Source organism: Euprymna scolopes, chromosome 10 (genome assembly GCF_053919585.1).
Source record: "Euprymna scolopes isolate OS-2025 chromosome 10, ASM5391958v1, whole genome shotgun sequence".
In the NCBI taxonomy this organism is placed as follows: Eukaryota; Metazoa; Mollusca; class Cephalopoda; order Sepiida; family Sepiolidae; genus Euprymna; species Euprymna scolopes.
This window is the reverse complement of record NC_136491.1, coordinates 109862546-109934634: the sequence shown is the minus strand read 5'-3', so window position 1 is coordinate 109934634 and position 72089 is coordinate 109862546.

Genomic DNA, 72089 nt, shown 5'->3' with positions numbered 1-72089 from the left:
TCGAGCTCCTGCCATGAAAATAACGATCGTTTAGGAACAGATCCAGAAGCTTCTACTAACAGTAAGATTATTATTATCATTATTATTATTATTATTATTATTATTATTATTATTATTATTATTATTAGTAGTAGTAGTAGTAGTAGTAGTAGTAGTAGTTCGTAGTTCTGTAGGGTTTGGAGAATCATGGCTCACAGCATCGAAACTCTTTGCAAGGAGGAATTTCTTTCGTTTTTTCCATACGCATCCACACCTTTTGCTGACGTATGTTTTTCTCATCAAATGTGGGCAAAATACTGACATATTTCACTTTTGTTTGGACCTTTATTTTCAGTAACTTTGACCACTTCATGTCGCTTATCTTGGCCTTCTCCATAAAATACATCACATCGCTTGTGTCTTCTTCTCTTGGTTTCCCCGTGTCGGCAAGCGAGAGAGAGAGAGAGAGAGAGAGAGAGAGAGAGATGTTTTGAGATGAGTTTGTAGCATTACCACTACAAAAAGTATTGACCTAAGTCCTAATAGCTTGCGTAGTCGTCATGCCGTTCTCGACAAAATGTTCACCATCATTGCGTCTAGATAGACAGTTAATTCGGACTCCCAAAACGAAAAAACAAACGCATTGGATTTTAAGAAGTTGATGAATAAAAAAAGATAGCTTATACCTCTGAATAACCAGGTATAAATCTGTAATCTTAGCAATCGTAGGTTAAATGCCGAATCGTTGACAACAAGCTTCTACAAGTAAGAAAAGCATTTCATCCAAGGCATGAAAATTGTTAAACAAAATGTTTTTACTATAGGCGTTAAAAATAAAGGTACAAGATTCAATTTGAAATTTATTTATCTTCAAAGTGCACTTTTATAAATTTTACAAAATAAGGTATAAAAGTTTAATTTAAATTGAATAAAAAAATTACCTTGGATTTATTTTATGTAATGTACATTCTGTTGCACTTTAAAAAAATCATTGAAAATTTTATATCTATATCATTAATTGCTAGATGAAAGATAATGTTTTTAAATTGAAACAAAATGTACATTACATAAAATAAATCAAAGGTAATTTTTTTATTCAATTCAAATTAAATTTGTATACCTTACTTTGTAAAATTTATAAAAGTGCACTTTGAAGATAAATAAATTTCAAATTGAATCTTGTACCTTTATTTTTAAAGCCTATAGTAAAAACATTTTGTTCAACAATTTTCATGCCTTGGATGAAATGCCTTTCTAACTTGTATTTTATCTTTATAAGATTATATTTTAAAACTCTACTCTCTATTTCGGTTTGTATTTCTCCTCACACCACAACTCATTTTTGCAACCCCCTCTTTATATTATTACAGGTTTGAATATTCTCTTTGTTTGAATTTGTATTTCTCCTCACACCACAACTCATTTTTGCAACCCCCTCTTTGATTTATTACAGGTCTGATTATTCTCTCTTTTTCAGTTTGTATTCTCCTCACACCACAACACATTTTTTGCAACCCCCTCTATGTAATACAGGTCTGAATAATGAGAAAATTTGAATCTTTTTAACAAAAACTTTAAAATAACTTTTTTAGATTAAATTTTTTAAAACTTCTTTCAGAATAGAAAATCTTTAAAATTTAATAAGGAACATATTTCATATAGGTTTCATTAACAAATATTCAGTACATAACGAGAAAAATAGGGATGAAAATTTCAAAAGGACTGCATAACTGGTTACGGTCAATAGTAGTCCTCGCCAGCGAAAGTCTTTGTTATTGTTATTCTATTATTATTATTATTATTATTATTATTGTTATTATTATTATTATTATTATTATTATTATTATTATTATTATTATTTCAAACATTTTGTGTCCTGCTCTTTCGCGCGAGGACTAATTTTAATTTGAAATAAAATTTTACACTGAAAAAACATTAAAAAAGGTAAAAGAATCTGCGACTACTTTTTTAATGCCACAATGTTTATAAACCGGAACAACTATTAAAACGTGAATAAACTATTAAAAAGTATTTGGTTTTATGAATCCGAATGCCGCATTTTTTATTTAATAAGTGACGTCACTATTTTCGATCATGTTAGCAATGCTTAGACATTGTCAAGAGTGCCTCAAAATCTGAAAGAAAGCACCAAATATAAAGGGATGTTTCTCACTGCGACGAAGCATAAATAAGTAAACATTAAGGAGAGAGAAATGGCACAAAAACAAACAGAAAGGAAAGGAGAAAACTAGTCACACAATTAGGAAAGCTAGAATGCGACAATCATCCGGGGATTAGCAACGCTAATAAGAAAGAATCGGCAAACCTTGCTAGCCTTGAATTGCATGGAAATGCAGTTCACCTGTTCTTTACAAAAATGACATTTCGTCTGCGAATGACACAAGGGATAACACAAGCAAATTAGACTTGAACAAGTAATCTATATATTAATACGATAGCATGTGCATTATTTTCTGTGTCACATTTACATCCGGGTCGTTCAATTGTTATGTACTTCCATTTCTTGTCATAAATAATTTTACCAAAAATTTTTCATAAGTTTTCGTTTCGGTTTCGATTATTGCTGATGGCACTTAATTCATCTATTTTTTTTTTATAAATAATTTTATCAAGAATTCATCATAAGTTTTGGTTTCGGTTTCGATTATGGCTGAAGTAACTCAAATTATATATATATACATATGTTTTTTCATAATTTTTTTTTATTTCGGTTTCGATTCAAGCTAATGCACCCAAGTCATATGGATATTTAGATTAACCGTATCTATACAAATTCCCTGGATCATATATCTATATAAGTAAAAAAAAGTCACCTTCATTAACCGCTTAAATTATTATTGAAGTTCCAGAGCTTCTAATATCTTACAAAATCTTTTAAACAACAGCGGCTAGTTATAACGTATGAAACAGAATTCTGAATTAAAATGTTACAAAAAAAACAAAAATTAAACAATGACAGTTTATAAGCCCATAATAGAACATGAATTAGTTCCCCTGAACAGAAAGCCTGTAGACAAGTAAAATGAATTATCTCCCTTGAAGATAACTGAATGAATTAATCTTTGACCGTTTGAATTTAAAATACACAAGAGAATTATTTCCCATGAACATTAAACGACATTAATTAATCTTTGAGCGTTTGGATTTGAATCTAAATAAACAGCCATTTTGCAATTTAAATCTTAGAGAGAGGATTCATTTCTCCACTGACGATGGGTTATTACCCGAAAGGACCTTTTGAATTAAATACCACCCACAGTTAAAATTCAGTTAGATAAATGAATAAATATATATATTAAAATAATATGTATAATAAATAAAAAAGAAAAAAAATATTGAATAATTTATTATTCATATATTTATTTATTTATCTTCACACAACGACTGTACATTCCTGCAGTGGTCTAGCCTTCTAAAAATACGTCATATGGATATATTTTTTATTTTTGAAATCGCAACTTTATAATATATAAAAATCGATAGAACATTTACTCTATGATAATATATTAGAAATCTGCAAGAATTAAAATATAATATTTGAGCGTACTTTACGACCAGGCTTTGCTGGGTGGTCGTGCTAGCTTAGATAAATGCTACAATATCAGAGCGTCTCCATTTACACTGAACATCTACAGAATGCCAACATCAATATATTACATATGAATTTTCACAGGTCCTGCTAGTGAAGAAATTAAAATAAAACATGATAAACATTATGTAGACAAGCGGAAAGAATAGATAGAACGTTCATCTAGTAAACAGAATTTCGAAGAAAATGGTTGAAAAATCACGCCAAGCAGAACCAATGTTACATCTATTACGTAGACAATACATGTATTGCAACACTAAAAAAAAAATTAGAAAAGAAGGTGCAAGGTAATGAAATCCTTAGACATAAAGAATAAATGAAATAGAAACTATGAATAACAGAAAGAAAAGAAAATAATATCGCAGCGAGACTAGAAGCCAATGTAAATAGTGTAAACGGTGATGTGTGAAATTTTCCCTCACGAAAAAAGTACCGTTACAAAACATGTTAGTATTATAATTTTGAAATATGAACAGCGTTTTGACTAGTATTTATTAAAAATGAAAACTATAAGACAGAGGAACCGATAATCCATTTGTTTGTGGTCGATACGAATGTTGTAAAGCGTGTCTGCTTTATTCTGAATCGACAAGCATAACGAAAAGGAAATATAGTCATTTTATGATTAGCTGTCACATCGGATCAATCAAACCATGTTGGACACAGGTTATTCATAACCAAACTCAATCAATTCTATGTGCCACTCACATAAGCATGCATAAGAAAAAAAAATGACGCCGGCATATTTATTGCTATGGATGTTTTCAATTTTAAGAAAATGTATTTTAAAATAAGTTGCAATCGATATACCGTGTAATTATTTACGTTTATTTTTTTAAATTATTTTATGAATATTTTCTTGTTTTTCTTATTGGTACGCTTTGAAGTAATTTCTGAAATCGATAGTTCGGAACGATCTAAAAAAAAAAAAATGGATTGAAAATATTTTAATTTCGTATTGCGCGTCATCGTGTATAACCTATTTATTATTAAGCAACATGAGTGATTTTGCAATTCATTGTTTTCATGCCATAAAAGGTTCGCATTGATATAATCCTGCCGGTTCTTTTTAGCCTGAATGGCTTGTGGCCACTTTGCCCCCAGGAAATCATCATATCAGCCATCACTCTATCTTTCAAGAATGTGTGGTTTTCTGTTAATCGACAAACGAACTCTCTTGTTCATCAACTTCAACGAATAAATTTTCCCGAACCAATGCAGGTGACAATCGTCTTTCCAACTGAAACATGAACCTTTCCCCGTAGATTACTTGTATTTTCCTAATATATATATATATATATATATATATATATATATATATATATATATATATATATATATATATATGCGTGTGTATGTGTGTGTTATGGCAGCCCCTTTAAAATCCCAGTTCTTGTTGAGCATTCTAGGTTGAAATAAGTCGGTCACCTCAGCTTATATGCTCAGATCATGTTATATGATATAATCATAAGACCATTCTAGCCGTCTATGATACTTACGCTTTATATAAATGCTCATGACAACTGTATTCCCCCCAGTTAACGCTGACTATGTGGTTTGTTCCTTGCTAATGGAGTCGAATATGGCTTCGTGGCGGGTTCGAATCTCCCGACCGACTGTAATCGTAACTTCCTGCACTGATGATTACCGAACGGGTAGAATACCAGTGTATGTAGGTATTAAAATTATTTTGGTAATAATTATATATATATATATATATATATATATATATATATATATATATATATATATATATATATATATATATATACAGGGTAACCCCCCCCCCCAAAAAAAAAAACCATCTAGAACATATGCTGTAGAACGGAGAAAAAAAGGCCAAAGACCCTAGTGTTTTGATGTGATGTTTTGAATATAATAAACTAGTTATGACAAAAGTTTAATTTTATTCAAACAAAACAGTAGGAAACGTGGCCTAATTATAGCTGGGCCCGTTCTTTATGGGTCACCATATGTGTGTGGGTGTGTGTGGGTGTGTGTGTGTGTATATATATATATCCCATTAATGTTTAAGGCAAAGGTTACAGCCCACGGGTGCTTTATGCAAAATTGATGAGTGAATATGTTTAAATTTGTGCCCATTTTCCACTAAATACAAAATAACTCTTAATACCTTACTGCGTATTGAACAACAACCATAATACTTAGCACCTTATTATAAAATATATCCATACATAATTCCAGCCAGATCGACTTAGTGTATTCCGAACAAAAGTGTAATCGACAGAAAATAGACTATATATGTGTGTGTGTCTGTTTTCGTGTGTGTGCGCGCATATGTGATAAAAAATGAACACATTGTGATATCAACTAGGAACTAACCTGTGACCAAAACTTTCGACGTGAAGGGTTATTTACCAACCACTGAAACGATCGGCAGTGACTAAATAGTGGATATCTTTCTGATACGACTGGTATGTTGATACGATTCTGTTCAAACGAGCTGGGGTATTGATGTCTTGATCTCAGCATCCGAAAAGAATTTGTCTCGCCTGTTTTCTACCCAAATCGCCACGTGCTCTAAAAAACGCACGAATTTTGATACAAAAAGGTGAATGGAGATAACACCACGGTGTTGAACATAACGAAAGAGTAAGAAGTGTCTATAATGTGCAATATATCGTATGTAGGTCAACTGAAAAGCAGTCAGGTGTATCACGTCTTTCTACACGGATCTGCCGCTGTTGAACATGGACTTTTGGTACTTTTTGGCCATGTATGCTGATAGGTGGAACATTGCTCTCTCGTGATTTGAACCTGTTGTTGAAGATTCGCCGTCGATTGATGAACGAATCAATTCAATGCACAAATACACACACACACGCACACACACATACACACACACACATATATATATATATATATATATATATATATATAGAGAGAGAGAGAGTAATAAAGTTAAGCTGAAAAATAAATTTTCAATGATAAGAATGAGTTTAAAATATAAAAAGTCAATAAGGGACACCTGATGATCTTATATACAATTCATGTTCGTTTGAAGAAGCCTTCTCTCTGCAAGCAGAAGGAATGTCTCAGCTGTGTACATGATCAGTCTCTACGTGATATAATACGTATCGGTATTTTAGTGTATCCGTTTTTTTTTTCTAATACGCTATATCGCTTTTTTTTTTAAACATACCGTCTCCCATTTCACTCGATTTTATTAATTAAAAAAGGAAATCCATCGATCCAGCTTATGAAAAGTGAGAGCTAGACCAATCAGCTTACCTCCCCCATTAACATTTTTTATTTGTATTTTCCACTTTCATTCCTGAACATCAAAACTGGGTTTCCCGTCAAGATTGCAATAATGAAATTCTCTACCTCGTATAAAATTCTGATATATATATATATATATATATATATATATATATATATATATATATATATATATATATATATATAAGAACACATTAATGCATTTAATTTCGGTGCCGTAGATTTAATATCATTGTTTCAATGCATAACAAAACGGTAAATATTTAAGTTCATACGTTTCAATGAATGAAAAGTAAATTAATATTTCAGTGAATTTGATGCATATTTGGTTTCTCTGTCTTGTTGTCGATCGGTAAGAACAAATGTCGACGACTATGAGTTCTCTTGTTGCAAATACAGATTGTAGTAATGTCCAGGTGTAGTTTCACATTAGCACATGTTTTAGTTAATAGATCAATACTTCAACGTTTTTAAGACACCACATCTATGGTAGCACATCAGAGACCGTAAACGACCAGGTTCTCTCTGATTCTCTCTCCTCTGATCTTTAGCATGTGGTACAATTAGGAAAGAGGCGTCTGGTAACTTTTAATGCATCGACAACCAAGCTTCTATCTCTACACCATCTACGCTCTGATCCTTCTACCGTTCCAGTAGATATCTCACACCTAATGCAATTCTCTACCTATATAAAAGCCAGGTACGGCCAATGATCGTACTGTTGTCACATCTGGGCTGGAGCTGCTAAAAGCAACTTATCCTGCCTTAACAGAGTTCAAAATAGATTTCGTAGCTTAGTGGGAGATGTCCTTTTCTCTTCCCTGCAACCTATTTCCAACAAAAGAGACGCTGCCAGCCTTACTGCTTTATCCTTATTTTCATAGCAATCTATGGCCCCCCTTCGCCAAATTTTCACGAAAACCACTCGTCTAGTCCAAACCACTATCAATAAATTCCCACACTCTTTATCTGTGCCTAAACCTAAATGTAAATTCCATGAAAAAAGCTTCTTTGTTAGAACTGCATGCCTGTGGAAATCTCTTCCGATTACCTGCTTTCCAGCTGACTACTATCTGATTGTCTTCAAGTCCAACGTAAACACGCACTTGATGAACCATCCCCCTAAGTAATCCAATTTATAAAATTCCCACTACTTATATTTACTACGCTATAATCACATTGATCATTGTACACTCATTAACCCTTATCTTCAAGTAGCATCCGGGCCTTGATAAGTGGTGATTTCTATGTAAAAAAGGATGAAAACATTATGTCAATTAGTAGTAAAAAATGCGGATGACAGACAGACACGAAGTCTCTAAGGATAATCGTGTATCGACCAAAATATTTGAGTTATTTTTAATCTATTAAAAAAAAATAATTGACTCTTAAATTGGTTATATAAAATTGTTTTAACGTTTTAACTTTAAAAAAAAACGGATTCCGCCATGAGTTTTTAATTTTCTCTACACGTATAAAAAGGTTTTACTCGTTTACACACGTGTTAAAATGTAAGCCCCTTCGCAAGAGATCCAAGAGAAGGAATAACTCGACTCAATTTGTCCCATTGAAACAACGGACATTTATTTCCCGATACTTTTCAGAATTCTTTTCCGAACCTGTCGGCCTCTGCCCACATATGTACCACGTCTATCTCTGTCTTTCTAACGAGATCATCAGTCTGCGTACACGTTATTTTTTTAATAATATTTTCCTTCTTCACTGCTGTGACGTCAACTCGCACACGGCTCGTCATTTACATAAAGCTGTCATTCACGCGTCCACGCTCTGTTATACATACAAGTAAACAAACTTATCTGCCGAATATCAGGTAAAATTCCGAATACAAAGTAAGTGTTTTAAACAGAAAATAAGATACATATAGTAAAAGGTAGTATGCTTCCAAAGAGAAAAACGTATTTAAAAAACATGGAGCTGTTGACAGTTATACTTTTATATTTATATTTTGTTGAATACTAGCATTTCAGCCTCGCGTTGCCCGGGTGTTTGGAGGTGTATGTTGAGCAAAAAAAAAAAAAAAAAATGTCCATTTTTTTTAAATTTGACCCCTATTATGACCTCTTAACATTTATTGTTTTGGGATCAAATTAAGTTATAAAGTAAAATCCATGTCCAAGGAACCTATATCTAAAATTTCAAGTGTTTAGACCCGAAATTGTCGGAGGAGTTTGGTAGAGTTCTGAAAGGTCACATCGTTGAACTTTGACCCCTTTACAGCCAAATATCTGGCCAGAAACGGATTACAAAGATTTTTCCAAATCTCAGTACCCTGTATATCAAATTTCGAGTATGTAGACTTAAAATTGACAGAGTTATTGCGTAGGGAAATGTACACAAACACAACACAAACACACAGACATACACACAGACACGTTCACTTTTATACATATATATATATATATATATATATATATATATATATATAAATTTTAGAATTTTTATTTTGTTATGTTTATTACACGTGTTTCGAGTTTGTCTCTGTTCAGATATTATTGTAGTTCTAGAAAAGTCATATAATTGTGAAAGAACATTTTAGTCCTGAAATAATACTATCGCTTTGACAAACGTTGATTCAGTCCTCCAGTTAAAAATTTGTTGTGCTTGCGCAGTGTTTTGTCGGATAGATACTTTCCTACTAACAATTGGGACGATTTTCATTACAACCTGGCGTATGTTACTTGATGCAACATGAGAAGTGACGTTCGATATAATTCGTGATATTTGTTCATTTATTTATTTATTGGTAAGATCGTTGTATTTTGTATGTTCTTGTGTGGCTGCTTGCGTACGTGTGTTTAGTTTAATGTATCGTCTTTGGCAGTGTTTGTGTGTATGTAAGTGTGAGTATATATATATATATTTGGGCTACACAAAGACTCGCCAATATTTATTTTCACGTGTCCTTTGTCAGTTGTATGCCTGTATGCAACATAAATATCGAAAATGAAGAATACTAATACGAGGAGCGTGCAATAAGTAATGCCCCTGACCCACTTCCAGTTGTCTGATCTAGCTGAAATTTTGCATCTGCAATGATTTATATCTCTACGGGTTATGTGGCAAATTACAGCTCTGAACTAATTGAGGTTTCTGTTTTACAGGTGTTTGAACTGAGTCAGGTGTGAAATGGAGCCTGTTGAATGTCGAGCAGTGATGCGGTTTTTTTATTTGAAAGGACGCACACCACAGGAGACTTTTGATGAAATGAAAGTAAGTTATGGTGATAATGCCCCATCATATGACCTTGTAAAACGCTGGCATCGTGAATTCAAATATAGGCGGAAATCTGTGGAAACAGCTTCCACACCTGGTCGCCCCCATTCTGCCATTGATGTGGCATCTGTCTGTCAAGTTGAGGCTGCCATTTTGGAAGATCGGCGCATTACTATTCGTCAAATAGCCTAAGATGTCAAGATTAGTACAGGGTCTGTAGAAAGTATCATTTATGACCATTTGCATATACATAATGTGTCTGCCAGATGGATTCCCAAGTTGCTCACACCATTCCAGAAGCGAGAACGCGTCGAGTGCTCGAGTATGAACTTGGAGATGTGCCAAGAAGATGAGTCAAAGTTTTTCAAAAGACTGATTACACAGGATGAGACCTGGGTCCATCAGTATGATCCAGAGACCAAAGCCCAGTCAATGCAGTGGAAGCACTTAGGCTTACCACCTCCAAAGTAGGCAAGTGTGCAACCCTCTGCTGGCAAGGTCATGCTCACAGTCTTCTGGGACCAGGACGGAGTAGTGGTGACAGATTTCTTGACAAAGAGTACCACAATTACAGGAGCCTATTATGCTTCACTTTGGAGGAAATTAAGGGAAGCTATCAAAATAAAGAAGCGGGGCAAGATCAGCAAAGGTATCCATCTCCTGCAGGACAACGCTCTGGTCCACAACTCGCATGTCGCCAGATCAGAAGCACGGCATGTGGTTATGAAACCTCCCCCATCCTCCCTACTCTCCTGATCTTGCACCCTCTGATTTCACCGTTTTCCAGACATGGAGTTGTTTTTGAAAGGAAAGCGTTTCCCAGATGATGCAGCCTTGATTTCTGGAGTCACGTTGTGGTTGGAAGACCAACCTGGAGTGTTCTACAAAAATGGTCTCCAGAGCTGCATCAAACGATGGGAGAAATGCATAACTCTTGGTGGTTCCTATGTAAATAAAGACTAATAACTGTGCCAAGTTTCGTTGCTCTACTGCTATGAGAAGAGGGTCAGGGGCATTACCTATTGCACGCCCCTCATATATGCGATAAACAAAATTTTAAAACATTATGACCCTTGGTAGCTCCACTTCTGTATAAAGCCCCCCCTCTTTGGGTAGAGCACTGTCGTAAATAATCTCACCCGCTACTTTATTGGCTGAAAAATGCGACGCTCATTGTTTGTTTATGAACAAGCTGTTAGCGAACTGTAAAGTGGTGGACAAATATTTGTTTAAATAGACATTTGGCGAGATTATTTACGGGCGTCGCTCCCGTGTGTCGATCGGTAGAACTGCTGACTGCCAACACGTTGGTTCTAGGTTCAATCCTCGGCTTGGGAGAGGTGCTAGTCTAGCGGCACTGCTTAGTTGTGATACAACGAAACAGGACTACAAATATTTTAACACCCCCTCTTTGGGTAGAGCACTGTCGTAAATAATCTCACCCGCTACTTAATTGGCTGAAAAATGCGACGCCCACTGTTTGTTTATAAACAAGCTGTTAGAGCACTGTAAAAGTGGCGGACAGATGTTTGTTTAAATAAACATTTGGTGGGATTATTTACGGGCGTCGCTCACTGCTGACTGTCAATAAGATAAAAAGCTATAGCAAACATCTAAATGACTATTTTAACCACAGTTCCTGATTTCAAAAAAAGAAAAATTAAAAGATTCATCTGCCAAACTTTTAATGCTAGGTTTATTTATGGTGTCTTTTAAATTCAATAAAAAACCTCCAAAATTTGCTGATGAGGAGACCTTGCTTACCAAAAAACTATATATAATTATTCTACATAACTTGATGTATACCACAATAAAAAGCATTGTTTTCCGAAACGATCGTACAAATAATTGATTTTGTTGTTGTTCCTTCTTATGAAACGGATTTCAATTTAATTAAAATTTGATTTTTAAATTTTAAATTATAAATCACATTACTTAATATATATATATATATATACACACATATATATATATATATATATATATATATATATATATATATATATATATATATATATATTTAAAAGAGTGTAGCTATCAACAATTGTGGGTTTTTTAAAAGGTTTTCATCATATTTTTATTTTAAAATATTTTTACAACGCGTTTCGAGCTTTGGGTGTGCTCTCTTCAGATATTTTCGTAAAAAGTTTTTCTTTAAAATGGAAGTTTGTAGAATTTCCTCCGCTTATATTAAATATGTTTTTCAGAGTGATGTTCAGACATTCTGTTGTTGTTGGTGTTCAGACATTCTGTCTCCAACTGTAAGTGTTCAATGTCCGGTCAAAGTTGTTTTCAAAGAGTGTTTTTTAGTCCATATGGTGAAGGTTTTTATGTTTTTTTTAGGGTTCTTTTTAAAGACTTTCTTTCCCCATGTATAGCATACACTCACACACAATCACACACGCATACATATACATTCATGTACATGTACACATGCACACGCACGCAGGCACACACACATACACACACGTACATACATAGAAATATATGAAGGAGCATACATATATACATATATACATACCCACCTACACACTCACACACGTACTCGCATACATCCACCGCTAACAATTATTTTTATTTTTTTATTTTATATATATATATATATACATACATATATACACACCATATACACATATATATATTATATACATACATATATATATATATACACATACACACACATACATATATATATATATATTTTTCCCTTCCAAAACACGCATGTATACATGCGCTTAATCATTCAGACATACGTACACGCACCCACACACACACAAGTAAGATGGAGAATAGGTAGAAGACATATATACACACATACACACATATATGTACACACATATATGTATGTGCACATACACTCACAAACATCCACATACTATGTGGGCACATACACATGCACACACACAGACATATGCAGGGGCTCACACATACGCGTATATCCATATCCACACGAACACATTTACCCACTCATACACGTGCATACATATGTATATATATACATATACACACACATACATACGGATGTGTATACACTCATCCACCCATATATATATATGGGCACATGCACTCACAATCACACACACACATACATATTCATACATCCCACCTTATGTATATATTGGTTGAAGTTTCCTTTCCAATCCAAGCACATATGCATACATGGATTCGGCCACCCAAACATAAGTGCACGTACACATACAAACAAGATGTAGCATAGATAACAGATGATATATACATATACACGCACGCATACACAATCATATGCGCACACCCACGCACACACACATATACACACGCACACACGCGCGCACATACCCATACATACGTACGGAAATTCTACAAACTTCCATTTTAAAGAAAAACTTTTTACGAAAATATCTGAAGAGAGCACACCCAAAGCTCGAAACGCGTTATAAAAATATTTTAAAATAAAAATATGATGAAAACCTTTTAAAAAACCCACAATTGTTGATGGCTACACTCTTTTAAATATACATTTTTTCTCTCGTTGGAACTACACAACCATCACTTTAAATATAAATAACTACAACGACAGAATGCCAGCAACAAGAAAAAAATCTCTGGAGGACCTGATGGATTCACAGGCAAACCTCTCCATAGAACACAAACATCTCGAGGACGGATTGCATTAACTAAATGAGAAAATGGACAGAATAATCCAGCTCATTTCCAACCAACAGGATAAGAAAGAGATCCAATTTGAGGAAATCATTAACCAACTCAAAGCACAACAAGAATACCTGGAATACTTTAGAAGACCATACATACAGAATGAAGTACTAAAAACCAAGAAACAGAATCTCCAAAACTGGAACATCCTCCTTAAACAAAGAAAAATGGCTTTTTACCATGCAGTAAAATGCAGCGACACCGCAACAACATACAAGACATTTCTAACGATGGAGAACCAATTCATTCCATATAAATTCCGGGAAAAAATTACACCACAAGATACAGACGAACAAGTGAAAATCAAAAAAGCCCTAAGTATTTCAAGACTTCAGGCCGAAATCGACATACGGGAAGACAAAAAAGTACACTCTACGGAGAAGTACACAGAAATTGACAATAAAATATTTAAAAAAAAAATCAAGGAACTTTGCCCCAAGGAAACACACCAACCCCTCTTGGAACTCTGGGATTCTGAATGCAAAAAAGAGGAGGAAAAATCCAGGGAAATCATTGGACGGAAAATAACCTGGCTAAAAAACCTGCCGGAAAAAGAAAGAAGCTAACAATCGACAAACACATACAAGGACAACCAGGAACAGAACACTCTCACACGATATCCGCAAACACAGAGATCACATAACAAAGGTAAGAAACGAAACATACACCACACAAAAACACATCCATACAACAGATACAACTACACAAAAAGAAGCAACCACAATATATCCACGTCATACACAAATTCCCAACAACTGGCCCAGCCAAAACGCACACTAATAACACCTCAAAATTACACAAGAACCCGCACCCTTAACAAACGCAACACACCAGACAACATACCACACAATACATCTCCACAAAAATACCCACTTATATACAATCCTAAACAATACAAACCTAACTATTACCACCCAATTCAGCAAACACAATCAAAAGTCCATTCCCACAGACACCACATCGCTAACACAAACAACGAAAAAATACCTTTACTAAACAACCCCTACCAAAACATCCCCACAATGCAACACAACTACCTGAGACATCACATAATTCAAAACACTACCTACAACTCTCACCCCTCATATCCCACACAAAGATACAAACCCCTAAAGCACCTCCCCCATCAACGGGAACAATCAGAATATCCCATGCAACACCAATCCCAACAAACAGACCTTCCCTACAACAAACCCCGACAACACAACCCTATACAACAATGCATGTATCCTCAACAGCAAGACCAATTCCAACTGAAACACAACTATCCAACACAAAAAACATATAACGACAACCCATTCAACTATTTATCACTGAACCCTCACAATATTGTACACAACACTCATTTTACAAGGAGACATCACATCACCCTAAAACACACCACTCCTCGAAACAAGGAAACAAACAACTCCCACCATTTTTTAGGAAGCCCCCCAGGGAACAACAATTCCAGGTTAGAAAAAATTAGACCCAAATTCATCAATTTATCCACATACTCCTTATCAAAGAACGAAATGGAAATACTGAAGCTGGGCCTCAAATTCTGCCCCACCCCTAAAAGCAATATAGCAGAACTTAAAAGGGACCTTAAAGAATTCGAACGGAAATTTAGACTAATAGAAACACTAGATAACAAAAGGGGACAAAGATGATTCTTTAGTAAAAAACAAATCAACATATTTCCCTAATAAACAGAACAACACAAAAGAACTAAACAGCTACTTCGAAAATCTCTGGAACCTTAACCTCCAAAAAAAAAACACAAAACCACAAGCAACCTCACACACAAGAAAAAACAAGCACTCGAAAAGATCCGTAATAATAATGACATAATAATAAAAGAAGCAGACAAAGGCAGTGCCGTAGTAATCATGGACAAAACGTATTATGAAACAAAAATTACAGAATTACTGGATGACAAACACTACTATAAACCCATTAGTACCAACATAGATAACACCACCATCTCAAAAATCACAAAACTTTGTACAACACACAACAAAATATTAAAAAAGAAAGAAAAGGACTTCCTCACAAATTTCATTACAAAGACCAACAACTTCTACGGACTGCCTAAAATACACAAATCTGGCACAATAAAACTTGCCATCGATACACAAAACTCAGAATATATTAGCGCTCCAAACCCTAATGACCTTACATTTAGACCCATTGTAGCAGGACCAGCCTGTCCGACAAGCAGACTTAGCAACTTAATAGACATCTTATTACAACCTTTCACAGATCAAGTTAAGAGCTACATAAGGGACGACATCCATTTTCTTACTACCTTACCACATACAGTAGAAAACGGGACACTATTAGTTACATTTGACGTTAGCAGTTTATATAGTAATATACCCCATGAATTAGGAAAAGAAGCAATACTATTTTGGATCAACAGACACGCACAGACACTGCATCCCAGATTCACAAAGCAATTCATTATCGATAGTATAGACATCATTCTAAATAACAATTCCTTCGAATTCAACAATACCAACTACATCCAAACACTAGGTACAGCAATGGGAACGAAAATGGCACCGACTTACGCAACCCTTACATTAGCCTACCTAGAAGAAACCTTATATTAAAAAATAGAACAAGAATTTGGCCACAGCACTAAAATACTGTTTGTAGAATCATGGAAAAGGTACTTAGATGACTGCTTCATCCTATGGAAACCCACATGGGGGGACATCACAGACTTACACACCATACTCCAGAACCTACACCCAAAAATTAAATTCACCATAGAACAAAGCTCTACAGAATTACCTTTCCTAGACATACTGATAAAGATTAAAGACAATAACATTATCACAGACATTTACCGCAAACCCACAGACACCCAACAATACCTACACTTTAAAAGTCACCACCCTAAAAGCTGCATAAAATCAATTCCCTACACCCTAGCACGTAGAATCTGCACCATAATCACGGACAATAACCTTCGAAAAATCCGACTCAAGGAACTACGAATAAATTTAAGAAAAAGAAAATACCCATCACGACTTATAGACAAAGGGATCCAACTTGCGACAAATATACCAGTAGAAGATTTGAGAACCCCTAAAGAACGAAACAAAGAACAAATCCTAACATACGTCTCCACACACAACACAAACAACCCAGAGCTTTTCACAGAGATAACGAAAAACCTCGTCCTACTTAACCAAAACAGCAAACTAAACAACTTCCTTAAAACAACAAAAATAATAAAAAGCAAACGCCAACCCAAAAACCTAAAACGCATTCTTACCTCATCCAAACTCAATCAAGACGCAACAAAAGGAGTCACAAAATGCAACAAACAACGATGTGGAGTCTGCAACATAATATTAGAGGGAAACACATACACATTTACGAACCCCATACAAACATTCAAAATTAAAAAAAACCTGGATTGCACCTCAAAAAACGTAATCTATGTAATAAAATGTACAGCATGCGATAAATCCTACATAGGCGCTACAAAAAACCTTGGTAATAGAGTAGCCCTACACCGATCCAACATCAAAATCGCGGAAAATAGACACCTACATGTATCACAACATATGCACACATGCAGTGGAGGCAGATTCGAGATAATGCCCATCTTCCAAACTGACAACTACTTCTACTTGCTAACACAAGAAAAAAAATTCATAGAAAAGTTTAACCCCGCCTTAAACATCTCTCCATAATTATACACATAAATAGGCAAAACACAAAATACACTTACACGCATGCATGCTTGGGTAGGTGTGCACCCTAACACACGAAACAACAAAAAAAGCACAATAAGGCACACGCAAACTTTCGCGGGTGCGCGCGCCCATACCCAGTACAGTACCATTTCTCTTAACTAAACAAACAACTAGAAATTAAACGTATGTATGGGTATGTGCGCGCGTGTGTGCGTGTGTATATGTGTGTGTGCGTGGGTGTGCGCATATGATTGTGTATGCGTGCGTGTATATGTATATATCATCTGTTATCTATGCTACATCTTGTTTGTATGTATACGTGCACTTATGTTTGGGTGACCGAATCCATGTATGCATATGTGCTTGGATTGGAAAGGAAACTTCAACCAATATATACATAAGGTGGGATGTATGAATATGTATGTGTGTGTGTGATTGTGAGTGCATGTGCCCATATATATATATGGGTGGATGAGTGTATACACATCCGTATGTATGTGTGTGTATATGTATATATATACATATGTATGCACGTGTATGAGTGGGTAAATGTGTTCGTGTGGATATGGATATACGCGTATGTGTGAGCCCCTGCATATGTCTGTGTGTGTGCATGTGTATGTGCCCACATAGTATGTGGATGTTTGTGAGTGTATGTGCACATACATATATGTGTGTACATATATGTGTGTATGTGTGTATATATGTCTTCTACCTATTCTCCATCTTACTTGTGTGTGGGTGGGTGCGTGTACGTATGTCTGAATGATTAAGCGCATGTATACATGCGTGTTTGGAAAGGGAAAAATATATATATATATATATATGTATGTGTGTGTATGTGTGTATATATATATATATATGTATGTATATAATATATATATATATATGTGTATATGGTGTGTATATATGTATATATATATAAAATAAAAAAATAAAAATAATTGTTAGCGGTGGATGTATGCGAGTACGTGTGTGAGTGTGTAGGTGGGTATGTATATATGTATATATGTATGCTCCTTCATATATTTCTATGTATGTACGTGTGTGTATGTGTGTGTGCCTGCGTGCGTGTGCATGTGTACATGTACATGAATGTATATGTATGCGTGTGTGATTGTGTGTGAGTGTATGCTATACATGGAGAAAGAAAGTCTTTAAAAAGAACCCTAAAAAAACATAAAAACCTTCACCATATGGGCTAAAAAACACTCTTTGAAAACAACTTTGACCGGACACTGAACACTTACAGTTGGAGACAGAATGTCTGAACACCAACAACAACAGAATGTCTTAACATCACTCTGAAAAACATATTTAATATAAGCGGAGGAAATTCTACAAACTTCCATTTTAAAGAAAAACTTTTTACGAAAATATCTGAAGAGAGCACACCCAAAGCTCGAAACGCGTTATAAAAATATTTTAAAATAAAAATATGATGAAAACCTTTTAAAAAAACCCACAATTGTTGATGGCTACACTCTTTTAAATATACATTTTTTCTCTCGTTGAAACTACACAACCATCACTTTAAATATATATATATATATATATATATATATATATATATATATATATATATATATATATATATAAATCAGGCACGGTGGGAGAAAGCTAAAAGAGATATAAGGTTAAAATGAAAGGTTACTGAATGACATATTTTCGTATGGATAAATCCAGTTCTTCTTATCTAAAATGAGAAACAAAAACTATCGACCATCTTTTCTAAGGTTTCTCAAATCATGCGGCTAACAAATTTTTCATAAAATCCGAAAAATGATGGTTGTTCTCAGCGGAATAAAATGTTCGAATTCTGTGGCTCGAGAAAGTACAAATGCACTAAATCAATACAGAAACCACAACCAGCCATAGAAGATGATAAATTCAATCTGACAGGCGGAATACTCGTCCTCTGGTATAATTTCAATGTGATTTTCTATACATTTCTATAATCATACAGTTTTGGAGAATCGCGAACACGTATATTATGTATTTTGCGGAACTTATCTGAACATATTTTAAAATGTAAAACAATAATACACACACGCATCTATACACACACGCACACACACACATATATATATATGTATATATATACCCATACATATATATATATATATATATATATATATATATATATATATATATATATATAAGTGAAATTGTGTGTGTGCCTCTGTGTGTGTGTCCGAGTGTGTACATTTACCTTCTAAACTACTTTGTCAATTTTCAGTCTACAGATTCGAGATTTAGAAAAATCTTTTCAGTCGGTTTTCGGACAGAAATTTGGCTGTTAAGGGTCAAAGTTCAAAGATTTGATCTTTTAAACCTCTACTAAACTACTTCGCCAATTTTGAGTCTAAATACTTGACATTTTAGATATAGGTTACTCGGACATGGATTAAACCTTTTGATTTGATACCAAATCAATAAATGTCTAGGGATCAAAATTGGTGTCAAATTAAAAAAAATACCTCTTCGGTCTCTACCAAATTACTCAGCCAATTTTTGGTCTAAACATTTGAAATTTTACATGAAGTGTATTCAGACATTAGACAAGCTTTTAAAAAAGTTTTTGGCCGAAAATTTGGATGCCAAGGAATGAAAGTACAAAAGATTTGATGTTTTTGTCAATATATACATATATATACCTATATATATATATATATATATATATATATATATATATATATATATATATATATATATATATATACAGGGTGTCCATACAGTTCGTGTGCACTTTAAAAAATTAATAACTTTATTTGCGATAGAAATAATCTGTAAAAAACGTTATGACGTTTCATGTATCTAGTTTTAAGTATAGTTATTGAATATTTTTTACCACAAAATTCGTAACAATTTTTAGATAAGTAAAAAATAAGTGAAAATATTTTCTTTGATTTTAAGAATCAACTTGATCCCATGGGTTCAATTGAGGAAAAATTAAACTGTGTCCTTTGGTTGGCTGAATTGAAATCTACTATTGCTGTAGAAAGAAAGTTTAGAATTGAATACAATAAAAAAGAACACCATTGTTAAATGGATGAAAAAATTTAAAGAGATAAGCTCTGTCCATGAAAAACCACGGTCTGGAAGGACATGTGTCAGTGAAGAAAGTGTTGCTTCTATAGAAGAATCCTTTACTGCAAATCAAGAAGTCTGTAAGACGGGCATCATTGGTGCTCGGGCTGCCAAAGTCTACTGTGCATAAGATTCTGCGGACAAAACTTCATATGAAATCTTAAAAAATTCAATTACATCAACAGTTGTTAGAAGAAGATTATTATGCACGGCTAACTTTCTGCCACCAGCTCAATAAAAAAAACTTTGCAATGATTATGCATTTGTGAGTAATTTACTGTTTTCTGATGAAGCAATATTTCACATTAGTGGCAAGGTCAACAGGCATAATTGCCGAATTTGGGGAACTGAAAACCCAAATGAAACTGTTGAACATGAAAGGGACTCTCTTAAAGTTAATGTGTGGTGTGCTTTGGGAATAAATCGAATCATAGGGCCATATTTTTGAAGATCGTGTTATTAACAGTGACAGCTACTTAGATATGTTGCAGAATTACTTTATTCCGCAACTTGAACAATTAAACTTGAAAGATGATACAGTGTTTCAACAAGATGGAGCTCCTTGTCACTTTGCTCGGCGTGTTAGACAGTTTCTAAATCAGGAATTTCCTAACAGATCGATCGGAAGGGGTGGACCATTTCATTGGCCTCACGTTCGCCAGATTTGACTCCATTAGATTTTTCATGGGAACATGTGAAAACAATTGTGTATGCAACCAAATCTAGTTCATTGGAAGATTTTTTTTACACAGTGATCACCACTTATCAAGGACCGGAAGCCACTCAGGGATAAGGGTTATTGCAAGTACATTACTTTAGTGTGGAGATTTGATGAAGTGTTTACTTAAGGGGGCGGTTCGTTAGGAATTTGTTAACATTGGACTTGAACACATCCAAGTTGTAGTCCGGTGGGAAACAGGGAGACGGAACAGAGTACCACAGGCGTGCAGTTCTAAGAAAGAAGCTTTGTTCACGGAATCCGCGTTTTGATTTAGGCACAGATATAGAGTGGGGGAAATTTTTGACAGTGGATTCAGCTAGACGGGTTTTTTTCGTGAAAGGTTGGCGAGGGGGGACCAGAGATTGGAGTTCAGACGAGCACCTGCCATGGAAATAACGATAAAACAAGGATAGGCTCGCAACGTCTATTCTGTGGGAGAGAGGTTGCAGGGTAGAGAAAAGGGCATCCCCCACTAAGCCACGAAGTCTATTTTGTACTCTGTCAAGGCAGGATAGGCTGTTTTTAGCAGCTCCTGCCCAGATATGACAACAGCATTCCATCCTTGAAAGCTAGAATAACTAATGTGATTTCAGGTATTTCTATAAATCATTTGGCAGATATTTTTCGTGAACTGCAAAATCGTATTACCCTTTGTATTGCTAATGATGGATGGCATGTGGAAAGTTAAATAAAATTTCAATAAAGGCTTAAAAAAGATAGATTTACTTCTTTCAAATCCATTTTGCAGATTATTTCTATTCCAAATACAAATAAAGTTATAAATTTTTTAAAGTGCACACGGACTTTACCGACACCCTATATATATATATATATATATATATATATATATATATATATATATATATATATATATATATATATATATATATATATATATATGCGAAAAACTTCCTGTGTTCATTTTACTTCTCCTGCCTATTTGCCTATTTATCAATATCCCGCTACAGGAGACCATTGGCATTTGTTCCGACTCACTTTATATAAGCAACATAACTTCCCCACCTTTCCATAAGAATATATTTGTTCATCTGTACGAAGTCAGTGGAATTTAGCTTTGATAACATTATGTACTGTCAGAACGACAAGGTTCAGATGGGAAGATTCCTGGACCCTGTATTAGCCGATATGTTTGAATGATTCTATGAGCTAACACTGTTTGGTTATCTATTGAAGTCCTCAATATATTTTAGATGACACTTTTGCTTCTGAAAGTGAAGCAACAGTTTTCTTCTCAATTCTCTTCGCACAGCATTTCCATTTATAATGCAGAACGAGAATGAAGGTTGCTTACTTTTCTTAGTATTCTTGATTGAACGTAGTAAGAATTTTTTTTTACTACAGTTTATCGCAAACCGACTTTTACTGGTCTTTATATGGATTGGCGTTTATTTATACCTACCTCTAGAAAAAATAGGGCTTATTAAGATATTAGTATTAAGAGCCCATAGAATTTGTTCTTCCAACAAACTCGAACACGAATTGAATACTGTCAAAGACATTTTCATTCGTAATGCTTGTCTGGAGAATTTGATCACTTATATTATTAATAATCCAATGGAAATATACAATTCTTCTATAAACCCTGTGTCCTGTTTATATAAAACTACCTTGGATTGAAGTTGCTGGTAAGTGTTTGGGCAGACGTATTATTAAGTCTGTAACAAACTGTTTCCCGTCTGTCGTATTGCGGTTGGGTTTCGGTGTAAGATCTGCATTCTAACTGGTTACAAAGGACGGTTATCCCTCCATCACGTAGAGTAATGTTATTTATGAATTTAATTGCCAGTGCGCTGCTGGCAATGTGGAACTTGCAGACACTCATCAACCGCCATATTGCGACAGAAATTAGACTAGGCAAGCCATGCTGTTTTAGCCTTTCTTCTGCTTTGGAATCTGTCATTGGCCAACATCTATTTGAAAATCCAGCTTGTGCCAATGCCTATAAGACTGGATTGTTTCAGAATATTTCACCGTGTTGACCCTGAAGACAATTTAAAGATTTTGGAGTTAGTCTCAATTTTTTCACGCAAGCCGTCGCTTTTCCGACAGAAAGAATTCGTTAAATCATTAGACCTGCTGTGAGATATATCTTAATCGTTCTCATAACTCCTCCATCTCAATTGTACATATATTTGATATTATTTTATATATATTTCACACGCATTCCCATTCGCCTTTTTTCCTTGTTTTTTTTTTCGTATATCTCCCAGTATTTGCTCTTGCGTGACATGATACCGTGATTCGTTTTTTTTTATCTGTTGAATATCCAACGATTAACTTCCGATGAGTTTGTTGGTATATTATTTTCAAAGCGCCATATATATTTATATTCGACTTTTTCACTTATATTAAATACTAATCCATATCAATCAATAATTCTAAATGTCAATTAATACAATGATACTGAGTTCACTGCACCGTATTATAAAAACGGCCCATAAAAATTTCTGTCATCTCGAACAGGTAGTTTCCGAGAAAACTTCCGAAATAAAGCTGGTATAGCATTTTTATCCCTATAAATCCCTAACACTGCAAAGAACGGATACGTAATACTTAGTTCGCTATACATTATCATAACAAAGATTAATACTAAATTTCAGTCAGATCCGTCCGCTTGGTATACAGCATAATAGCGTTGACACACCGGTTCCCGCTGGATCACCGAAGTTAAGCAGCGTTGAACCTGGTGAGTACTAACTGGGTGACCATTTGGGACTTTCAGGTGCTGTATGTGCTCTCCGCTTATCTCGGCATTGTTTCCAGTCGTCCTGGTCTTCTCCTTGCCACTGGCCTCAAACAGTGCCGATTCAGGAGAGGTTTGGTTGGTGATTGCGCAACACTTGCCTCACAATTACACGCGCTACTGCCCCTAAGGGGCATCCTCTGCCTTTGTCTTTCAAGACTGAATGGAAGCATGGATGGAATCATCAGTATAAGTGCACCGTCGATAGAAAGCATCGAACTCTTTACAAAAGTGGTGGATATGCAAACCCTTATGTAAATCTCATTCCACATTTCTTTTATTTATATGCTTTATATTTCTTACATATCCATGTACATCGCTGTGGAAATATATATATATATATATATATATATATATATATATATATATGAATAAAATCTAATTACTGCGTAGTATATGTAATTTTCCTTTTTTGATCAAGTTATTTAAATACGGTAACGTGTAAAATTGATTGTAAAATTTTAGCATAAAATTTATTTTTTAAATTTTTTTCTATCTTTTCTTTGCTTGATAATTGAAAAATGTGTATATTCGAAATTGAATATAAGCATAGAATATATATATATATATATATATATATATATATATATATATATATATATATATACCTATATCCATTACTAGTTTGAATATTTATGTGAAGTACGAGGAAGCATATGCGTAGATGTGGGGAAGATTGTGTGTGTGAACCCGAAAATATATTAGTGGAAAGATAGGGTGACATATTTACGGAATAAATTATATGTTTTAATTGATGCTACTTTGCCAAATGTTATCTTCGTTAATACCTCTTTTTTAAAATTATATTAGCTATTACTTAATCACCTTACGTCGTCTAAACCTAGATCGATCCACATATACAGTAATTGCTGATTTTTAACATTTTTACTGAGAAGAATCGTCTGCGATTCCCAGTAGTTGCACCTGAAGTTATAAGCAATAAACTATCCCAATTCCCAGTGAGAAGATACGACCTGGTGAACATGCTGGCATCGGACAAAGCATAACTTTGCAATAAAACCAACATGCATGTATAATATACACAGCAATCATTAGTATGCCAATATAATTATCAGTATAAGTGCACCGCCGATAGAAAGAATTGGACCCTTTACAAAAGTGGTGCATATGCCACCTATATGTACATCTCATTTCACATTGTTTTTATTTCTTTGCTTTTTATTTCTTACATATCCAGATACTTATTAATATTTTATTCACTTATTTTAAAACAAATTAATTACTAAAACAAATTGATTTTTCTTACTATACTTGATACATATACGTTTTTTCTTAATCTTAGAGGGGGAAATCTATCTCTAATTCTACGCTATTTATTTAGAATAGAGCAAAACTTTATTTAAATAGGTTACTTAATATTCTCATCCAGGCGGGGGTGCAGAAATATCTGCTGTAGAAACCAGACGCATGACTATCCCTCTCGGGGGGGGGCCGTAGATCTTGTCAGGTCATCCATCTAGGAGAATGAAAACTAATATTAAAACTGGGTGATAGCGGCCTCCTCGGTCACAGTCGACAACCTTCCTGGAGCTGGTGACTCGAACAAAATTCGGCGGTTTACAAAGCTAAACGTTTTATGGAGTAGATAGGCTCATCCTAGTGCCGGCTTTAACACCCCTTCTTTGTCTTTTAGCCAGATGCACAGGTACAATACTAGGTACCCATATGAGCCACCATCTGCTTTGCTTTATTTCCTGACTAGGACATTGAATGCCGTTCTCCTATCCCCGACTTCTTTCTTTCACAAGCTGAGGAAATTTGGTTTACTTGCGTGCCATTTGTGATTACTCGTCTGGCCTGAACCAGTCTTGTCTGGGGAATTAAAATTATCAGGTTGACAGTTTGTCTGGCTGCTGTTTACGACTGATAATACAGGAGTTCTATCTCTTTAGTAGCACTTGGAGCGGCTGTTCTATCATCAGTTGTATAATATCGGGATAGTTGTAGTGTTATGCTGCGCATGGAAAGAGTCCCTGCTGCTATCTCTGGTGGACTTTCACGAGGCCACAGTTCCTAGGCAGGACACGGATAATGGACCTATTTTGTGTATACTTGGCATCAAAACAGGCCTACGTTGCTCAACATTTAAGCTGGCTTTGGTGTTGTGGGAGGTTATGTTGTAATGTTCTCGAAATATGACAAATGAAGTAATCCAGCGACTTTACATCGGAGGAGTAACGGAGCTAGTGAAAAAAGGGTATAAAGTCTATTAGTTGGGTCTCTTTGGACTTGTGGGCCGGTGCAGAATCCTTCTGTCACACTCAGAGTTTGCCAGTGGCTACCTAATTGCATCAGGGGATCATCAAACTCTTCATAACATCCAGGTACATGTTGGTGTTAACTTTCCAATCGACCTCGAAAATGCTCGGTGGCATGATATAGCCCTCACTTGAAACCACACCAAAGGCCATAACCGTGGGCACGCCCTCAAGTGTTAAACTGTCAGGAATTGCATTTTAAGAGTGCTGGCAATGGTCCCATTGACATAACTTTGGTTAGTAGAGCATGAGTTGTAGTGGTGCATATCCGATCTCGCTTGTTGAACATTGTGTCACTTTCTGACATGATAGAAGGCACTTATCGCTATTGGGATTTGTACACAACTGGCCAATTCGTAGATGGTCTGCAACAAAAAAAAAAAAAATAAAACAGCAAACAGAAATGGAATCATGTCGTCTTTTATAGGGCGAAAATTTTATCGCTCCACCCTGCATATATATATATATATATATATATATATATATATATATATATATATATATATATTAATGAGAAAATCTACGGGCTGAAGAAGCCAATTTTGCAGAATTTGGATTGAGAAACTGTTATATACATTTCTGCCAAGACTGAGTGCGTAAACAATTGCACGCAACGTGTAACGAATATTAAAACATTTTGAAAAATGATTAAATACTTGCGTGTCTATTCATATTAACTTGTTATATTAAGGAAATTATTCATAGCTCTAGCATCACACTATCGAGCAATGAAATAGAACACTTTATGTTATTTATTCATATGTAATTACTGTCCCAAGTAGTAAAATTACACATAAACATACACATATATATATATATATATATATATATATATATATATATATATAACTTTATAAAACATTTTAAAGTTACAGAAGTATTGACTTAATTAACATTCATATTGTTTTATTGCTACGTCTATATATATTTGTACATATATATATATGTGTGTTTATGTATATATACTCTTTTTTGTTTTATTTTACTTCAGTCGAAGTTCTCAGAAATCAAGGGGCCCACAACCTGTGGCTAACACTTGAAGTCTATATGAGAAACATATATATTCGAATGTTCAATTTAAGTTTTTTTTCTCTCAAACACTGAGTTAGTAAAGAAATGTAGAACATAATTTTCCTCTCCCCAATTAACCATTTTCATACGTTGTAGTATATCTTTAATTTTGATTTCTTGGTTTACTGGATTCTAGGACAAGAATTTATCTAGTCTGGTGGAGTATCCAACTTCATGCTATTACTTGAAGTAACATCACTTGGAGAAAGTGCACCATTCCTCGTAAAAGCTAATGTGAGTTAGCCATAGTGAGGAGATCTTATTTGGGCAGCGAATACTATGTTATTTTGAATATTTGGTCAGGGTTTACTTCTCAGGAAAAAAGTATCCTCATGCCAGGTTGTTCTGACAAACCCCTACACAGAGAGACCTTAGACACTCGAGGATAATGTCTAGTAGGCATTCAAGTTCTCTCCAGTAGGCATTCAAGTTCTCTCCATACGTATGTGTATATATATGTGTCTGTATAAAGTGGGAGCGAAGAATAGTCATACTTATATAATTTTTTGATACATTGTATGTGTAGTTATACTAGTTCCCCCTATTGTATTTCTATGTTTGTGATATGGATATAAAAGTTTTGTAACAAAATTATATTTAACTATCAGGGCTCGTTAACCGGCGTTGCCTGGTGATAGCATACCCCACCCCCATTCCGCGTAAAAAAATTAATGTACTGCTGCTGTTGTTGTTGCCCAACCCTCAATTCCTCATGCTAAGAACGGTTTCCGGAATATACACCCCAACCTCCTATGTTAAGAACCGCTTTCGGAATGGACACCCCCAACCTTCCTATGTTTAGAACGGCTTTCGGAATAGACACCCTATTTTGTTAGTGGGGGTGAGATTGTCAAAAATTTGTCCGAAATGATAATCGCTGTCAGGATTCCCATGGTCAAATACTATGAACGAACAAAAAAATGTGTTGGTTGCAGTGTCGAGCGGCCTGTGCGTATTAATCTAGCGGGCAGGGCATGGTTCAGGGTATGGTTCAGGGTATGGATCTGGGTATAGTATTTTTGTTGGAAAGACTGGAGTTTAGGTTACCGTTACCATGTAAACATATAAATTGTATTTCAAAAAGTGACTGTTTTAAATAAGCAGAAAAAAAGTAATATAAACAGAATGTTTTCTTTCAATAATAAACAATTATTATTTATTTTAAATAATATATACACAGTTTTGTTTATATTATAAACAATATAAATAGATCACTTTATAATTTTAAACTATGTAAACCTTTTTAAATTTTAATGTTAGAAAACAGCCACAGAAATTCTTTATAATTTTGATGGAAATAGTTTTCACAGACATTTTTCAATATATATATCTTAAAGAAAAGAAAATTGGAGGAAATTAGACAAAAACAATTTATTTTGTACGCATCGCGAGACGTGATGGACTTTGCAAAATTCTCAACGCATAAAATGCCCCCTCCTTGCAAAGAACGGCGCAGTTTACGGTGAAAGAAAACAATACCGATTATTTCAGTGTTCGCGTAGTGTGTCGAAAGGTGATTTAAGTATATAAAATCTTTTATAAATGTTTTATTCGGTTTAAAGGCTTCAAAATCACACAAAATTAGAGTCTCGACTGTAATCGCGTAATCAGTTATTTTTTTATTTAGCGTTTAAAATAAGAATTTTAGTCAATATTAAAAAAAAAAGAATGGCTATCAGCACGTGATGATGTGTTGGAAAACATTATGTACGATGTAGGTAAATACAAAAGACGTAGCACGGCAGTCTAACTGTATGAGAAATGTTAACTTGCATGGTATTTTTAATGTAAAAATAAAAGAAGTCTTGGCTTATGAACCTGAGTGAAGCCATGTTTGTAAATCTCTGGAGCCTTCGTTTTGTAGGAAGATTTACAATGGACGAATAGTCAGTTCTCAGCTCATGAGATTTTGAAAAATGTGAGAAGGTAGAAATAATTATTTTTGGACTCGGGAAAACGAAAGATTATGTTATATCTATTAGTATATGATCAAGATAATAAAGGTGCAACTCCATACATGTCCAATATGCAGAATAATTCCCGGTGTTGACTAGAGGCAGTGGGAGTAATTTGTAATTAGTAGGAAAATAGCAACTACTTCGACTGTAGATGTTGCTCTTGGATGTAATGTTGGATTTTACTATAACGAATAAATGTGTGTAAAATTGCGTTAAAAAATTACATAAAATAATGGCTATGAAGTGTAGACATAATAAATCTGTTGGTGCAAACCTAGTGTACTTTGGTCTTGAGGGAAATCATTTTAGTACATAGTAGAATTAGATTTAGTGTTAACGTTAGATTATTAATTGAATAGAAAAAATATAAAGCATGTTTGCACAATAAATAAAAGCTCAGTCTACATCTGTCACGTATATATACGCGTATATATGTATGTATATATATATATATATATATATATATATATATAAACATTAGTAGACGTTTTAGCATGTTAAGAAATGGCAAATATTATAGGCAATTTATTATTATTATTTATTATTGGAAATTTACAAAAAGTATTATCTGACAAGGAATTCAAAATTTTAAAGTTTTACCTTGTTTCATTTCAATGAATGGCTCATATCCTCAGAGGAAACATAGTAAGCAAAATATTATTTATAAGTTTTCCAAGGGTTTCTCTTGTTAATACATAAATTGAAAACACAAGTTTGTATGAAAGTTTATCAGAGATCAAAATTTAAAATGTATTCAAGGATGAAGTGAAGGCTCAATGAAAAAAGGTAGAAACATGGTAATTAGTCCTCGCGCGAAAGACTAGAACACAAAATGTTTGAAATAATAATAATAATAATAATAATAATAATAACAAAGACTTTCGCTGCCGAGGACTACTATTGACCGTAACCAGTTATACAGTCCTTTTGAAATTTTCATCTTTATTTTTCTCGTTATGCATTGAATATTTGATAATGAAACCTATATGAAATATGTTCCTTATTAAATTTTAAAGATTTACTATTCTGAAAGATACTTAAAAAATTTAATCTAAAAATGTTATTTTAAAGTTTTGTTAAAAAAATTCAGATTTTCTCATTAATCAGACCTGTATTATAAAGAGGGGGTTGCAAAAATGAGTGTGGTGTGAGGAGAAATACAAACTGATACAGAGAGAATAATCAGACCTGTAATAATACAAAAAGGGGTTTAAAAAAATGAGTTGTGTTGTGTGGAGAAATACAAACTGAAATAGAGAGAAGGAGAGTTTTAAAATATAATCTTAAAAAGATAAGATACAAGTTAGACAAGCATTTCATCCAAGGCATAAAAATTGTTAAACAAAATGTTTTTACTATAGGCTTTAAAAATTAAGGTACAAGATTCAATTTAAAATTTCAACCTTCAAGGTGCACTGTTATAAATTTTACAAAGTAAGGTATAAATATTTAATTTAAATTGAATCAAAAATTACTTTAGATTTATTTTATGTAATGTACATTTTGTTGCAATTTAAAAACATAATCTTTCATCTAGCAATTAATGATATAGATATAAAATTTGCAATGATTTTTTTTTAAATATATAGTCCAAAAGAAGATGTACTTTTCTTTCGCTTCTCTCACAATTTGTTGCTAAAATACTTTAGACAAACCAAATCCTTACTCTTAGTTTTATTTAGAGTATTTTCGCATACGCCGTAACCATATGCAATTTCGATAACACAATATTTAGTATCTTTACTTGTATATTATCCATAATGAAAATAGAATACGAAGTTCACTTATTTTCATTTTGTAAAAAAGAACTTCTATGGAGATTTATAACAATTAATTAATTTTTTAAATAATCAATGTAGAAAAAATACTGGTAGTCGGTGAGATTTGTGCGAGTAGATCACCTAGCATATAATATAGCTTTTATTTACAATGCCTCTTTACGGGACAGTTAGCCACTAAGGTCGTTTTTTTTTAATGTGGAGAAAAGGAACAAAAATTAAAAATTGTCTCAATTGTGAATGATTTTTCCTTCACTGACAGGGAACAAGAAATTGAAGTGCAGCATTTGAAGAACAGGTACTACACTTTGAAATATTACATTTTTATTCACAAGAAAAAATACAACTGGGAAAATGGACAAAAAATTTAGACACAAAACCAACTCAAAAAGAAGGGTGATGGTTAGGTTGGTTGATCCACCTCGTCTCTGATGGAAATTTTAAAGGATTTCTCTCTCGGCCAGCATCTTTTATCATAGTTACCCTTTTACATTTGTATGTATATGTGTGTGTGGGGGGTGTTCCTACTTTAATCCAATTTTAAAACATTTTTTATTCATATAAAAAAATACAAAAAAGATAACAATATTAATAAAATTTCATTTGTGTCGAGGGACATGGTAAAAAAAGTTAGTAAGGCCCTTCCAAACCTGTCTGAAATGGTAGACCACTACACTTTGATCTTGCTAAGAGTTACTGTAGAATGGCTGGAAATTACATGTACACTGTGGCGAACTTGACGAAGTCTAAGTGAAGATTGGTTTACTGTTGGAATACATAGAAAATTATATAGTATCATATGGATCTAAAAGAAAGCGAGAGTCTGTGCAAAGAAAAGAAGATTCCTTAAAGATCACGCAGACTCTCAGACTCCTCGTTTAGTCAGTTATTTAGAACTAAGATTAAATCTCCGTTATCTTCCATCAGTAATTGTCTCAAGTCAAATCGTTTTGAAGCAGGAAATAATGTCTTTGCAGGTTGCGTTACCTCGATCGGCAAGGTACACCAGTGTATACGTTTACGAGGAAGACATCCAAAGTATGAAGAGAAATTGCAGATTTTTATGTGTATATGATAATTACCGAAACGTGATTATTGTGTGTGTGACAACAGGTTGAAACAAAACACCAGTGAGTGAGGTGTAGTTCAGGATTTGAATATATTTATGTATGGATAGAACGAATAGAAATAGTAGAAAAAAGACATTAATATGAACAAAGATACACATATAGTTATTTTATTAAATATTTCGCCATGAGTCAAGGCTTTATCGAGAATGAAAATAATGAAATGAGTGATTCAATAGTTTTATATTTGTGACATTAAAATGAGGTAATTTGAGTACTTACAATGCAGGGAATAATGATAGGGTTAGAGAAAAAACCAGTCGGTACTGTTCCAATAAAAATATATTTATGAAGCAAAATCTTAAAAATATTTGAGATGGTGTAGTATTTTTATTACTCTTATTCATACAAATCAACGCATATTTCTATTAAGATATAAAAAGGCTAATATTTTTTATCATAGCTAGAATGACACTATGTAGGGAGTTGGGCATTGAGATACTTGTTCGCATGACATTAAAATTTGTGCATATTAGTAGAATTAGGGAAGCTAGTAAGGTGGGTATTCGAAATTCTAACAGTTCAAAAAATAGATAGAAAAAGAAACTATCAGTGTAGAAAGCTTTTCAGCATCTAGAGACCTCTACATTGATGTGGTGTGATTTTGCCGCCTGTCTGGTTAGTCGGTGGTATTTACGTCGAATAGGCACGAGCATATTCCATTAAAGTACTTGTAAGAAAAGGAAGAGTGATGCAATATTGCTCCGATTGGACAAAGGATAGAGATTTGTGGAGAGGCAAATATTACATTGGAGACATTTTTTGGAGCTTGTCTAAGTGGTACAGACAGTAGCAGTTGCACAAGCCATGAAGCTAAATAGTTTGATCTTCTGATTATACTTCACACACACACACACACACACGTATATATATATATATATATATATATATATACATCTCTCTCCTTCTCTCTTTCTCTCTCTCTCTCTCTATATATATATATATTTGTTTATTGTTATATAAACATGCTCACATCCCGCTGCTACAAATAGCCACTTGTTTCAATCAAACAACAGATATCATCAGGCAGCGACTTGACTATTCAAAAGTTCAATGAATAATGGATTTTTATTTTAGGTAGGAACTCTTTAAAAGTTGGAGTTAAAAAACTTAAAACACAGAACTTTAATTATAAAATGTAAAGAGGGAGGGGCAATTTAAATAAAGTTAAAAGATTATAATGGAGAGAGAGTGATTGAGAAGAGAAAAAAAAGGAATAGAGAAAGAAATAGAAAAAGAAAATAGAGAGAAATATATATATATATAATATGGAGAAGAAAAGAAAAGATATAAATGGTTATTATAAAGAGAATAAGGACTAGAAGGGAAAGGAAAGGAAAGGAAAGAATGATGAGATCTAGTTAAAGAGAGAAAGAGAGAAAGTAAGAATGTAACGGTATATAGAAAAAGAAAAAGAAAAAGAAAAAGATCTGCGTGTCAACCAATTTATGAACAGTTATACAATTCAGTAATGAAACATATTATTACAAATACAAACAGAAGATACAATCCAAGCACACACACATATATATATATATATACATATATACACACACATACACACACACATATATATATACATACATGCACATAAGTAAAGGTGTAACTATACTATTAAGTTGAAAGTTTAAGCTATTTAAGTATAGATATAAAGTCATATTAAATCACAAATTAAAACATTCAAGACCGGATTACTAATAACACATATACAAGTACACTTACCTATAAATATATAAATATATTCAGGCAAAAGAAGTAATTAAATCAACGAAATACTCAAAAGTAGCGACACACAGGTAGATAGTACCCAAATTAAAAATAATAAAATACATATGTATATACCCACAGAGAACCAACATACATACAAACAAGCATATATATATATATATATATATATATATATATATATAATTTTATGTATACACATACATACAAAAAATACACAAATATATGCACACAATCATATACTAATATACAACAACGCACACACACATATATATACGCACACATAAATATGTATAATTTACATAAACTATATATATAGAAATACATAAGAATACAACTAATTTGGCAAGAGTACAGATAGATGCATACACACATAGAAACATACAAATGGAATGAATAAACATGGGAGGGTATACCAAATAATATAAAAATATATAAATGTAAGTACACACGGTCATAACGTAAATACATAGACACATACATATACACATAGACACACAGGTATATAAGATAGGGGAAGTAAAGAATGAAATCAGGCGAGGAGAAAGTATATTAGTAGTATTTTAATAAATTATAGAAATCAGTGACAATTTTTAATTTATTTAAATTTATATCTAAACTAAATTACTTAAAAGATGGTTTTTATAATGTTTGCAATTAATTGAATTTTCGTGCTTCTTATGTAATAATTTATCTCTTTCTCTAAAAGTAAGTATAAATAATTTCTCATAAAGACATAAGTAGCAAGGCGAGTTTAAAGATGAACAGGTTTTAGCTTTCTTTAAAATTTTCCAATTTACTATTGGGGAGTAACCTTGCTCTACTAGTTCATTGTAATATTTAGACAAGGAAGTTCTATTTTTGTACTCATTATTTTCAAAAGAGCACTTGTGACCGGTAAATCTTTCTTTAAAATTGTTATTTGTCATTCCTATGTAATATTTTTTTTCATTTGGATTTTCCTTAGTAGAAATAGTTGCTTGGTACACTACAGAAGTAATTTGACAATTTCCTTTAAGAGGGCATTTTGATTTAATTCTACAGTTACAACTTTCGGTAGCAATGGGTGTGCTATTTTTGTTTAATATTTTGTTATTATGTTTTTTAATTATTTTTTCAATGTTTTCATTACAGCTATAACTAAGTTTAATTGTATTTTTATTGAAAATTTTATGTAGTATGTTATTCATAGGAAAGTGCTTTTTAATTAAGTTTAAGAATTTCATTCCTAGATTTGTTTTAAGTTTCAGATTAAAAGGGGGATTGTACCACAGGATTTTTCTCTTACGGTTTCTATTTGTATTTGTGTTTGGGTGTGTTGGTTCTATGAACTCAATTTGGGTGTTTTTGTATCCACTATCCTTAAGGGCCCTGTTATAGAAATATTTATGTTTATTAAATGTTTCAAGATTAGAAGAATTGTCACTGATTCTTTTACTAATGGATTTGGGGATATGCCTAATGATAGATTTTGGGTGATTTTATAGGGGGTGTACATAAATTGGGTTTGAGTTTTCCTTCCTATATGGTTGGTAGATGCCTTTCCTTAAATCAAAGTTCACATCCAAAAAAATTACAGTTTTAACATCTGATATAATATCCACTTTTAATTTAATTCTACGGAATTCATTTAAGATAATCTTTTTGGTTCTTTCACATTTAGGGCCGTTGGATTCCTTTATGATCATCAGTCCATCATCACGATACAAGCCTATATCCATGACATTGATGTCTTTGGTTAAGTTGTATAGTATGAATAGACCTACTAAGTCTGTCATTTCAGCAGAATCCAAAGACCCCATGGAAATGTCAAACAGGTCATTTTGATCTTTTTTCAACCACTGATCATTTCCACTAATCAATGTAGTATTTCTACATGTCCGTATAATTTCAATTTCAGTGTCTTCTATATCAGACAGGAGTTTAGCAAACTCCATCACCTCTTCGAATAGTTCCTTAGATATGGAGGGATAGTAATTCACAATATCGAATTGTAAGAAAGTACAATTCTTTTTATTATGTATATTGGAAAACCATTTAATGGTATCCGCTGTATTAATCCATAGATTTAGTTTATATGTTGATTTAATATGATAGTTAACTCTTTCTAGTATATTTTTACTTAATTTACCAATTTCTGGTTTCGTAGGATTAATTAACCTAGTTGTAGGTTTATTTTCAAAATTTATCTTATGGTCTTTAAGCAAAATATATGACTGTTTTTTTTTTTTGTAAAATTCCCACTCTATTACTAATTTTAAGTCTATCAGTTATTTCTTTACTATCCTTGTCAATTTTTTTTTGCAGATATCTATATTTGATTTTTTGTAATTTTTTGTAATATTTTCTTTAATAAGCTTGTTATATTCATGTGTAGTTATTTCTCTTCTCAATCACTCTCTCTCCATTATAATCTTTTAACTTTATTTAAATTGCCCCTCCCTCTTTACATTTTATAATTAAAGTTCTGTGTTTTAAGTTTTTTAACTCCAACTTTTAAAGAGTTCCTACCTAAAATAAAAATCCATTATTCATTGAACTTTTGAATAGTCAAGTCGCTGCCTGATGATATCTGTTGTTTGATTGAAACAAGTGGCTATTTGTAGCAGCGGGATGTGAGCATGTTTATATAACAATAAACAAGTATTATCAGCTCTTTTTATTGAGCACTATCTAACAACCTCGTTGAATTCATTAGTCCATTACTTTTGAATATAAAAAAACCCGAGTATATATATATATATATATATATATATATATATATATATAAACGTTACACAAAGACGGTCTACAGTGATCAAGCGACTGCACTGTCACGATCTGGTACGCAAGCCAAATGACCGACTCATTCATTTCAATGGAAAGTGCTCACCTGTAATTCCAGATAAATGTATCCAAAGGTAAAAAGCTTGGAATTTTACGAGGTTGTTGATAATGTTCAATAAAACGAGCAGAACGTTAATTTATTCAGTTTAGGTAAACAAAATTTACAATTTGTCACTACAGTTAATTTAATATTTCAATTTCAAATGATTTAATCTGGTTACAGAAACCTTCGTTCTTATATACAACAATCTTTTTTCTGATTTTTTAAAGACTGCCCTTAAATAAGAATGAAGGCCTCTGTCGCCTAATGAAATATTTTTTAGATTGAAATGTAAATTAACTAGAGAGAAACATGATGATTTTGTTTAATTAATTTAAATTAAAATATATATATATATATATATATATATATATATACTAGCATGTCGCCCGGCGTTGCCCGATCGTAACATACGCTTAAATATTCTATTTTAATTCGTGCAAGTTTCGTATTCATCATTATAATCAATTATTTCGTACCTTACATAGTACTAATTCTAAAAAATGGAAAAATAACTTGTGTGCCATTAGCTAGAATCAACACTAAAGCATATAGTTCTACAGCCTTATCCGTAAACGTAGGACCCAAATTCATACGTATACAGAAGCTGCAAAAAAGAACGTTGTTTAAAATATGACTTTTAATAAGAAAAAACGGTTAGAAATATTTGACATGGTTCAGTCACTATACCAATGCAATTTGAAATCCGGTCTAGTTTATTAAGGCAGAATATAAATATGAAGAATTACTGTTGGAACTCTACTTCGTATACATACATACACTCGCACACACACAAACACACAAACACACAAACAAACACACACACACACGCACACACATATATATATAATTAAATATATATTATTTTATATTATATATATATACATTATCTATATAATTTAACTTTACTTCTTCTTTATAACTACAGACACAAGTGTACTATGCTTACGCAATCAACAGTATGCCGCTCTCAACCCCAGCATTTAAGCCACTGTTTTGCTTCATTTGCTAAGCCTCTACATCAGGGCCACTAAAAAACTTCCCATGGGAAAAAAGTAATTAAGGACTGATAAACACCGAGTTCAGTCGAATACATTAGACAATCTAAAGTGTTTGGACTAGTTGTGACTTATGAATAAACGCTTGTTGGCTTCCTTAGTTATCAGTCCGTAGATAGTGTCCAACCTAAAATATTCTTAAAGAGGCTCGATAAAAATAATTAGATAATAATTATTTTTTTACATGCATATCTTTCAAATTTTCAATATTCAAGTTCATTTCTATTCGTAATGTCAGTGATCCCCTCTATTCTCTCAATATATTTAGCGTAGAATAAATAGAAAAGACTCTGTACATCAGATAAACAATAAAGATATGATAGAGAAATTGATGACAAACTTGGCCAATCTAGCATATAGACCCAGAGGAATGCAAAAGTAAATCGCATTCATTCATGATCATCGTATTACAAATCAACTTTCCGCTTTTATTGGATTGTCAATGAGTTATACACGTCTTGTTAATCATTATGGAGAAATGCCGGCGAGGATTAACGAATAAATTATTTTTCTGATAGGACGTATGTCAAGTCAATTAAGCCCAGTGCACCAAACTGTCATTTTCGTATTTCATGATCAAGTTGGAGGCAAGATCGGCCTATGGGACTTGATATAATAAGCAAACTTCACATTTATTTCTCTTATCAAAGTTACCGCCAGAGCGACTTACTGTAGATGCATAAGAATATGAACATCTTAAAGAGGTTCACCAGGCATATACGTTGAAAACAACGCACAGCGAAATGCCTATTCTGACAAACATTTACAAAAACAATAAAAGAAAAAGCATTAATCTATTTTGGTCAGGCACCTACATTGTCCCGAACATAGGAAAGAACAGATTAGCAGTTTCTCTATTAGTTTCATGGCAAAGCAAGCTATGACTTTGAACTTTGTGCAAATTAATGTTCAAGAGAAAATAATTTACAAATAAACTTTAAAGCGATGAACTTATATTTCTAAATTTTTTAGATGAGGAGCGATAATTCGTATTATTTGGATTATTCGGACTACTATTCTCATTTTGACTGGAATTCTCACAACGAGTGTATCTTGTTGAACTCGGGAATCATTCTGTCGGATCCGGGAATCTGTAAGGAATTTTAAACTTAACCCTTTAATTAATCACCAAGGATAGCATGCACTCTTTCCGTCATCCATGATCGGGTAAAAGTTTTAAGTATTTCCTTTTTAGTCTTTCCAAATAGTTCGAGGTGATTCATGTACATAAGGTGGTTCATTCTTTCGTCATTAGTGAAATTTTATCCGGATTGGTATTTTTTTATATTGTTAAATGGGCACCATGGCTACGATGAATCACCTTGGAAGATATCTCCTTGCATTTGTTTAAAGCACATCATGGCTACGATGAACATTAGTGGTGATAAAGAATCACATTGGAAGATATCTCTTTCTATTTTACTCTCAGTTATATATTGTTCGTCAGTTGTCAGTTCAAATTTCCGTGTTCTCATTGTATGTTCTATCAAATTAATAATATTGCCTAGTATTTTGTACATCTCCGGGCATTCTACTACATTGGCCAGCAAAAAATGTAATAGTGCATAAGATCTTTCAACTGATTTTTTTATCTAATTTGACGGCGCACGGACGATCCATGCGGGTGAAAAAAGACGAAACTAATGAAAACCCTTAGACATCCCTACAAAAAGGAAATGTAAACAGAGAAAATCTATCCCTCATAACAACCGCACAAGATAACCATAACAACATCAACGCAAGAATCCACAAGACAAGAAAATTGTAAATGCGGACAATGTGGACAAAGAGACGAAACAATAAACTACATAATAAGCAGATGTAGCAAACAAGGCAAAAAAGAATATAAAAATAGACACGATCAAGTATAGAAAACGGTACACGTAATTATGCAGGTAACTGCATTTTAAAAGCACTTACAAGCACAAACCGACAGCAGTACTGGAAAACGAAAATCACAAAATCCTATCGGACATGGATGTAGATTTTTCCTTCCAGCAGACTACAGAGTAAAGATAAAGGAGACAGAAGCTGAGCAAATACACATAATTGGCTAGGGAGCTCAAATGGATATGGAGGATGAAGAAAGTTACGAAAACACCAATACTAGTAGGAGCCATATGAACAATGCAAAAAGTCTTCGAAAAAAGAATAGGAGAGATTGAAATCAGAATGAATGTCTAGGATGATACAACGGATAACAATAATGAAAACTGCTGAAATAGTAAGAAAAAGCCTTGAGCGCTAATATATATGATCCGTGGGTGGTAGCCGGGTATACGGAAAATACTAAAAAGGTAAAACACAAAACGACTTGGAGTCCTGAAAGCTGAAACTGTATAATTACTTAATTTTAAGTTAGTCCCCCTTTTTTCGTCACCATAAACTTGCCGCACCAAATAAATAAGGAGTCAAAAAGGTTGGAAAGATTGAGGAAAGAAAGCACTAACCAGACTTCTGTTGAATGAGTGCGAGGAACTCTGGAATCTTGGAGAGGCTTATTGCCACCCATATTCTAGTGAAGACCCATGGTCGCTACCAATGAGAAATCAATGGCAAACAACTGTTGCGATAACGCAAATTAATTTGAAAAGGTTGTCGAAAAGGTAAAGAGTACTGGAAATCTAGGGAGACTTGTTGCTACTCAAACTCCAGAGAAAACCACAGTTGTTTTCAAAGAGAATTCTTAAATAATAGCCTGGATGAAAGCTCCTAGTGACCATAATAATAATAATTCTCATTTTGTTTACCAAGCTCTCCTTAAAAATAAGATAGGATTGATTATCAGAAGACTTTCCCTCAATCCCGGCTTCTAATCAGGAGCTTTAAAGATCAAGGGTTTTCATTAGGATATTCGTGGTACCTACAGTAGTAGAGGTTTGATGACCGTCCAACACATCGGAGATTAATAATAATAATAATAATAATAATAATAATAATAATAATAATAATAATAATAATAATAATAATAATAATAAACAAAACAGAAAACAAAGAGACAAACGACAAAACGAGAAAAGATAAATGGGAAGAGAAACAACTCCACGGAAGATTCATAAGAATGACAAAAGATGAGAATAACGAAAACACCTGGACATGGATGCGAAAAGGACATATAAACCGAGGAACTGAATCTCTAATAACTGTAGCACAAGATAATTCGATAAGAAACAACCATATCAAAGCAAGGATCGATAAAACACAAGAACAGTAAATGCAGACTACGTGGACAAAGAGACGAAACGATAAACCATATATTAAGTGAATGCAGCAAACTGGCCCAAATGGAATACAAAAACAGGCATGACCAAGTGGGGAGGGCGGTACACTGGGAATTGTGCAAATGACTTCATTTTGAGCGTACAGACAAATGGCATAAACCCGCAACAGCACTCGAAAACGAAAACCACAAAATCCTATGGCACATGGACATACAGACGGACAAACCCATCCAAGTAAAAAGACCAATAATTAGCAAGAAAGAAAAATCCTATCAAATCGTAGACTTTGCTGTCCTTGCTGACCACAGGGTGAGTATGAAAGAAAAGGAGAAACGAAGCAAATACACAAAGCTAGCCAGAGAGTTAAAAGGGATTTGGATGATGAAGAAACGCCGTTTACGTTCTGATAGAATTAGCTTTCATTGTTTTAAAGGCCCAGGTTTGCTTGCACTGTTCAGATTTACATCGGTATCGTCTTCATCTCCCATCTTTGGCTGCTATTTTTTTGCTTCAGTTCTTGTTTTTTGTCCAGTTTGTCCCTACTGGTCACATTCTTACTCCTTCATCCTCTTCTATTCGTTTTCCTCTTGTTTATTCTTTGACTTTTTTTTGAGTATGTTGATTTGAGGTCCCATGAAGGTTTTGTCGGTCGATTTTTCTTCCCCGGCCTTTTTTTCTGCTTTTAGCTTCATACTTATTGTTTTGACACCTGCATAAATAAAATTGTTTAGATCTGTAATAGTGTACGTTGAGATGTATGGTAGGAACTCATCCATTTTTTTTTCTTTTAGTTTCTTCCATTCTTAGTTCCTTAAGGATGGGAGTTTTCTTCTTTTTTTTTCTTCATCTATAAGTTTTGTGATGATTTCTAGTTTATCTGCTTCATTCTTATTTAGTTCCGTAGTTTCATAGTTTTCGGCATCCATGTTTACTATGCTTTAGTTTTGTGGACTCTCAGTGGAGTCAGAGGTGTTTATTAGTATGTTCTATCATTTATCCCCCGTTGTATTTTCATTAGTTCTTATTATATTGTCCAATTTCTACTGTACACTCTTTAACCCTTATCCTTGAGTTGCCTCTTTGACCTTGATGATGAGTTGATACTTATGAAAAAAAAAAAGAAAAAGTCCAATGTGAACAAGTTCTAATTGAATCGTCCCCCTAAGTAATCCAAGTTTCAAAATTCCCACTGTTTACTATGCTAAAATCACAATGACTAATGTATACCTATTAACCCTTATCCTTGAGTGGCCTCTGGGCCTTGATAAGTGGTGACACCCTTGTAAAAAAAAAAAAAAAAGATCTGAAAGCCAACCATTCTTGAGAATTAGTTTTGCAATTCTTTGTTTCGTTGTATGGTAGTCTTTCATCATGCGAAGAGTCGCTTGGGAATCGGACCAAGAGGCGCTTGCGAGAACGCGCCACGTGCACCTTGTCTCTCCTCGGTTTTCCGAACACGACGACGAGTACGAGGCCGCCGCTGCCCTGTGCGCCTAGACGGAGACGGCTATGACGACGACACACCACGCGACCCCGAAGCTTCCTTGCTCGATCGCGTGTTGTTGTCGTCGTAGTCCCAGAGTCGAAGTAGGGGAGGAACTCAAGGTGGGCAGCGCGCCGCCAAACGGCAAACCAGCCAGTCATCGGACAAAAGAGATTTTCAGAAAACCACGAGTCTGAAAACCGTTCAGCGAACGACAGCCGAAATAGCTCAGTTGCTAGAGCGTTAAACTGAAGGTACAAATGCCATCATCTGTTATTGGTCGTAATAAATGGTGTTGCTCCCTGGAGTCCGAGTGACAACAAGTCTCCATAGATTTTCAGTGCTGTCTACAATAATAATTCAATAAGCATTACAAATGATTTTTTCGTTGTCGCAACAGCCGCGTACTATCGATTTCACACTAGCAACGACCATTAGTCTTCATTAGAAATCGGTTGACTGTAAGTATCCATCAGTCCAGTTGAAGTTGGGACAGTTTTTCCCTCTGCGATTCTTCCACCCTCATTGGCACTTCACAACTACTGTGTGCGGTATCAGCGGACACTGATACCTTTTTAATTTATTTAGTATTTTTTTTATTTTATTTATATATTTATTTTTTCCTTTCTTTTTATGGTTATTTTATATTTTATTTTACTTTTTATTTATTTTATACGCGATAAGATGTTTCGCTATTTTGTTTCTTTTTGGCCGCATCCGGTATTCTGTTATTTTGTTTTATTTTTATTGCAATTTTAATTGTGGCGGGTAAGTATTCATTAGAGAATTTTCCTTAAGATTTCAGCTGTTTTCATCATGGTCTCAGTCTTCCCTTTGATTCCAATTTCTCATAGTTATTTTTCCACTTTTTGGTGGGACTCTTCCTTGTGCTTATTCAATTATTCATATGATACCGACTTTCTATAGGTTTCATATCTACTTCAGTTCTTTCGCATGGTTCGCTTATTTGCTTCCTTGTTCTGTCTTTACATTATTTGTTTAGTTTGCTGGGACGGAAAACTGTAGAATTATTAATATTCTTCTTCTTCTTCTTTCTTCTTCTTCTTCTTCTTCTTCTTCTTCTTCTTCTTCTTCTTCTTCTTATTATTATTATTATTATTATTATTATTAGTAGTAGTAGTAGTTTTCCGGGAAAAAAAGAAGCGGAGTTTGTTATCTCAGATCAAAGCAGAGAATTCAGTGTAACGATATCAGTGTTTATGTCAACAAACAACTTTTCGAAACTGTTACTTTGAAAAATGAAAGATAAAAGCCGACTGCAGATTCTGGCATGCTGATTAAAGATTTTGCGCATCTAACCACGTAAGTTTCCCGAGGGCTACAAACAAACGTTGCGAAACGAAAGACGAACCGTTGGACTAGTCAGAGACTTTAGTTTGCATCGTATGCATAAATGACCTCGCATATCGACAAATAAGTAAAGCATATACACATGTAAACCAAAAGTTTTATCTGTTTAATAATCGAGCAGGGTTCAGTCTCACATATGAGAATCGTTCCAAAAGTAAAACCCTCTATATTTAAGTAAAAATTGAAGAGCTACAGACAAGTGTGGTACCATTAAAATGAGCGACATTTTTTGCCCAAGCATGTCTTTTTTTTATATTGTCACCGACATTCTCAATGCACCTTCTTCAACAATGAACCATAGCCGTATGTGGGCGTCCGGAGCATGCTTTGTCGTACGAGATGAGGGCCCTTCTAAAAATAAAGCCTTCTATTTTTTTAAACTCCAAAAGTTGAAGAACTACAAAGACGGGTGTGGTGCCACTAATACGAGCGGCTTTTTGTACTCTGGAATTTATTTTTCTATGTGGTCACTAACATTATCAATGCACTTTCGCACGTCCATCACATGGGTTGCTTTCTTAGAATTTTCAACCGTCAATATCTGCAACGGAGAGATGAAAATTTCAGGTAAATAAAACATAAGTAAAGTAATAAGAACAATGCAATTTGCAATCAGCTCTGATCCATTTGGATGGAATCAAAAAGTATGAGATATTTGTGGACAGCCGTACAAAATATATATTTGCGTGACAGCCGTACAAATATACTATGGGAGGCCCATAGTATATTTGTACGGCTGTCACGCTTTTCTTTTAATTAGTATCTTAGTATGTCTGCCAAGTGTCATTTTGAAATTATATGTTAATTTTTTAAAGTAGTGCTTTTGTTGGTTATTGACGTGTAAGTTGAAAATAGAATTTTGGTAGATCTGTCATTTGTATGTTGAAATAATTTAACATTCATCTGTCACGTGCACGTTTGAAATAGTATTTTTCTTGGTCGGTGATATTTTACTCTGAAATGGTATTTTGATAGATCTGTCACATGTTTGAAATATTAGTTTTTTAGATCCGTTACCTGTTTGAAATATTATTTTAGTAGATCTATTACTTGTTTGAAATAGTATTTTGGTAGATCAGGCATTTGTTTGAAATATTATTTGAGAGATTAGTTACATGTTATAATAAGTATTTTGGTAGATCTATTACCTGTTTTAAATATTATTTTGGTAGATCTGTCACGTGTTTGAAATATTATTTGATAGATTAGTTACATGCTATAATTAGTATTTTGGTAGATCTGTCACCCATTTTAAATATTATTTTGGTAGATCTGTCACGTGTTTGAAATATTATTTTGGTAGATATGTTACCTGTTTGAAACAGCATCTTGGTAGATCTTTTACGTGTAAGTTATATTTTTCTTGTTCTGACATGTATACATTTTAAATAGTTGCTCAAGTGTCAGTGTCATGGGAGGACATTTTCCTCATAAAAGTATTAAGATATTACAATTTCTTATAATATTTAAAAAATGTATAATTACTATTAAGTATATCACATTAAAATTAGATTATAAAAACGTCCATTTTAAGAGTTTCTGGAGAGTTCTTTATATAAAATATAAAATGCTCTTTTTCGAAGACTTTTGTGAAGTTCTAGGTTGTGGTGTTTCATTTTGAGCGTTTCTGGGACTTTCTCACTAAAACTATAAAAGAACGCTGATAGCGTCAACTAGTTAGTCAGTTAGTGAGTTGGTTTGAGTAGTTATGCGGCTCCAGGTTGTCAGACGCTGAGTAAGCTCCAGCCAATATTTTCTGGGATCCAAATCCAGTCGAATGGAATCTGATAAAAAGAATCAATTAAAAGTACCTGCAAAGAAAAAACTGAATATATTTAATAATCATGAAGATTTTCTGACCTTCTCTCTGACCAAAGTATATTGTTATTAATTCACAATACCTCGGTATTTCTTCTAATCGTAAACTAGACTGAATTAAGGACCTGTTAACGTGCCCTTAGATCATTTGTAAATTTTTTTATGAAGAGTAAATATTTTTTATTTTTCTTTAAACTCTGAATTATATTTTTTAATATTTTGCAAGTTTAATACTTCTACACTTAAATACCTCACACTCTGTCACATATAAGGTTGAAATTGTATTTCTTTGGCCTATGTCGAGTTAGTTCTAAATAGAATTTTCGGGGATTTGTCACTCGGGTGTTTGAAATAATATTTTCGTAAGTGTGTCACGAATAAGCTTAACGTTTTAGTGGGTCTGTCGTTGGATATACCAATTTTGTTTGCTATTTAAATTGGTATTTTTGTTGGTTAAATCAAAATTAATGTACAATTCCTGTCCGTCTCTTACGATTATGTTTAATTTATATATATATATATATATATATATATATATATATATATATTTATAAATATATATATATATATATTTATATATATATATATTTATATATATATATTTATAAATATATATATATATTATCTACATTTTTTGTGTTAAACCTAATTTTATATGTGACATGCAATCGCATAATAACATGTTTATTGATCCGTTGTGCATAACTTTTATGTAACATTTATTAGCCTGTCAGGCTAAAGTTTGAAACAAAACTTTTGTGGGTCTATCACGCGTAAGTTCGAAATACTATTTTAATGAAGATTAATGGATGAATCTTACCAATTCTTTGTTTACTTGATAGTCAACACCCATCAACACCAACCAACAGACTACTCAAGACTAAGGGTTAATAAGTGTCAGGAAGTTGGTGAGACAACTTACAAATATTCACCAGAAAATATCAGAGTTATCTACAATTTTGGTATTTCATTCTGCTTAGGCAATGAGTTAGGGAATATTTTAGTCTGTGTTTTACATATATAGTCCTTCAATCTATATCATCGATGACACATTTTATCCGACCTGATCCTTCTTGCAGTAATAGAAACTTACAGAATTTCACCTCTCATATTCATTGCATAACTATCTACGCTGATCCAATAATAAAATAAGTATGTTACTTACAATTATGTAAATCGCAAATAGTATGCCTTTTTTCAGGTTATGCACTTTTCCCAAACATTATACTTATTTTTAAGACGATTGCCTTATCCATATGCATTAAAAAATTCTCTTAATCTATATTTAGAAGCATGAAAACTCTCGTTGCGTGGATAATAACATTGTTTAAATTGGTGTTTGCTGCTTTAAATATAAACTAAAATAATTAATACCTATAGCCAGTATGCTTGAAAATTGGTCAAATTCAAGCATATAAGCATTTGTATCTTAGAAATCTAAATAAAACTATAGTATGTCCCCATCACTGGAAATATCTTCTTTTTTTTTGCTGTTATACAAAAACTACCAAAAGAGATGTATGTTTGTTCCTAGTAGGCATATGGACGCGAAATCTACTTTTATCATATGTTTTCTTAATGTCTATCATCAATGGTTTTACCGCCAGAACACAGTTCTGATTCTGATCCATATGTTGTTCTCGTAAGACGAAGACCGATATATATTAGAACGAAGCTTAGTAGGGCTTTCCTGTACTTAATTGAAATTTTGGTGGTAACGAACTCAATGGTTGAGTCAATGGATTTCGACGGACATATCTCTACGGCATATTCACGTTTATCTATCTATCTATCTATCTATCTATCTATCTATCTATCCCTTTTCTCTCTATATATACACTAGCAGTATATACCTGGGGTTGCCCGGTCGCAGATGATGTCATCTATAACGTCATAATAGATGACATCATATCAGATGACGTCATCACATGTGACACGATCTGCATGTAGTCATCATGTGAGGTTTTCTTATCTAATGAAGTCATATATAACTTTTTTGTGAACAAACAATATAAACACGACGTCATCTATAATCTATAAATATTGTGAACAAACAGATTGAAAAACGTCTTTATTATAATACTAGCATTTCATATTTGGAGGTGTATGGTGAGCAAAAAAGAAAAATAAGCGGTCAATGTTTTAAAATTTGACCCCTATTATGACCCCTTAACATTTAATGTTTTGAGCTCAAATCAAGTTATTAAATTAGACCAATGTCCAAGGAATCTAAAATTTCAAATGTCTAGACCAAAAATTGTCGGAGGAGTTTGGTAGAGTTCTCAAAAGTAAAATTGTCGAACTTTGACACCTTAATCGCAAAATTTCTGGCCGAAAACCGATCACATCAGTTTTCCCAAATCTCAGAACCCTGTATATAAAATTTCAAGTGTGTAGATGTAAAATTGACAGTTATTGCGTATGGAAATGTACACACACAGACACACAGACAACACATGCAGACACTTTCACTTTTATAGATATATAGATATCTATTTCTCTCTTTCTTCATGTATATATATGTGTGTGTGTGTGTGTGTGTGTGTGTGTGAATATATATATATATATATATATATATATAATAAATTCCACAGCCAAACAACGTCGCAGCCTACAAGAGCCATGATAGTCAACGAACCGGAAGTCCAAGTCTCGAGTTTCGCCCTCATTTTGGCTCATCAGTTAGACACATCCGAACTCAGAATTCGAAACTCGAACCTCTTGCATGCGTGACAAGCACTCCATCAACTGAGCAAAAGACCCGCACACAAGAATTTCTATTAACTAACACAGATCAAGCAAACCGCACCGAAATCCGACTGTGAAATGAACCTACTTCGTCTCGACAAGGGACGCGGTTATCCAACCAGCTAATAACCCCAAGCCGATGTCACACACACACACGCGTGCGCGCACGCACACACACACGCACACACACACACACACACACATATATATATATATATATATATATATATATATATATATATATATATATACGTTTTATTTAGTATTACAGTTTTATCTGTTAAGTTACATATGTTTCGGTTGCCAGACCATATTTACGATCCAGCAGCCTCATCAGACATTACAGAAATGGCTATTATTATTTGAAAAAACGATTTTAAAAGAAATACGAAAGAAAAAAAGAGGAAAAAAGAAAGAGGGGAAGAGAAAATAAGGGGGGCGGAGATCAACAATAATTAAGTTTTGAAGTTTAAAATACATTAGATTGTAGTGTGTGAGGGGAGTTAGTAAATTCAGCTAGGCGTGGGTGAAGGTGTAGTGATATAGGGAGGAGGAAATAAAAGGGAGGGGGAAGGGGGAGGAATTTAAATTTTTGGTTTTAAGATTTGGCTGTATTTAGTAAAATTGTTTAGCTATACACTGGAGTATATAGATTGATGGGAGGAAGAGAGGAATAGAGAGGGAGAAAGAAAGGTTTAGTGAACGTGTCATATGCGTTTGGCACGGTTTTATTTTAGAACGCTCGCAGTGGCCACGGCAAGTCCAGGCGTACATCCGACAATGAATTGTTTTAGGCAATTAAGAGTGAATACATATGCCAATACACGCGTACATACGCTCACATACATACGCATATAAAAACATACATGCATATACATATATATATATACACAAATACACACGTATATATAAAAGTACATCAACATATATGCATACAACCACATACGCACATACAAATATATACAGAAAGTACGCGGAAACATACATGCCAATAAATGCACACACATGCACACACCCATATATACGTATATACACAGACACGCGTATACATATATATACTCATATATACATATATATATACATATATGTACACACACATAGCCATATATCTATGCACACGCATACACATATTTACATACACATATGCACAGACATATATCTCCAGTATGATATTGATGTATATACACAACCATACAAACACACACATGTACACATACATTCATACACTTATATAATAACCTACATATCAATAAATATATACATACATATACAGACAACACATATACGCAGATATGTGTCTGTTTATACTAAGTAAATAAAGTAAAGTTAGGCTAAAAAAGAAAAAAAATATAAAAGAGTGTAGTTAATAATGGGAGTTTAGGTAGACGCATGATAAAATATGTTCCAATATATGTAACTGGTTTAATATTTAGGGGTCTGTATGGGTTTGCTTTGCTGATTATGCGGGGGTTAAGCTATATTTGCTTGTAAAAAAAATTATAATCCAAAATAAAATAAAATAGCATAAAATAAAATTTTAGATTTCTAAATAGAGAATAAAAATAAAGATAACAATAAAATAAAAATGGAAATAAAAATAAAAATAAAAAGAAGAAAATAAAAAAATAAAATACAAGATATATATATATATATATAAAATTAATATAAAAATAAAAATAAAAATAATAAAAATAATAAAATAAAAATAATAAAATAAAAATAAAAAAATGTTTAATTAAAAATAAAATGAAATAAAAATAAAGATAAATATAATGAAAAATATAAATAGAATAAGTTAAAAAATAAAGATGATAGAGATAATATGAGGAAGGGGTGAAAGAATAATGATTGTAAATTAAATGCGGTTAATATGTTGAGGGATCAACTTTGATTTCCTTTAATGGTTTTTGCGTATATATTGGTTAAATTTATATGTATCGGGGATATAAATGTCAGTAGTAAGAGTTATTAATAAGACTAGGATATTAAGAGTTAGGATGAGCTATATTTATAGTTATGTGGTTAGTAGGATGCCTAAGAGTTTAAATGTGGTTTGAGCGATATAGAGGGCCTGAACGTTTAAAGGTTAAAGAGTATGAATACGGCAGTTAAGTTTTAGTCAGTTAGGGGTTCTTGTGGCTTCGTTAAGTTCATATACAGGGTGGTCAAAAAGTCAGGTAACATGTTAAAGGTAGAAAAAAACAACGATGGATTGGTCGCCGTGGCCCAGTTGAATGACCAGCCAGATCTCCGGATCTTACCCCTCCTGATTTCTGGCTTTGGGGCTATGTAAAGGATAGCGTTTATGGCAAGAAGCCTGATACAATAGCGTCTTTAAAGTTATTTATTGAAGAGGAGATTGCGCGGATATCAGCTGACATGATTACACGTGTTACACAATCAGTGGTTAATCGTTTCCAGCGATTGATAGAGATAAATGGACGACAATTAACAAAATAAACATATTTCATGTTTGTTTCATTTTATATTTCAATGTATGGTACTTAAATATACGTGTATTGCTAATATCGTTTTTTTAAAATGTTACCTGACTTTTTGACCACCCTGTATATAGTGCCTAATTTGGTGTTTTGGGCAATGGTTATGTCTAACCTTATTTTCAGTGTCAGGTGTATTGCAAATATAGATAGATATGTACATACAAACACATATGTATCCAGATATAGATATACCTGCATACGTACGTTGACCCATGTATGCACATGCACACACACACATATATACATACCAACACTCAGAAGTACACATACGTCTGTATGTGTGTGTATATATATATATATATATATATATATATATATACATATATATATATATATATATATATATATATATATATATATTCCCTACCTTGGGTTGAGCATATCGGGAAGTGATATACAAACTGCCATTAGCGTATTAAGCGACGCTCTTTGTGTAAACAAATCGAGCGGAGGCATTTGGACGATGTCAAAACATCGTTAATCATTACCCACACAGCATCAGCCGAATAGCGTAATGGTGAGAAGGCTTGACTGTCATTTGGGTGGTCGGGTTTCGATCATGACTTCAGGCAGTTGCATGTCTAGCCGCACTGATTAGCTGTGAAACAGCAAAACAGTACGGTATGTGGATGACTATAAATATATATAGAGTGACCCTAAAAACGGGTCCCAACTCTTATTAGGCCCCATTTCTTAGTGTTTTGTCTGAAGGAAATGAAACTTTGGTCATAACTAGTTTATTATATTCAAAACATCACATCAAAACACAAGGGTCTTTGGCCTTTTTTTTCTCCGTTCTACAGCATATGTTCTAGATTGCCTCCATTTAGCTTTTGTTTTTTGGGGGTCACCCTGTATAATGATACATACACAATCTGCATAAATTAAAATATCATGTTTTAAGCATATTATACGACTGGTTGTGTTGTCATAATCTAATGTTTCAGCTGAATAGGTAAAAGACGATTTTAGCGTAAATAAAGAGTATTTTACATATTTTACATGTTTTACATATTTTATATAATTTACATAATTTACATATTTTACATATTTTACATAATTTACATATTGTACATCATTTGCATATTTTACATATTTTACATAATTTACATATTTTACATATTGTACATATTTTGCATAATTTACGTATTTTACATAATTTACATATTTTACATAATTTACATATTTTACATAATTTATATATTTTACATATTTTACATAATTTACATATTTTACATATTTTACATAATTTACATATTTTACATAATTTACATATTTTACATATTTTACATAATTTACATATTTTACATATTTTACATAATTTGCATATTTTACATAATTTACATATTTTACATAATTTACATATTTTACATATTTTACATAATTTACATATTTTACATATTTTACATAATTTACATATTTTACATATTTTACATAATTTACATATTTTACATATTTTACATAGCATCGGGTTACTATTTTATCGAACATCGGATTCTAATTAGCATGTTTAGACAAATCTTTAAAAAAATACTATCTGAAAATGAATGAACAGTGATATAACATGCCACGTATTAAATACAATCGCAGGAAAGTTGCCTGATGTTTTATGAGAACCTCTCTCGAAACATCCCAATCCTTGTTTCCCTTGAGTTTGAGGTAAAGCATGCTGTCTGATATAATTAATAGCGAAGTTAAGCAGAAGTCTTTACAGCGATTGTCTCGGAAAATCAGCAGTGTTTCAACTTTTCGATAAACAATCAACCTTCTTTATCTTGAGCAACTGCTTCTGTATATGCATGAAATGAAGCTCGTCTTTGGAAAGGGGCTATCAAGCTATAAAAATATCCTAGAATAAACACGTCAATATGACCAATTAGGATGATCTCCATATAAGAACCTAGGCCGTCTCCGAAAAGAGGAGTTGATGATTCGGAGGAAGGATATAAGATCGAGGTGAATCACATTTCATTATAATAAAAAACGGTCTAGTCGGCCAGCTAGTTCTTAGGTCTGAGAAAATTCCAAGGATTCCGTTGGCTAGATGTGAAATAAAGCCGAGCGGTCTATCTAATTGATCAGATGCATATTACAAACGTCATGTTATACATGGCTGTAATCACGTTAACAATTTTTTAGTATGATTACCGAAGTTAAACAACGTTGAGTTTGGTCAATACATAACAGATTTATTAGTTGACTAGATGAAATTTCATGAATTCATGATGTCATAACAATTATTTTATTAATCGCATTAGTAGCTGATAGACACCAATGCGTGAATGTAAATAATTAGACGTTATGTTAAAGAAATCAGTGTCGTTCCGTCTGCCTGCTTCCCACCTGACTACAACTTGGATGTCTTCAAGTCACACGTTAACAAATTCCTAATGAACCGCCCCCTTAAGTAAACACGTCATCAAATCTTCACATTAACGTAATGTAGTTGCAATAACCCTTATCCCTGAGTGGCTTCCGGGCCTTGATAAGTTGTCATCACTGTGTAAAAAAAGAAGAAAAAGAAAAGTAGTTTGTCAAAATTGAATAGATTCATCGTATAAACACCGTTTTGTATCGGCTATAATTACTTTAACATATTGGTTCTCATGAAATCACCAAAGTTAAGCCTGGCCAGTGTATGATAGGTGCACATTTAGAAATGTCAGTTGTTGTATGTTAAATTTTCATTCCAGATACGGTTAAAATCAAAACTTAGGTTTTTAATTAATCGTACCGTCCTTCGCTATAAAATAACATTAAAAAATGGGTTAATTTACCGTAAATACATACTAAACAAAGCCAAGAATTCGTACTTATTATTTTATGTAAGCATCTTTATTTATTACACTAGTTACATATTCACCAATCAGACAATGTTCTGTTTTTAATAAAAATCTATTGTTATTGAACCTCATCGAAGTTAATCAAACTTATATATATATATATATATATATATATATATATATATATATATATATATATATAATCAAGATGTAAAACTTAAGTTTACAAGCCAAAAGCTTCCGTAAACTTAAAGAGAATATAAATATTAATATTACTATATTAATCCCAACAAAATAAAATTAAAAAAAACCACACACAATAAAAAACATCAAATACAGCTTGTCATATTTAAGACAGTAAATTATAATTTACAAGAATGTATTGTTCGAAAGGATACTCAAATATAGATATTACGATTTCTCTTAATCCGCGGAGTTTCAAATAATGTCTTCTTTTTATAAGAGGAAATATATTAGCAAATAATTATTATGAAGAATCTATTAATTTATTCGTACCGGCATGAATTGAAACTGAATTATATGCAAACTAATTAAATATGCAAAAGAGGTAGTGTAATACGATCATGAAATAGAAAATGAAATGAAATAAAAATACAAATGAAAGTATATGCAGTAGTTAGGTTGTTCCAAAAGGTGAAATCGTCATACAATCCAATATTCTCATAAGAAAGAGTTCGATTTGTAATGTTGATAAATCGATCCAATAACAAATCCAAAATGGGCGTAATCCAATTAATCTGTTGAAAAAAAAAAACAGTTTGCAAGCGATCGACGAAGAAAGATTTTCAAAGCGTTAAAGTTTTGTTTTTTCTAATTAGAGATGGAGTTACTGGTGTACAATGCTTCCATGACCAGCGAACCCAGTCTATAATAAAGATTAATGTGCATTTGTATATTCAACCTGTCACGCATATGTAAGACAAGAAATCACATATTTTTTCTAGACTCAGAATAAAACAATTTCAAATAATAAGGGGAAGCGAAAAACAAATCGCAAGTCAAACCATGATCTCATGCTTACAAGGTAACCTGACATCAATTTAAAAAAAAATATTCCCGCTATATTGAAACATCAACGATGTGCGTCGTTTTTCTTTATGTAACAGAACTCTTGTAATTTATATGTGAAATATTTAATAACTCTTGTAATTCTGTGTGTTGTTTATGGGTATTATTTATTAGTTATATAAAACAAGAGTGAACATGGGTGAATTATAATTTATTCATCGTCATTTTACAAATCGTGTATGATAATACACACACACACATACACACACAAACACGCACACACACACACACACACACATATATATATATATATATATATATATATATATATATATATATATATATATATAAGCGACTATTTCTGTATCTGTGTGTCTGTGAGTTCGTTTGCTATCAACTCGAAAACGATTGGGTCTATTTTTACGAAATTTCACACGAAGGCACTTTATGTAGCTGACAGTGTTCTAAGCTGTTCTTTGTATCTGAATCTCTTCGATAAGTATCGATAATCGATAATCAAAATAATCCGATGAAAAAATGGACAAGCGATTTTGACAGAATTTAGCACTTTATACATAACATCAACAGTGCATTTGAGAAGTATTAGTACCACACAAACTGAAAGGCCCAACATATAAAATCAGCAGTAAATTCTTTGATATGACACGGGCGCTTTCGGAAGAATGTCTCCGATTAGAGCACAATTGAAGCATGGCACTTTACTTTTGCATGTTTAACTTTAATTAAAGCCATTATATAAAAATAAGTTTATGAAATCGATAGTAGGTTCACTACAGTGCAATGTCGAGTAAATATGTTGTAAAATTAGTCACTGCGAGAGGAATGTAAAGGTTTCCCCCGGTGTATCGCGATTGGTCCCCGATTTGATTGCAAAATGGGCCATTTCATAGATTCCGATGACAATATAAATATGGGAGTGTAAAACATTCGTAGATAATCATTCAATCCAGGGCAACATCGACTCACCCTGTCAGAATATATATATATATATATATATATATATATATATATATATATATATATATATATATATATATATATATACACGCCTCAGCTTACAGGGCCTAAGCTCCTCTGGAGATTTCTGTCAGGGTTACCTCACCCTTAGCCTTTGGTTAAATAACCTTGGCCCAAAAGGCAGTGGAGTGAAATATGCTCTGGTGCTCAGCAACTTAAGTCCCAGTCATGGATCAAATGGCATGGTGGGTGGAGAGGGCTTCCGTAAGCCGTGGTGAAGGCAACCTCTCTAGGAGAAGGAAAACTATGATATAAACCCCGCGGTGACTGCTGCATCCAATGATGTTGACTTGCTCTTCCTTTTTGTTTAATGTGGCAGTTGTTTACAGAGTGGGATTGTCTTGGTGCAATATCTTTCCTCGCTATAAAAGCCGCAAGCACAGGCATTGCTTGATATAAATTAGATATTCTTTTTACCATCTCGTGTATCTCGATAGCAAAAAGGTTGGCTGTAGCCTAAAACGGCAAAACATTCAATGACGTTAGCAAATATAGTTATGAACGTAAATGGCAATAAGGGAACTGAAACATAGCCTGGACCCGGTTGTCATCATGCTACTGCGAGGAAATATATGACAATGACTGTTGGAATGTGCGGACGCTGCTTTACTTGGCGTCAGCAATAACGCATCTAAAGTGTAGATCTGGTCTTGTATCTAAGAAACTTCAACGCTATGACATGGACATAGTTGCTCTGTTTGAGACCAGATTGGCTGATGAGGGACAATTTTCTGAGTTGGCTTGGGCCTACACCATTTTCTGGAGTGGTAGAGCAGATGGATGTAAGAGGGAATCAGTCGTGGCTTTTGCTATAAAGGTATCAATTCTTTCTAGACTGGAAGAACTTCCCTGTGGTGAGAGTGACCGGATCATGATTATGAGGTTACCTCTGGTAAATGGTCGTTATACAACTGTTTTGAGTGTCTATGCACCCACTATGGATGCGACAGAAGATGAAAAGCTTGCTTTCTACCTTGTTTTGTGCAGTGTAGTAAGACGCATCCCCTCTGCTGATAATATCTTCATTCTTGGAGATTTTAATGCTAGGGTGGGAAGAGATTTGGAAACCTAGGATGTGCTGGGTAAACACAGAGTGGGCAAGTGTAATAGCAATGGTCTGATACTGTTGCAGTTTTGTTCACAGATGGGTTTTAAAATCGGTAACACAGTGTTTCAGCAGAAGGACAAATACAAGACAACCTGTATGCATCTTGGTTCCAAACAATGGCACTTGATAGACTATGTGTTAGTCAGAAAACGTGAGATGAGGGATATCTGCAGTGTTCGTGTCATGCGTGGTGAATAGTGATGGACCGACCATCGGTTGGTCCGTGCAAAGGTTAAGTGTGTTGTGAAGCCCAAGATGAGGGGACCTGGTGTGGCTATCCCAAAGCGACTTAATGTTGCCCGTCTAAAGGGACAATATTGTGAGGGAGTAACTAGTTAAGGAGATGGAAGAGATTGAGTGAAAACACTTGGCCTGCTTTTAAGGAGTCTGTCTATGAGGTATGTGAGAGAGTATTAGGTTATTGTGAGCATAAACATGAGGATTGGTTCAATGAGAATGATACAGCAAAAGGGTCTGTATCAGGTGTTCATCGATTTAACTAAGGCCTTTGATACAGTCAATATGGATGCTTTGTGAGATATTCTGAAAAAGCTTGGTTGTCCTAACAAGTTTGTAACCATCTTAAAGCTCTTCCACGATGATATGAAGGCTGTGATCAACGTTGGGGGAAAGCTGGCTGATCCTATCTGAATAGAAAATGGTGTTAAGCAGTGAGACATCCCAGCACCCACACTCTTTGCGTTATATTTCACCATGGTCTTTCGGATGGCATTTGGGGTTGCTCTGATGGTGTCTATATTTGTTACCGAACTACTGGAGGTGGGGTTGTTCAACATTAGGCCCTTCAATGCAAGTACAAAGGTACTCACCAACACGACCTGTGACTTGCTCTATGCGGATGACTGTGATCTGGTGGTTCATACTGTGGCTGATATGCAACATCTTGTGGACGCCTTTGCGTGCAGCGCATTTGGCTTGACTATCAATCTGAATAAAAACTTAATGAATCAGCCTGCTCCGGGCATGCCATACTATGAGCCATCAGTTTATATCCGTGGGTCAAGGATAGCAGTTGTCACTAAGTTTGTATACTTGGGTAGCACACTAAGTATGCCCGGTGCCCTGGATGATGAGGTATTGTTACAGATCAGCAGGGCAAGTGATGCCTTTGGAAAGTTGGACAGGCGTTTGTGGAGTTGTCAAAGATTAAGGTTTATGTCGCATGCATTCTCTCTGCTCTTCTCTATGCCTGTGAAACTTGGACAACATTCAGGAAGCATTTGAGACGTCTCGAGTGGTTTCACCAGATGTGCCTACGGCGAATCTTAGGTGTGGGTTGGCAAATGTATGTCAGTGATGTGGAGGTGCTTGAACAGACCCAATGTCTAAGCACTGAAGCTCACATTATCAAACATAGACTGACATGGAGTGGTCATGTGGTGAGGATGTTAGACAGTCGACTCCCCAAACAACTCCTTTATGGTGAGCTCGCCGAGGGAAGACGTTTGGCTCAAAAGCCTAAAATGAGATTTGAAGATTGTTTGAGGTCCACCTTAAAAAAATGTGAAATAGATGAAAGAACCTGGAAGAGTCTTGCTTTGGATCGTGGAGTCTGGAGAAGGACCTTGCGAGGAGGTGTGAGCAAGTTTGAGGCAGATCGAACCCAGCATGGGCAGTTGAAACGTGATATCCGGAAAGGGAGGGTGAAAGGAGCAGTGGATGGGCGAGGGGGCCAAATTGGTCTGGAGTATGAGGTGTTCGGAAAATTATGTCTGAGCAGAGCTGGGCTGATAAGCCACCAGACTACTCATAAGCGCAGTGGGCCACAAAGCAGGTTTGTGTTGCCAGATCTAACCTGTGTCAACTGTAGACGGACGTACAAAACAGCAGGTGGTTTGAAACGTCATTTGATTATATATAGAAGTGACCATCAAGAACGTGCTGGTAGTGGCGCAGATGTTTGTTCAATGTGTGCCACAGAGAGCCATAGTTTTTCAGGGCTTAAAAGCCATCTTCAGGCGGCCCATCATTGATTTGTTTTCGTGTTTCTGTATATCTTTTTTGTGCTTTATCAAGTAATGACAATGATTGAAAACCAATTTGCTGCCATTATATATATATATATATATATATATATATATATATATATATATATTTTATTACATTTTCACCCCAAGCAAGGCACATTGCCACTTTGGTGTAGGGGCTACTATCAGGGGAAACATCTACTGGGGTACTATGTAGGGATTTGGGCAGCGAGATGTTGGTTCACGTTGCACTTGAACTTATGCATGTCAGTACAGTTGGGGAAGCAGTGACCTGGAATGGAATTCCAAAGTCTAGCAGTTCTGGGGAAGAAACTACTTGAGTAGAAAGATCTTTTACATCTAGGGATCTCTACAGTGTGGGGTGGGATTTTGCAGCTTGTCGGGTCTGTCGAAGGTGTTTACGTCGTGGGGGCAAAAGTGCTTGCAGTTCATCAGAGCATTCACCATTATAATACTTGTAGAACAGGCAGAGGGATGCAACGTTTCGACGATGGGACAGAGGCTGAAGCTTAGATGCCAGTTTAGTGCCTATCAGATTTGCGACTCTTTTTTGAACCCTGTCAAGGAGCGAGAGACTAGTAGCCGATGCACCAGCCCAAATATGACAGCAATACTCCATACATGGGCGAATAGTGGCCTTGTAGAGGTACAGGATACTTTCGGGTGTTAGAAGTTTTCTAGCACGGTAGAGAGAGCCCACCTTCCTCGCAGCAGCCCTGGCAATGCTCTCGATGTAATTGTTCCAGCTCATGTTTCCTGTGAACGTTAGGCCAAGGAGCCTGAGAGACGTACTCTCAGATAAAGAGTCGTTGGCCATTGCTATAGGTGGTAGAGAAGGTTTCTTGTAATTATTGAATGAAACCAGTTTTGTCTTGGCGGCATTGAACGTGACCATCCATTTTTGTCCCCATTCCACTACTGATTGGAGGTCATCCTCTAGTGTTTCTGCCATTACTTTAGATATATGTTCATTTGTTTTCCTGTCTTGCCTGCTATAGAGTGTGGTGTCATCAGCATATATACCCATCTCAGAGGCAATTTTGTCGGGGAGGTCATTTATGAATATCAGGAACAGCAGGGGTCCAAGGATAGATCCCTGGGGCACTCCCGCATTTATATCATATTGTTTAGATGTACGACCGTCGAGGACAACCTGGATTTTTCTCTTATCTAAGAAGGATTTCATTATGTTAAGTATTCTACCAGTGATACCGTATGATCTAATCTTCCTGAGGAGACCCTCATGCCATACTCTGTCAAAAGCCTTAGATATATCTAGAGCTACCGCTCTGCCCTCTCCTGCTTGGTCCAGTGAATGGTATATGCGTTCAGAGATTACAGTGAGAATGTCTTCCGTGGAACGAGCTTGTCTAAATCCATATTGTTGGTCGGTCAGAAGTTTAGCATCTGTAAGGTGCTGGACTAGAGCATGGTTAATTAAGGTCTCAAATATTTTGGCAAAAAGTGGGAGGAGGCTAATAGGGCGATAATTTAATGGGTCAGTTCTTTCGCCAGAATTCTTGAATACTGGTACCACAGAAGCAATTTTCCAACAGCCCGGAAAGCAAGATTCATTAAGGCATTTGTTGTAGAGTTTGGAGAGAACTGGAGCTACTTCGGCTGAGCACTTTTTTAATAGCACAGCTTGGATGAGGTCGGGTCCACATGCTTTTGAAGTGTCAAGGTTTTTTATGATAGCATGCACCTGAGCAGGGGTGATTATTAGATCGTCAAGCGTGGCGTCTGTCTGCATAGGAAATTGAGGTAGGGGGTGGTTTAGAGGGTCCAGTGTGGAGTTTGAGGCAAACCGACTGGCAAGCATGTACGCCTTCTCGGTTGCTGAGCAAACAACCTCGTGATTGTTGGTTAGTGGGGGAATTGTTGATTGCCCATTATTTACTACACTGTTGTAGATTTTCCAGAAGTCACGAGTTCCTAGTTTTTGTGCTTCGATGCGTTTTTTAGTGGTTTCCGTAAATTCCCTCTTAGCTGTCGCTATTTCTTTCTTAACGTTACTTCTAGCTTCTATTACTTCTGTCTGTTTGAACTGGGCTTATGTCGGTTAAACCTGCGGAATGCATGCTGCCTTTGGGCAATGGCAGTTGCGCAAGTCGAAGTAAACCATTGGGGAGAGTGGGCCTTGCTATAGAATTTCCGCATGGAAACATGCGCTTCGATTGCAGTTTTGAACCATTCAGTGGTCTCGTTTGCACACTGTTCAGCAGGAAGAGAAAACATATTTCCCCATGGGGCGTCTCTGATAAGATCTCTGATGGCTTCCCAGTCAGCCTTTTTATAATATCTCGTTGTTTTGAGCACTGGCTCTTCAGTTTTGGGTCTAGAGTTTAGGGCGATTTCAACCATTATCACCGCATGATCAGCGTTCCCAAGTGGGCTGTCGACTTTCGTTACACAGTCATCAGGAACTGTGGTCAAAAACTGATCTAATAGTGATGCGTGTTGTTCTTCCTGATCAGGGAAACAGGTTGGAAAAGTAACAATTTGCGATAGGGAGTGAGATACAGAGAAGCTATGAGTTGCGCTGCCTGCTGCATCTGTGTAAGTAGAGAATCCAAGCCAGTTTTTGTGATGGACATAAAAGTCACCAAATACATGTACTTGTGCGCCAGTGTCGATGGAGAGTGCTGTGTCTATGCTGTCAGATACTTTGTTTATTATGGTGCAGTCTTGGGTCGAGGGAGAGCGGTAGAGAAAGTAAAAGTAGCTAATGTTGTGTTGCATGATTAGTCTAAAGCACATAAAGGCTTGATCATCCGTTTTTAGGTTTGTTTCTCTAGTCAAGGGAAGGGTATTACGAATGTAAACTCCAAGTCCGTGCATATGTCTGTCAGAGTCCTTACGGCAGAGTGGGAGATATCCAGGCATGTTAAAGTAGTTAGAGGGGATGGAGGAGTGTAGGTTAGTCTCACTTAGTGCTAAGATATCAGGGGTATTTGTTAGGAGAAATGCTTCAACATCAGCTAAATTAGTTCTAAGCCCACGGATATTTGTGAATGCAAGCCTCAAGGGAGGAGGCAAGTTGGATTTGTTCGACCCTAAGCCTGGTTTAAGCTTATTTTTAGATTGTACTGTCATCATTTTTTAACGAGTTTCAGTTAGTTTAGGGGAAGCCGAACAGGAGGTTATGCAGAATATCACACATGCATCACAGGTAGACCATCAGCTGACCCTCCATCAACTAGGACTGTGGCCTCAGGAAAGCCCACCGGGGATGAGTGCAGGGTCCCTTTCCATGCGCGCCATGGCACTGCAAACATACCGATATTATACAACTGTTGATGGAGCAGCCGCTCTAAGCGCTACCAAAGAGTTAGGGCACCTGTACTACCAGTCGGAAACAGCAGCCAGTAACTGTCAATCCGGTACCCTCAACCCATCAGAGGAAGGTCAACCCAATCTAATTGCTCAGGCATATATGGTACTCAAGCATTCTCAAGTGCCCAGCTTTAGGGGTGGGGTGTGTCGGGAGTGGGGAAACGGCGTTCATTGCCCTAGACAAGAAACAAGATCTACCAATGGGTGTTTCTGTCGAATCACTGTGATAGTATCTCTGCGCCTGACTAATAGGCAAAGAAGGAGTATGGAAGCCGGGCGATAGGCAGGACCTATCTACTCCTTAAGCAATTTAGGTTTGCAAACCGGTAATTTGTTTGAGTCACCAGCTCAAGGAAGGTTGTCATCCAAGACTGAAGAGGCCTCCCTCCTCTTTGGTTTAGTTTCAGAGTTTTCCTTCTCCTAGACAGATGATCTGGAAAGATCTCCTGGGTCTGTCACCACTGAGAGGGTTTGCTCCGCGTCTGGGTTCTAATCCAGGTATTTCTGCGACCCCGCGTGGTTAGTTAATGTTATTGGGTTAGTTTGTAGAGGTTATATATCTGCTAAATAGTTACACTCCTCAAAGTGAATTAGGGACATTGTTATTTCATTGTTACTGGATAAAGGGGTTGAGTAGAGCTCATGCAGTGTAAGCAACTATGATTGTAAGGAGGCTTGTTCGGAGGAGATAATGTGGTTTGAGGCTTTCTCTTATATATATACATTTTTTATTATTTTTCTTTCTTTCTTTCTTTCTTTATTTATTTTTTATTCATGTGAGCTTGGGTCTAGTATAACATTAAAGTGTGAGTAGGTGTTAAGAATTGAACTACGGGTTGTGCCCAAACTATATTTTAGATGACAGCAGGGAATGAGATGCGAGTGCAATATAGTACGGATAAAACAGTAAGTTTTGAGTCATGTGTAATTTGGTAAATAGATATATGGGCTGGTTTTAGTAGGTGCGAATAAAGTTGAAGGTACAAAGTGAGTTTCTATTATTGAGAGAAGATGTTTTCAGCTTTCAAGTAAGAGTTATGGACATTTAGCATAGCAAGGAGCATTGGTTCAGTTTCGTATTAGCGTTGCAAAGCTATCTAAGAGGAGACATAGTTGTGTAATGCAGTGCGGTGTGCTTTGCTTCCGAGTACATACTTTTGCTGTTAAATACCAACTGGAACAGGAATGAACTCCAATGCATGTCTAAAGGGTAGAATTGTATAGATGTGTAGTGATGACTAAGCAGTTAGCATGTGAGGGTTAGGGGCTGGAAGTTAAAGATTCCAGTACAAAACGGTGTGAAATGTAGGAGTTAAGTGGCGGTTTGGTGAGAAGGAGCAGATTGTTAGCCTTCAAGGGACAGGGGTTATCAATTTACAAGAAACAGATCTACATATGGATTTAGAGTGGCAGGTAAAGTTGTTTTTTTTTGCGCATGCAGGTTAGACAGAGGTAATCGTCTTGGAGGTAAAATGTATATTGGGATTTCGTAACTAGCAGTAAGGTGTTTGTTCCAGTTACAAGAACTAGTTCATGGCGGATCGGAAATTCGTATTTTGTATTTATAGGCAGACATTAAGGTCACGCACAGAGCATAGCATCCACTCAGGAAGAATAGCTCTAGTATCACAGCTAAGATACTGCTATTTAGGTTACGAATAGTGAGAGTTAAATTGGGCGGCACTTTTTTTTTTATTTTTAACTCTGTGAACCTAGTTTGCTTTTTTGCTTGGTTGCATTTTGTTTTCGTCGATCAGGCGATTCCATCCTTTATAAAGCCCGGAATGGCAGGTGAATATATATATATATATATATATATATATATATATATATATATATATATATGTATATATATATACTAGTTTTTATTTTCTACCATTATTATATTAAGCTAATGTAAGATTCAATATAATAATAGATAATGAATTGTCACTATCATGATAAATACGTAATCCACATGAATTAAAATATATTTAAGCCTAGCTCATGATCGGTCAACGCCGAGCAAGCCATATATATATATATATATATATATATATATATATATACTGACCACGCTGTGATAATGGTAGAAATCAGCCTAAATTCTCGCCCTAAAATTGAAGACCCACTACTGAAAACGAGGTATTACAAAAAGGCTGATGGGGAAGCCATCAGAGAACTCATAAGAGATGCCCCACGGCAAAATATCTTCACTCTTCCAACGGAACAGTGTACAAATGAGACCACTGAATGGTTCAAAATTGCAATTGAAGCACATGTTCCCGCACGAAAATTCTATAGCAAGCCCCACTATCCCCAGATTCAACCGACGTAAGTCCATCTCAAATAAACAGAAGTATCTAGAAGCTAGAAATGATTGTAAGAGAGTGATAGAGACAGCTAAGACAGATTACTCTGAAATCACCAGAAAACGCATCTAAGCACAGAAATTAGAAACCCGGGATTTTTGGAAAATCTACAACAGCGTAGTAAATAATGGACAGTCAACTATTCCCCCACTATCAAACAATCATGAGGTTGCTTGCACGGTAACTGACAAGGCTAATCTGCTTGCCAGTCGGTTTGCCTCAAACTCGCCACTGGACCCGGTACACAACTCCCTCCCTGATTTTCCTTTGTGAACAGACGCCTCACTAAACGATTTGAAAATCACCCCTTCTCAGGTACATGCTATTATAAAAAAAAACCTAGACACCTCAAAAGCATGTGGACCAGATCTCATCCCGGCTGTGCTATTAAAAAAAATGCTCTGCCGAGGTTGCTCCCGTTCTCTCCAAACTTTACAATAAATGCCTTAACGAATCTTGCTTTCCCGACTGCTGGAAAACCGCTTCTGTGGTACCAGTCTTTAAGAATTCAGGTGAAAGAACTGACCAACTAAATTATCGCCCCATTAGCCTCCTCCCGCTTTTCGCCAAAATATTTGAGTCCTTAGTTAATCAAGTCCTAGTCCAGCACCTAACAGCTGCTAAACTCCTGACTGACAAACAATATGGATTCAGGCAAGCACGTTCAACAGCAGAAATCTTAACTGTAGTTTCTGAACGTATATACCGTTCATTGGACAAAACAGGGGGGTAGAGCTGTAGCCCTTGATATATCTAATGCTTTTGACAGAGTATGGCACGATGGTCTTCTAAGGAAAATTAGATCATATGGAATCACTGGAAGAATTCATAATGTAATTAAATCCTTCTTAAGTAAGAGAAAAATCCAAGTTGTCCTCGACGGTCGTACATCTAAACAATATCGCATAAATGCGGAAGTATCTCAGGGGTCTATCCTTGGACCTCTGCTGTTCCTGATATTCATAAATGACCTCCCTGATAAAATTGTATCGGAGATGGGTATATTTGCCGATTACACCACTCTTAATAACAGAAATGAGGGGAAAACAAATGAGCACATATCAAAGGAAATGGCAGAAACACTAGATGATAACCTCCAATCTGTATGGAATGGGGGGCAAAAATGGTTGGTCACATTCAATGCGGCTAAGACTAAGCTTGTTTCCTTCAATAACTAAAAGAAACCTTCTCTGCCACCAATAGCAATGGCCAAGAACACATTGCCTGAAAGTATTTCTTTTAAACTCCTCGGCCTAACGTTTACAGGGAATATGAACTCATACATTGAGAGCACTGCCAAGGCTGCTGCAAGGAAGGTTGGCTCCCTCTACCGTGCTAGAAAACTGCTTACGCCTGAAAGTATCCTGTATCTCTATAAGGCCACCATTCGCCCATGTATGGAGTACTGTTGTCACATCTGGGCGGGTGCATCTGCTACATGTCTCTCGCTCCTGGACAGGGATCAAAAGAGAGTCGCCAACCTGATATGTCCTGAACTATCATCTAGGCTTCAGCCCCTGTCCCATCGACGAGATGTTGCATCCCTCTGCCTGTTCTACAAATAGTTTGATGGTGAATGCTCTGAGGAACTGCAAACACTTGTACCTCCTCGACGTAACTACCCCTGACAAACCCGACAAGCTACTAAGTCTCATCCCTTTACAGTAGAGATCCCTAGGTGCAAGAAAGCCTTTTACTCCAATAGTTTCTTCCCCAGAACTGCAGGTCTTTGGAACTCCCTTCCGGGAGTCTGTTTTCCCAACTCTACAGATATGCAGAAGTTCAAGTGTAATGTGAACAAACATCTTTCTACTCATCTCCCTTCATAATGCCCCTGCAAATTAAGTCCCTGATAGTATCCCCGGCTTCAAAGTGGCACTGTGCCTTGTTTGGGGTGAAAATTCAATTATATATATATATATATATATATATATATATATATACATATATATATATCTATATATTCAGACAATATATATGTATATATTCAGATATATATATATATATATATATATGTATATTTATATAAATATATTTGTGTATGTCTGTGTGTGTGCTCGTACGTGGAAGCATGAACTTTTGAGAAAATACAGGGAAAATAAATCAACTGCAGAAAGCTAGTATGAAATAAATAAGAGTTGATATTATCTGTGAATTAATGGGGTTAATTTATTAGATATTAAATGAAACAATTGAATCATGACATTTTCATAACAAGTCTCTGACTTGTAAAAAAAAGTAGTTGTTGTCTCGACCACACACACGTGAGGCATCTTTCGTCTTGTGTTGCAATATAAAAATTGTATAATTGCGTTGTTTAATTGCTGATGTATATTTATTAATTTTAAATTCAGATTTATCTTTGCTGATAAAATAGGAAGAAACGATTGTGTGGATTAATACTTAAAACAGTATACGATCGTCGGGCGTATAAAGAAATCATAGTTGTTCTGGCCTCATTTAATTGTACGAATTCAAATATTTCGAACTAGAATCCGGAATATCTATGAAGATAATATTATGAGAGTTTAATTTGTTCAAAATTTTGATCAAATAAACTAAGAGTGCTATATACATTCAAACACATTCATATAAATATATATGTATTGAAACTACAACACAAAAGTACAGTAGAATAGATATATTGAGAGCAGGAAAGTATATACAATATTTACATAGAGTCCATTAGTATAGTCATGGAGAGACCGGCCCTGGAGAGGGTTCGGCTGGGTCATCGTCGACTCTCGATTTCGTTGTCTCACTGAGTCTCTCGTTGGCTCTCTCCCGTCTTTACGGTGGCAACCATAATTTTATGTTTGACACTCCATGTATGCTAATTAGGTGAATCCTACCACAATATTCCTCTCCGAAGCTTTGGATATATACGAGGGGCGTGCAATAAGTAATGCTTCCAGTTGTCTGATCCTGCTGTAATTGGCATGTGCAATGATTTATATCTCTACGGGTTATGTGGCAAATTACAGCTCTGAACTAATTTTGGTTTCTGTTTTACAGGTGTTTGAACTGAGTCAGGTGTGAAATGGAGCCTGTTGAATGTCGAGCAGTGATCGGGTTATGTATTTGAAAGGACGCATACCACAGGAGACTTTTGATGAAATGAAAGAAACTTATGGTGATAATGCCCCATCATATGACCTTGTAAAACGCTGGCATCGTGAATTTAAACATGGCCGGAAGTCTGTGGAAACAGCTCTCAGACCTGGGCGCCTCCCCACTTCTGCCATTGATGAGGCATCTGTCCGTCAAGTTGAGGCTGCCATTTTGGAAGATCGGCGCATTACTATTCGCCAAATAGCCCAAGATGTCAAGATTAGTACAGGGTCTGTGGTAAGTAACATTCATGATCATTTGCATATGCGTAAGGTGTCTGCCAGTTGAATTCCCAGGTTGCTCATACCATTTCAGAAGCGAGAACGCGTTGAGTGCTCGAGGATGAATTTGGAGATGTGCCAAGAAGATGAGTCAAAGATTTTCAAAAGACTGATTACACAGGATAAAACCTGGGCCCATCACTATGATCCAGAGACCAAAGCCCAGTCAATGCAGTGGAAGCACTTGGACTCACTACCTCCAAAGAAGGCAAGGGTGCAGCCCTCCGCTGGCAAGGTCATGCTCACAGTCTTCTAGGACCAGGACGGAGTAGTGATGACAGATTTCCTGGCAAAGGGTACCACAATTACAGGAGCCTGTAATGCTGCACTTTTTAGGAAATTAAGGGAAGCTATCAAAATCAAGAGGCTGGGCAAGATCAGCAGGACAACGCTCCGGTCCACAACTCGCATGTCGCCAGATCAGAATCACGGGAGTGTGGTTATGAAATCCTTCCCATCATCCCTACTGTAATGACCTTGCACCCTCTGACTTTCACCTCTTCCCAGCCATGAAGTTGTTTTTGAAAGGAAAGCGTTTCCAAGATGATACAGCCTTGATTTCTGGAGTCACGTCGTGGTTGGAGGACCAACCTGTGGTGTTCTACAAAAAACGGTCTCTAGAGCTGCATCAAACGATGGGAGAAATGCATAAATCTGGGTGGCTCCTATGTAGAGAAAAACTCATAATTGTGCCAAGTTTCGTTGCTCTACTGCTATGGGAAGTGGACCAGGGGCATTATTTATTGCACGCCCCTCGTATATATATATATATATATATATATATATATATATATATATATATATATATATATACACGATAATTATATTTTTAAAGCAATATATATATCGCTCCCCATGTACCAAATTGGTTAAAGGAAAAATTATTCCCCACTAGCATTCAAGTAAAAATGCACTTTCGTACATAATTGAATTCATTCAAAACGTATCGCAAAAACAAAAACTAATAATAATAATAATAATATATATATATATATATATATATATATATATATATATATATATATATAATCATTCAACCACGGTAGTGGTTGAATATATGCTTATGTCCGAAATTGAATGAATCGAGACATATTCAAACCCCCACCACTAATTCCGTTCGCAACCAAATTTCAAACAGGTTATATAGTTGGATAGAACACCTCATTAGCTACATTTTGAAAAAGAAATCTCGAAAATTGGTTCAGTAGAAAAAAGTTACAGCAAAATATGTGGGTTCACAAACAGGAGAGTAAGTGACTAACGCTTTTTATTTTGCATAACTTTTTTTATATATACATATTTTTACTGCGATTTTTCCAATATGACATGTTAGCGTAACGGTTAGAGTACCAGGGATTGGTGGAAAGATTTTAGGTTCAATCCCGTGTATCGTTTTTTTTTTACAATTAAAAAACCGAACTTTTTTTTAATAACTAATTTTTTTAACTCTCCTTATGATTTTATAGCAAAAAATGGTGAATTTATGGATTAAAAATATTAGTGAATTCTATGATATACATATTCTTTGAATAAACTCAAATTTTTCTTTATCACATTTGATGAAAAATGTAGTCATTTCATAACAACTACTGTGATTCGAAATTAAATTGAAAATGTTATATGTTACCGTAACGAGTATAGAGCCGGGATTGGTGAAAAGATTTTAGGTTCAATCCCGTGTAATGTTTTTTTTTAATTAAAAACCGATGAAAATCGAACTATTAATATGCTAATAATTCGCCGGTTCCAAGTTATTATTATAACTACTACTCTTAGAGCTGCTGCTGCTGCTGTGAGATCGTGTCTTGTCCATATTATCATCAGCAGCAGTGAACCTGCTTGTCCTAGTTTCCGAAGTAAATAAGTCGAATAATACATGTGAACTTAAAAGACTAAAAAGAAGAAAATATTCTAGCATTTTCCAGAATTCTTCTAAAAAATTTGACATCCTCAGTTTTCCAAGATAATAAGATTTTTGACAGGTGAGGTGGTTTGAGTATTCTATATAAACACTCGCACCAATCCTATCATTCATTTTAGATCCATCAGTATAACATTTGATTACGTTGCTTTCCAGCTCTTTTTCGTAATCTCTTGCGCCTGTTCTGTCATAAACCATACATGTGAAATGCTTTTCAAATGATCTGGTTTTAGTCATAAGGTCACCCGGCACATGCAAGAGCGGTAGTTCCTTCCTAGCCTCATTACACGAATCCACGTAACTCTTTGTTTTTCCAGTAGTCCCAACAGACCTTGACCACCACAGACCCATGAGATCTATTCTATTGGATCCCCGTATCGCTTCTGCCTTCAGGAATTCTTTAATCGGAGGGATATTCAACAGCATCTCCAATGCTCCAGTAGGTGTGCTCGGATATGCTGAAGAAGTCATTAAACAAGCAAGTCTTTGTACCTTCTGGAGTTTCTTCCTCAAGTACAGTTTCTCTGTCCCGCGGATCCAGGAAACACATGCATACGACAAAATGGGACATACCATAGCAATGTATATCCACCTCATTACATGCGGGTTAACAGCCCAGGTTTTCCCCACAATTTGTTTGCATTGCATAAGGGCTGCAGTCGCCTTGGAGGAAATCTTTTCTATGTGGCTTTTCCTGGTTAGCTTACTGTCCAGGATTACCCCTAACAGCCTTGCCTCCTGCGAAAGTTTCAATTTCTGTCCACTCAGAAAAAGGTCACCAAGTTGGCAATTCCTTTTATATGTAAACAAGACCATTTCTGTTTTACGGCTACTGAATTCTAATTCATTTCGATTAGACCATTTATTAGGAATATTTAATTCCATTTTGGCAATGCGTCTGACCAATGATGCTTTTGAACCCGCGACCAGCACTGCGATGTCATCAGCATCAGCCTGTGCATAAATATTCCTATTTTAAACTCCTTTAAAAAAGGATTCAGCATACAGTTCCATAGTAAAGGTGATAAAATCCCACTTTGGGGGTTTCATTTAACTACTTTCCTTTTAACAGTTGCCCTCAGTAGTTCTACTTGAACTGTTCTGTGCCTCACCATATACTCAATCCATCGGATGAGTACTGGTGGCACATTGAGTTCTCGTAGCGACTTGAACATACTACTGAAGGGTATGTTGTCAAAAGCTCCAACGATATCTAAAAAAGACACCGAGTGTCATCTTCTTTTTTGTTAGTTTACGCTCTATACAGATCACAAATTCATGAACCGCAGTCTCGGTAGAGACCCTGGCTCGGAACTATTGTGATTGAATGATAAATATTGCATAAATGTGTGTTTGAGAGCTAATTTTTTTGACAATCATTAATAAATATTATAAATTTATATATTAATACAATAGCAATGCCTGGAAAAATCATGGATTATATGGAAAAATGCGCACATGAAAAGTAATATTCTTAACATTTTATTAAACCTGGAAAAGTAAAGAACAATATATTCTAGTAAAGTAAAAAATAAGAATTTTTTAGACTTAAAATATTGCAGCTAAAAATTAATAATTTTATTATATCATAATTAGGATCATTTAATTCATTTTTATGTAAATTATAAAATTATTAATTCCATCTACTAACTAACTAACTAATGAATTAATTTTATTCAAACAATTTTCACTACATAAATATATGCAAATAATAGGGGGGAAAAGTTCAATCCAGCGACTGACACCCTTTCAACAATAAACAACAACATATGCAAATAATAAATAAAATATTTATCAATATTCAAAATTTATTTTTAGCTGCAATATTTTAAGTCTAAAAAATTCTTACTTTTTACTTTACTAGAATATCTTGTTTACTTTTTCAGGTTGAATTTCTTGTCCTTTACTTTTCCAGGTTTAATAAAATCTTAAGAATATTACTTTTCATGCGCGCATTTTTCCATATAATATATATATATATATATATACACATATATATATATATATATATATATATATATATATATATATATATATAAATGTTAGCGACTGTTGACTTTGAATGTGTGCTTATGTCTACTTGCTGGTTGAC